Source organism: Schistocerca gregaria, chromosome 1, assembly GCF_023897955.1.
Source record: "Schistocerca gregaria isolate iqSchGreg1 chromosome 1, iqSchGreg1.2, whole genome shotgun sequence".
Classification (NCBI taxonomy): domain Eukaryota; kingdom Metazoa; phylum Arthropoda; class Insecta; order Orthoptera; family Acrididae; genus Schistocerca; species Schistocerca gregaria.
This window is the reverse complement of record NC_064920.1, coordinates 465,275,224-465,347,312: the sequence shown is the minus strand read 5'-3', so window position 1 is coordinate 465,347,312 and position 72,089 is coordinate 465,275,224. Positions and strand designations below refer to the sequence as shown.

Genomic DNA, 72,089 nt, shown 5'->3' with positions numbered 1-72,089 from the left:
AGCATCTCATTTATAATAAACTGTGGGTACGTTTTTTTTTCAAAAAGATTGCGGAGATAAATAAGGACAAAAGACAATCAAACAACCCTGAAATGAATGCCCAGACCACCTGTAGAGAAAAATGTAACTAAAAATAGAGGCTGTTGATGCGTTACGAAATCAGGGTCACTACAGGGAATTCCTTCCGTTATTCACAAACGAAGACGAAGGTTTTTTTTCGGATGTTCCTATTGGCTTTCAGCAATGTTTTGCTCTCAGGAACACATAACTACATTTCTGGACACCAATTTATAAACACCCTATACATTCCGATGAAGGAATTTGAAAATAGTGGCCACAATGTTGCGTAATCATGTTACCTTTTGACGTGATCTACATATAATTCCTAGTTAGGTAACAGATGCGTCCTTTATACATCTACCGCATCCCAATAATAACCGGAATTTTCGCTGCGATACTCTGAATCACCCTCTTTCATTTTTCTCATGAAAGGAAACTAAGGCCAAGATCGTCGAGTTCAACTACTGATGTTTTAGGTGTAAGTAAGCTGTTTAGGTTTTTTTATTGGTAACGCCGCCGCCACGTAGCGCTCTGTATAAAAATCACTGGCTGTGCCGTGCGCAGTCTGTGTTTAGTTTGCATTGTTGTCTGCCATTGTAGTGTTGAGCAGCGGCAACTGGATGCTAACAGCGCGTAGCGTTGCGCAGTTGGAGGTGAGCCGCCAGCAGTGGTGGACGTGGGGAGAGAGATGGCGGAGTTTTGAAATTTGTAAGAATTGGTGTCATGAACTGATATATATATATTATGACTATTAAGGTAAATACATTGTTCGTTATCTATTAAAATCTTTCGTTTGCTAACTATCGATATCAGTAGTTAGTGACTTCCGTAGTTTGAAACTTTTAGTTAGCTGGCAGTAGTGGCGCTCGCTGTATTGCAGTAGTTCGAGTAACGAAGATTTTTGTGAGGTAAGTGATTTGTGAAACGTATAGGTTAATGTTAGTCAGGGCCATTCTTTCGTAGGGATTTTTGAAAGTCAGATTGCGTTGCGCTAAAAATATTGTGTTTCAGTTTAAGCACAGTCTTGTATAAATTTTTCTAAGAGGACGTTTCATAGGTACTCTGTGTTATCGTCGTGCATGACGTATACTTACAGTGCATTCATAGAGGAAGAAACATGAACTTTGACTCGAACTGCAAGATGGCTAACTGCGAGAAACTAGTTGATAGATTTCCTTGCATTCTACATAATACTGCGAGGCTGAATGAATGGACTGCTTACTGCAGAAACTATTTAGCACTTCAGGCTGTGCAACTTTACGAAAGCGACGTATAGATGAGCGACAAGTCCATGTCGATCGGCACTGACAACATTGAGAAAAGAACTACCAGACTGCTGGTTTCGCAGGTTCACTGCATGACAGAAAGAAGTAACGTACCTTAGATGTGAAGGAAACACGAAGCAACTGTTCGCTGGCCGTTCCATATTACAGCATTTAGAGAAAAGCTTCTGCAGCGTTAATTTAGACCAGAAGATATATAGAACGTTCGTTTGCGGAACACACGTCATTTATTACACTTCTTTTGAGTGAGTTTACACGTCTTGGAATTACAGAGGATCTGGTGACACCAAGTCTGCGTAGAAGTTGTTATTTTCTTGAGGTTTATTGGTTCAAATGGTTCAAATGGCTCTGAGCACTACGGGACTTATCATCTAAGGTCACCAGTCCCCTAGAACTTAGAATTACTTAAACCTAACTAACCTACAGACATCACACACGTCCATACCCCGAGCAGGATTCGAACCTGCAACCGTAGCAGTCGCGCGGTTCCGGACTGAAGCGCCTAGAACCGCTTGGCCACCGCAGCCGGCTTGAGGTTTATTTGTCCTTACCAAGACCTGTTTTTGAGTTATGCAACAGATATTTCAAATGGCTCTGAGCACTGTGGGACTTATCTTCTGAGGTCATCAGTCTCCTAGAACTCAGAACTACTTAAACCTAACTAACCTAAGGACACCCCACACATCCATGCCACTCGGCCGGCGCACAGATATTTCGATCGGTGCTTTTCACAGACTTACTGTTTTATCATCGGTGACTTCTCAGAGGCAGTCGAGATGTCTATCGCCTGACTGATTTAGACCTTGAATGAGCTTGCAGAAAAACATTTCTCAATTTTTCTTCTTTGCAATTATTTCCGTGTCGGACACCCGTCGACGTCAGAGATGAGCGAAACGTGTTTCTTAGAGTCGGATGAGCAGCCGTTTCAGAGAATGGTTCTTTTCCCTTTTGTACGTGGGCAAAAACTACGCCGCTAAATGCCAGTAACGTGAATACGGGTAGTTCCTTTCCTTTCACTGAAGTTCAGCGCCCCATCAATCTGCGAGTTATTAGCTCAGCAATTCCATAACTCATACGAAAACATTTAATGGTTCCGTTCAATGATGAGGGTAGTTAGTATACAGCAGCTGGTTCCATAATTATATACATTTCATCGAAGCGTTAAATGCTCAAAAATAAGAAGATTAGGCGAAGCGAAATGTGTGGAGAGTTCCCCTGTTCCTCAATCTAATGGCGTACAACAGATTGAAACGTTCCGAAGTCGAATAGTTCGACTTACTACATTCCACGCCATAAGTAAACTTTTGGTTTCTTGACCCATATATTTTCTACGCATAATGCATATGCTATTATAGCACAAAATTACTAAATACTTATTATACTGTATTTTGCTAAGCTTTATTGCACACGGTATAGCCCTCGGAGTACTGAAGCTAACGGTATAGTTGGTTTATATTGGAACATTTCACTTAAAGAAAAAAATCACAACTTTAGAATCATGTAAATCAGGTCCACTTCAATATTCTATCATAATAATAACTGTTTTAACGTTGACTTGTCATGTTTAAAAGCCCTGATCCCCGTCTTTGTAGAGAACGTATTACCTTTTCTGAAAATCGTGTGATTCAAAAGTTAATCGCCTTCAAAATTACCGTATTCAAAAATGCTCGAACTTTAAAATGTAATCCTTCTGTAGCCTTATTTTTCGTATCACAAAAATAAATATTTTTCTATAAGAAAGGGTTAATGCACGTAATATTCAAGTTAGTAAATTTAAGTTTCCAAAAAAATGTTGTCGGGCTTTGTAATTTCTAGCTCGCGCAAAAACTTCGGCCTTATAAAACAGGGCTATTATTTATACTAATTTGAAGGACTTTCAGCCATTTGTTAACTGCAATAACGTCTGTGCCTAACGTGAATATATAGCCTATAGTATTTCAATTTTTATGTTAATATCTAAAACACAACATGTTGGTATTTGAACGTTTTGTAGTGCCCGTCGTATGATCTTCTTTAAATAGGCTTCGCGTCCAAAGTCAAGTGTCAATTGCTAGTCGTCATGCAACTCGCAATCATCTATGTCAGTCAATCGACAAGAGTGGAGTTAATACAGGTTGACAATTATTGAACTGTATGAAAAGAAGGGTAAATTAGTAACAAACTACGGCGTGCACACACTTTATTCGACATGTAAACGTCACTACAGATATACGGATTTAGGTCATGACATGTCCGATTTGCCTACCATCATTGGCAATGATATGGCGCAGACGGATCACGAAATTCTGTATGACCCACTGCAGTGACGGCACATCGATGATGTCGATGACCTCCTGAATTGCTGTTTCCAGATCAGCAATGGTTTTGGGGTTATTGCTTTACACCCTGTCTTTAATATAGCTCCATAAAAAGGAGTCGCATGTGTTCAGCGCCAGAGAATATGGCGGCCAATCGAAGCCCATATGAGTGGCCTCTAGGCACCCAGACCCAGAATGCGGTCCCCGGACTGCTCCTCCAGGACGTCAAACACTCTGCTGCTTCGATGGGTTCGGGCTCCGTCTTGCGTGAACCAAATCTTGTCAAACTAGGGTCACTTTCAATAATGGGGATGAAATCATCTCCCAAAGCCTTCATGTACCTTCGGTAGACACGGTACCGTCTAGGAATATCGCACCGATTTTTCCGTGACTGGACATTGCACCCGTTGAGGTGAAGAAACTTCTCGATCACAAAATGCGGATTCTCAGTCCCCCCAAATGCACCAGTTTTGCCAATTGACGAACCAATCAAATAAAACTGGGCTTCGCGGCTAAACCAAACCATACTATGCGCATACTGATTCATATCATGCCCCGCGGCCAGCCGTGCTTTTTGAGCGTCCTACCGCAAACCTTGAGAAGTTATGACGGTTTAATTCATATAGTTCAATAATCGTCACCCTGTATGTTAGTGTGTCTGCACCGTCTTAGTCAGTATGTTAGTTCGTTTGTCGAAATGTTTAACCATGATAATAATTACAGTTAAAAGTATATTACTTACCCGCTTATTTAGTTGTGAACAGCCACAAGTAAAATCTAACTAGGCTCCTTAGAGACTAAGTAACCCGCTGGCCTGTGTTATTCATTAAAAGGCCGCGCGGAGAATAGCGGATTGGGGGGAGTCTCAGTGCTCGGTTGTTATTTGGCTACGAACATGGAGTAAAACGTTTTTAGTTTAGCCCGGACCACCGTTCATTTATACAGCCATTCGACCATCTATCTTACTATAACTATGTTCCACTAAATTAAGCAACGTTTGAAGGACGAACCGGAGTTAACACCTAGGTAAATTCTGCGAATCAATTAAATCCTTATGCAAAAGATTTCAATTAGGTTGAAATTAATGATCTGCTGATGACTAATGGCTCTGAATGTGTACCGACCGATCGAATTTTAAGTGCAAAAATATTCATCCTAAAATAACTCTGGACTGGAGCGCAATTGATGGTTCAAATTCGGTCAGCTTTTGGCCGTTAGGTGCAAAAAACGAGTTTTTCTGGATGTTTGAAGACCACGACTTCTATACATGAAATGTGTATGAATCAGTTCAAATTTTGCACGAAGGCAGATAAATAGATAAAGTCAAAACAAATTCTTATTTTATCCAATGATCTTTATCCGTTGTCGATATACAATTGCTTAAAGTCGAGCTAAATATAGCATGTAAAATTCGTACTTACGTGAGTTGAATGCGCGGAAATGGTTTACAGTGAATCATGTAAATAAGAAATGCATTCTTACGATAGAACTGAAAACCCACTTTCAAAAATTCTGCTTCATTCGGATTTTACGTACGCCACTTCTGTGTTTCAAACTTGTGCGAATTAGTTCAAGTTTAGTACCGAGGTAGAAAAATACGTGTAATTAGCGGTCCTCCATTTGTTTTGTGAAAGCTTTAACCGTTGCCATGACACTGGGGGTGGAAAATTCCACTCAAAATGTACGTAAGATCCGATTTTACACGAATCACACGTGCTGACACGGTTTAAAGTAATACAGGTGATAATAAAGTATATATTCTTACTATAATTATAAGAAGTGTTTGCAAAAATCTTTCATCGTTACATTTGTACGCGAGAAATATCACGCGTTTGCACAAGAAACCATGTTTCTTATAAATGAGTTTCATTTTAACCGCTGCATTTTGATATAACTAAAAAGCCTAGTTATTAAGTTGATTATCGTTTCGTTGTTTATACGTTAAGGATTTTATTCACCAGTGCTTTAAAATCATCAAAAAATCTTTGAACGTACAAAACAAAGCAGCCAACAAACCAGAATTGTGTGCAGTCCTGTAAGAAATGATGTACTGTTTGGTCAAGCAATTAGAGCTTTATCGATGACCAAGCTGGAAAGTAAACTAACCCGAAAACTGCGATAAAAACAGTTCTTAGAAAGAAGGTGACATTACTCGTAACCAACAGAAAACCTTTTACTGCGTTTTCTTCAAAAACTATGATGCGCTCTTGTAGAAAATTATTTTCAGACAAAACAAGCTTAAGTTAGTCAGCTTTCCTGCAGGATTGAACAGCTGAATGTATTTTGTCGTCCATACATTGTTTTGCATTTCAACTTTTTATTTCAGCCTATCATACTAATGCTTAATTCAAATTGGTTGTCAAAACATTCCTCGTCAAAATTATTCAAGTAAGTTTTTCTAGCTGCAGTTTCTTGATTTTCAGTTTTCGTTATTGCGTACTTTAAATAAACAATGAAAAAATTCGAGATAAGAGAAAACAACAAAACGTATCCTTTTCAGTAGTTTATTATTCGTTGCGCTTATTGCTCAACTTGTGATGTAGTAAGCTTTTAAGTAAGTTTATCTGTGGTCATATCGCAAGTTTATCTACGTTATACAAACTGTTTACATGCATTATTATCATACATTTCGCACAGTATTTGAATTTCGTTTGGTACAGTATTTACATTTGCTGTTACTTTGGGCACTCTATTAGGTATTTATGGTTGTTTTCCGTATGTTTGCATATACAGTCTCATTCGTATATGAGTAAAATGTGTATAACTATAAAATGCTTGTGTGCTCTGAGGACACAATAGCATGTTACTTTGCTTCACACATACACTACATTACGTGACATGGGTAAAAAAAATTAAGAGCTGCGAATACATAAAGATGTTTTCATTGAAATGTCTTCGAAGATGGCAGATAGGTCGAAAAGCTAGTTTCCTTTTTTTACAAGCCTGATCTGTCTAGAACATACGAAGGCCTAATTGCAGTAGTAGTACACCTCCAATTTTGTTTATTTCGAGATACTGTGTCTTAAACATAACGGATTGAGGATAGTACAAAGAAACGGTAACGCCGTGCAACAAACGGTGGAATACGATATTTCAGATATCTCAGATAATCGTCATCACTCAATTACGTTTAAGCCATAGTATTTCGAAATGGTCAAAATTAAAGATGTGCCATTACTGAAAAAACACCCTCATATTTTTCTTTTTTGTGGTGTGATATGAACACTTTTCATTCTGGTTTTATATGTCAAAGTTACCAACTGAAAACTTATCATTGTTTGTTGAAAACCACAAACTCGAATGAGCTGAAAAGTAAATTCGATGATGTTGCAGTGAATCATTATAAATTGTTTACATAACCTAATAATCACCACAAGGGCTCACATCTACCAGGCTTACGAGGTACAAAACAGGACGGTTAAGTTCCAAGGTTTGTCTAGCAAGTATAATTTATGGTTAATCCATGTGCTTCATTTTAGGATTCGGGTGAAACAGCACAAGTCTGGACATGGATTAAAGAAGAGAGAGAATCAAGTTCGTCGCTATGATTCAGGTTTACATTTACCGTGATTTCCCTGAACCATTTCAGGTTAATGTCAGAAAGTTTCCTCATATAAGTCCACGTCCGCTCTCCCTGCCTCTAACAGCCTCGTTGTCGATGGAACGGAGAGTTTCAATGATCCCTCTCTTCCTTTCGACCATTTTAGGGTAATTTTCCCGTACTTCTTACAACCTGGTCGAATAATCCCCCATTTTCGATTCATAGAAGTATTGTATGCGAAATAATACTATTTAACATGTACTACAAATTTACGGGAATTAGAGGCAGTGCAGTTAAACATCGCTCTGCAGCGTTGTTCTGTCGTTTATGGCAATCAGGTCTTCACACTGGCGCATCCACACTAAGTCTCAAACATCGTTTGAGCTGCTTGCGTTGCTTCCGACGCTTTTTGCAACATTTTTGCGAAAGTGTTCGTTGTTTGTGTCTTTGCCAGCACTGTGCTCAGACAATTCTCGCCTTGTACACGAACCGGCGTCTACGCTATATCCGGTAAGGAAGGCGATTTAATAACATAGCAGTGCCGTTGGTGGACGAAAATTTAGTATAAAGAACGGGGGAAGACTGACATTCTGAGCGAGATGGTTATGGAAGATGGAGGTGCTTTTCGTAACTTCGCTAAGATGTCATCATTCGATTATGAAATACTGCTTGCACTAATGATATCAAATAAAGATACAAAATTCGAGAGATAGTCTTGATATCGGTCCTCCTTTTTGGAGTATTATATTAACTAACGAACAGCCGCTCCCGTTTCTAAGAACTTCCTTATTTTACTCCACGACCGGTTTAGACTTTCATACTTAAGCCATCATCCAGTGGGATCTCAAACTGATATTGTGAACGCACGTTGTACGTAATGTTATACTGAATATTTAAATAGTTATATGACAGGAATGTAGGACTGTCGAGGGAAAAACTATACATTTGGACACGCACACTGTTATCATAAGGAAAAGAAAAAAAAGTGTAGCTCAAATTAGACTGTGGTGAAGTAAAGTCCAATTACTAAGGATGTAAAACTCAGGCAGATTTAAAATCGATGTGCCCAAGAGATTCGCAGAAAAAATGAGCGTTTCATGATTTTAAGATCTCTACACTTCGATAAATTAGAAGTACCGGCATGCTTTCGCATTAAAAGCAGTTGCCTTTTGACGTGTTGAAATTGTATGCTTTATCAATGAATAGCTATAAGTGGTTGTTTAGAATTAATGAAGTTCTAAATCTGTCTCAGTGGATGATGCGACCAGGCAAGCCTGAATTTATGTCCTGTAACGTGAACTGGCAAAAGTGTCATTATGTACAGTGTTTGGTTGTATTTACAGTGTCATTTCCAGATTTCACTGGAAAACGTCTTCAGTTCAAAAGCAGAAATCGGTGTGCGTAAAATAAACAGCTGTTGAGCAACTGGAGCCGCTTCTCGTCACATTGAGTGCACAGTTGCGCAGCGGCAGCTCCTTCTAGACACGAAGTAACTAATGAGAATAGCCTTTGGTATTATACGTTTCGAAACAACACACTATGTATGTAAAGTAATGTGAAGCACTGACTGAACTGCCTCAGAAAAAGAATTACCTCTCACTTGTTGTAACGTCATGAATAGTTCACAAATATATTTTTTTAATCAACAACATATTTGTCGACTCGAAAGGGTTGTGGTTCAAGGTTGCTTTACAGCGCCGAATAAAAATAGAAAATAAAAATAAGAAGCATAAACTCTGAATCTTCTTGTGTATTGCGTCTTCGATAGTATGATCTACGTTCGTTGTTTACGAAATGCAGGTCCAAACGAGCCACCAAAAGCGTTGGTGCAGTGTTAAAGAGACTGGACTTGCATGCGATGTGACCAGGTTTCAAATCCCCTTCCGATTACCCATACTTCAAGTTCCCACTTGTTTTCTCACTTCTGCGTAAAGTAAATTCCACGATGGTTTCCAACGATGAACGGCACAGCCTAAGACCTTCCCTATTATTCACGAAACGGTGCCTGCGCTCCGCCTACGGGGGCAGTCAAGTGTAAACCGAACACCCGTCACAACCAGACCGTCAAGTACACCATCACAGTCGTTAAGACATTTATCCCACTGGGAGACGACGATGAACTCCTGTTTCGTAGAACGCGGTCGTCCGCTGACGGATCCACAACCGCACTCACTCTTGCACCGCCTCGTCCGACTGAAATCGATGTCTACGAATATTTTTCTTCAGACAGCCAAATATGTGAGACTCACGTATTTGAGATCGGGGTTGTATGGCGGATGTTGCGGTGTTTGCCAACAAAATCGCCGAAGCGCGTCCCGTTGGCAGTGTGGAGGCGGGCTTTACCGTGGAACAGGATGATATTGTCCGACGACATCCCTGTACATTCTGACTTCTTGGCACGTCGCAATTTCCGCAAAGTATCTTCACAGCGCTGCGCACTGGTTGTGGTTCCACGTTCGAGCAATTCGACGAGCAGACCTGCTGCACGACCACGCCCGCCCCACACTGCCAATCGGACGAAGCCTAGACTTCGGTGATTTGGTTGGATAGCACTGTAACATCCTTTGTACAGCCCGGTCCTATCACCTTGTGATTTTCGCGTCTTTGGCGACCTGAAGAAACAAATACGTAGACCTTGGTTTCAGTCGGATGTAGATGTGCAAGAATGTTGCGGTTATGGAACCGTCAGTTGTCGAGAGTGTTCTACGAAACAGGAATTGTTCAGCTCATCTCCCAGTATGATAAATTTTTAACGCCTGTGGTGGTTACTTTTGAATGGACGTCACGTTGCGACGCATGTACTGTTTTCATCTGACTGCCCTTATCAAAGATGTAGCCAGGATTTGCTCAAAGGGGAGGGGGGAACGGAATCTATTTGCTAATGAGGACCTTAAAAAGGCTCATGTTTTACAGTTATTCTGAAGACACATTTATTTATTTTTCAATTTTATGTGCATAATTTGCCTTAGGGAAGTTTTCATGTAAGAAGTATGTGGGCTAGAAAATTAAGCAATAAGTAATTTTCTTAAAAACGTATAACATATATTCTCAACAGTATATATATCCAAATGCACATTTAAATATTGCTTTATCTGGAATTGTGACAACTTTACCATACTGCTGGACGAATTAACATTCTAGTATAATATAATGCCTCTTTTCTAATAAAACACAGCTCACTAATGCCAAGGAGAAAAGTCTTAATGTTTGGTTGAATAACTTACGTAGTTAAATAGGTTCAAAACTCTTTCGACAGCAACTACTGTATCTTTCTCCTATTACAGTCTTGTATTTATATTTACGACTTATCTGCAACCAAACAGAATTTCTTCGATATGTCAAAATATCCCAAGTTTCTGAATTTATTCTCAAATTTTATTAAAGTACCTTTCAGTTCATTAAAATCCTTGAGTTTCTCTAAATGATCAAGAATATTTTTTAATTATTATTTCAACAGTCAATATGACACTTTAGCAACCAAATTTAATTTTAAAACAAAATGGAACACACAAATACTATGAGCTATAGTGATATTGATTCACACAGTGATTTAAACTAGGCTTATAATGTATGTGACCTCATAAATGAGTTTGTATTTATCCATGATAACATGGTTCAACAGTCTTTATGTCAATAAATTGCTCAACAGTGTACAATATACATCGTTGTTTGTATGATGTCTATTTACAAATACATTAAAATGTTGACAATTGGACTCACTGTTCTAAGGATATTACAAACAAGATATTTCACAGTAAAAAATAATTCTTGTATTAAAACTTGAAGAGATAATATAGTCCTGTTCCACAAGTGAGCCATCTGAATGCACAGTTGCATAGCACAAAAAGATGATTGCTAGCTGCCTTCCAATTTAAATATCGCAAAACTATGCATATAGTCGAAATCTTATACAAGCCAACATTAAAATTAAATGCTGTCTGTCCAAAAAATAAATTAACTATTCCCCAAAACAATATAAGTACTGTTACAGAAAAATGAGAAATTTATATTTTATATAAATGTTTGTACACCTTAAAAATATTACAGTTAAAAGATAATATGAGTACACCTCAAAAATAACTAAACCTAGTAAACAAAATATGCATAAAAACAATTAATTTGATTATTTTAAATAGATTAAAGCAATATTTATAGTTCAGTTACACAAATCGTTATATGAACGTCTTGTACATCAGTTATCTTTTTCACAATGGCAATAGCAAATTATCAATTGCGTTAAGCAACTTTACTAAAAATATTTTAATGTACTACAGTAAAATGAAAATATTACTTCTTTTACACAATTCATGTCATATAATATCAGGGTAGTCATTGAAAATAAGTCTATCAAATAAACACCATTTGTTTTCCATGAGAAATGGGCTTCTTAGATAATTAATTATTTGAAAATGTTTCCTGTAATTGAAATTTGTCACTAATGTTCTTAAATACCATTGAATTTGTTTATATGCTTGTATAAACACCTCAGAACTTTATTTGATAACAACAGTAAAAGTCTTCATTTCCCTTTTCTTTAAATACATTTAAGACACTTCTGCTGTAAAAGGAAAAGAGCGTGTGCAGTCAGTAATTCATTACCCACCGCATTCCGCAAATAAGTCTTCACTCGTCTTGTTGTGGAAAGTGACCTCTCAGCTTTACGTGTCGATACCATTAAGGACACAAGTACACGGAAAAAGTATCGTGTGTTCAGACAGAAGTTCTAGGCACAAGCATCAATAACAAATGTAAGTTTTGTAGGCAGGAGAATTTTCCTTGATAACAACATTTTTCACGTCATAATGTGTATTTTGCTTGAAGTTCAGTTTGAGATACCTTATTATCAAAGTAAAATTTCAGTTCTACCTACCTATCTGCGTAAATGGATACTCTGCAAATCACATTTAAGTGCCTGGCAGGGGGTTCATCGAACCACCTTCACAATTATCTATTATTCCAATCTCGCGCGGAACGAACGAACACCTATATCTTTCCGTACGAGTTCTTATTTCCCATATTTTATCGTGGTGATCGTTTCTCCCTGTGTAAGTCGGTGTCAACAAAATATTTTCGCATTCGGTGGAGAAATTCGGTGATTGGACTTTCGTGAGAAGATTCCGTCGCAACGAAAAACGCCTTTCTGTTAATCACAACACCCCAATCTGTGTTTGCAATTACTTCTATACCAAAATGCAGACGATTTGAACCGCTAGCAGTTAAATTACACACTGAAGTGAACAGTAGTAGTGCACAGGGCTTGACTGGCATATTCTCATCCAGTACATTCTCACTTTGTCCATGCTGTATCACTAGGATATTTTACAATGGCGCGTATGATGGCGTCCAGTACCGACTGTGTCATGCTGATTAGGACCCCCGGAGCACTTCAGCGAGTCAAGGGCTGCCTCGGTGTCTTTAACCGTCAATAACTACTGATTCTCCTGCTCCATCAAGCTGACTCGATGTGTGACAGGATCCCAGGATGCTGCTTGCTGCTGCCGCTGGTTTCGACGGGCTGGCACACGTCATTGTTGCAGACCCCGACAGGCTGGGTGAGCAAAGAAGAAAAACCGTTATAAGCGATAATAGCAGCACAAAGACTTCTCATACGACAGTAAACACACACATTAAACAAGGCGTACTTACTTGTACACAGCTTCTTCCTATTCTGCTGCTGCTGCAAGTGCGCAACACTGGACGATCTTGGTTGGCGCTTCATGCTGACTACAACTGTAAGTAGGCTGTTTAGGTTTTTTTATTGGTAACGCCGCCGCCACGTAGCGCTCTGTATGAAAATCACTGGCTGTGCCGTGTGCAGTCTGTGGCTGGTTTGGGCAGCGGCAGCTGGATGCTAACAGCGCGTAGCGTTGCGCAGTTGGAGGTGAGCCGCCAGCAGTGGTGGACGTGAGGAGAGAGATGGCGGAGTTTTGAAATTTGTAAGACTGGATGTCATGAACTGCTATATATATATATATATATATTATGACTATTAAGGTAAATACGTTGTTTGTTCTCTATTAAAATATTTCATTTGCTAACTATCCCTATCAGTAGTTAGTGACTTCCGTAGTTTGAATCTTTTAGTTAGCTGGCAGTAGTGGCGCTCGCTGTATTGCAGTAGTTCGAGTAACGAAGATTTTTGGTGAGGTAAGTGATTTGTGAAAGGTATAGGTTAATGTTAGTCAGGGCCATTCTTTTGTAGGGATTATTGAAAGTCAGATTGCGTTGCGCTAAAAATATTGTGTGTGAGTTTAAGCACAGTCGTGTATAATTTTTCTAAAGGGGACGTTTCACCACTGAGGCTGAAGAGCTGCGGGGCCCGCCCTATATCAACGATATGATGCGATGGTGTGTTCCTATTGACTACTGCCAATTTCAGGTGCCACTCGTTGCATAATTTCAAACTAAACCAATTTCTTGGCCCTCTGGGTCGGAGGCAGACATCTTTGTGAGGTGGAAAACTGACTGTGAATTTCAAAACTGGCAGGCACTTATAACAACAGCGTTGGTCTGCCTTAGTTGCAGAATGTACCTTCATACCATTCTGCCACCTAGTCAGTATCTGCTGGAGAGTATTCCTCTTTTTCTTCAGGCACTCATCCGAAATAACTCCTTCCCATTTCTGCACGTAGGAGGCTATGGGCGCAGTCCTCAGCTGTATGCTTACAGGCGACACGGTTGTTAAACTTCTCTAATTCAGAGACCGTAATTTAAGATCTTGTACTGACAGAGGTTTTTATCGTAAATTTTTCTGTAAACTCCACAAATGACCAAGATCTTTTTTTTCAGTTTTTCCTGAGTTTCATCTCATACTGTATACTACATGTCATACAGCATTTGACAGGCGGATCCTGACCTTTAGGATATACAGTAATAAAATAATAGACGAAATGTTACTTTACCTACACCGACGTCTTGAGAAAAAGTAAAGTGAAACATCTACCTCTCTTCCTTGGTGTCTATTCATTTATTACCAGCAACAATGCGTGTTTAAGTTCTCAAAGTGTGAAACAGAGATTTTGTGCATTGTGCTACGACGAAAATTAAGACTTCTGGTAGTTCTAAATACACTAGCGGACACATGACTTTTAACGTTTTCCGTCTGATAGACAAATAATCTACTGTCAAACATGACAGCACATGAATATTAAGAGTATTCAAGAGTGTCAAGAGTATCTTTCCGTTGCCACGACCGTGTCTGTAATTGGTCAGCTGCTTTCAACAAGAGCAGTTTGTTCCTTTTCAAACAACAATGCACAACCGCCTTGACCTGTGTTGGGAGGTGGAAATGTTGGTCGCAAGGCAGAAAGTTGGGTGCTTCTTCGTTGCTGTAATCGTGAAATCGTCTTTTCCTCTTGTCTTTTTCGTCGTCACAACAAATATTGATTTCCTTCTTTATTTATCTGAATTGCTGAAATAATACTTACAATTCACGAGTGATAGATGGTAGCAAATAAAGTTAAAAATCTAACGTATTTACAGTGAAACCTAGAATCAAACACACTTCGGTTATAGTTATGATTAAAGCCAGAATCTCGAAGCAAATTTATGTTTTTGACTATATCTGTTACACTTCTGAAGCTCTGGTATTATTCATTTTATGACTTAATAATGACAAATACCCAAAGTTTTTCCATGCAGATTTACATATTTTGAACTTACAGGACGTAAGAAGGGCGTTTAGTAAGTAATGCAACACATTGTTTTCTCAAAGCAGGTTGAGTTTTGTTGATGATTCCAATACGTCATATTATTCCCTCCTCTTTGTGCCATATAATCATATTATTGCCCCTTCTTTGTGCTACATAACCCTATTTTTCAACATAACCTCCATTCAATGCGACGTCCTTATGTCACCCTACTGCGCGGGTCCACATGGTACCATTCTAATGGTCGACGTAGGAGACAAAGTCTTCCTGTATAAATAATCTGCCCATTATTCACGTACAGCTTCGTGCGGAGTGCATTATTCATTGGATCAAACAGATAGAGGTTGCAAGGGCTGTAGGGTGGATGAGGAATAACAACCCAATAAAGCTCTGTGAGCTCCTCTCGGGTGGGCAGGCGTGTGTGAGGACTTGCGTTGTCATGGAGAAGGAGTTCGTTTTATTTTTGTGGCGATGAACACGCTGAAGTCGTTTCTTTAATTTCCTGAGAGTAGCAAAATATACTTCCCAGTTATTCGCTGCACCATGAGGGAGGAAATCAAACAAAACAACCCATTCAGAGTCCCACAAGACATTTGCCATTGCTGAGGCTGCGGCTTTGAACTTTTTCCTCGGAGGAGAGGTAGTGTGGCGCTACTCCATGGATTGCCGTTTTATTTCCGGTCCGAAGTCATCAGCCCATGTTTTCATCGCCTGCGACAGCATTCGACAAAAAATTGTCCGATCGGCCTCGTAAAGCGCAAGCAGTTCCACACAGGTGGTCCTTCCATACTCCTTACGTCCTTTTGTTAGGCGACGAAGAACCCGTGGGGCACACACCTTTGAGTTCTCCAACTGGTGGACGAGTGTGTCAGCACTATCAACAGAGCCGTCCAGTTACGCAGAGAGGTGTTACACTGTGATCCTTCGGTCACCTCGAATGAGTGTCCGCACGTTCCAACATTGCGCGAGTCACAGCTGTGTGCGGCCGGCTTTCAACACAGTTTCGGTGACTGCTGCGATGATGACAAACGCCTCGCCCAACGACTCACTTTTTGTTTTCTGGCAGGACTCCGAAGACATTCTGCAAGAGCCTATGAATATCTCCGATGTTCTGGTCTTCCGCCAGAAGAAACTCAGTGACAATCCTCTACTTGAACGCACCTCCGTTGCCGACAATATTTTGAGGGCTACGTATAATGCCGCCAAATATCGGGACTTTAAGAAGCCATAGGGGTGAAGCTGGAATATTCCACGATATCCCACAACAAACTCAGCATTTTTTCAACCGAATTTTCCCGAGAGAAAAAAATGTGTTGCAGCAGTTATTGAACGTCATTCGTAAATCCAAGCATAGTGCATGTTTTAATTTTTTATACTTAATACTAAATATTTTACGCTTTAATATTACATATTTACCACGTTTTTCTGACTTTGGTGCACAAAACAGCAACAGAGCTCAAGTAAGGTCAATAACGTGCAGTAGTTGATCTTGGTTAAAGTAGGGATGGGCGATAGCTGATATTGCCGTCGCTGTATCAGTTCTTTATATCGATCGTAACCCTCGTTCACTATAGACAGTGATGATTTAAAATCAAAATATATTTCAATTTCACTACACGGCAACTAGGTCGTGTGTAATTTCATTTAGTGATTTGGTGGGGGCCTCCCGGTCACCGCTTCACCCATGTCTTTCCCTTTACATAATGATTTCAAAGACTGTAGTACGTCAAAGCCGGTACTTCGTTTCTCCTTTAGGAGCACGTCGACTTGTCAACCGACTCTTTACCACTGCCAGGTGTCTACTGTTCTACCTTTCTGTCGCCAGAATTGAATCGGCGGCGATCAAAACTTCCTTTCGATGGCACTGTTGCTGGTACTGAAAATAGAAGCACATTCCGGAGGCATTCCACTGCCTCGTATAAGAGTTTGATTCCAAGATATGTGGCCTTCAACACTGTTTCCTATCACCTGCACCATCCCGGCTACGGATAGCAGTTTTCATAAAGGCAACTTCCTGTCAACGTCAGCAATAACTGAGAACGGTGTAGTAAACCAGATGAGGAAATTCAGGACTTACTGGACTTTATTTCCTCAGTTGATAGGGTCATTTTAACAATAACGATGAGACGGCCAAGAGCATCCTATACAGAATCGTCAATCCAATTTCGTTTATGTGGACTAAAGGTCAACGTGGAGAAGGCAGAAGGCACGTCACAACTTACAAAGGAATAGTCCTGTCCAATATGGAGAAACCTGCCCTGAAATTTTTTATACAAGAAAAATACACCGGAAGAAACACAATGTCAAAATTTTATCTTATGAGACACACTGCAAATATCTTTTTTTTAATGTTGCAAATTGCGAAATTCATAGTACGTCAGGCGGCTGGTGAAATGTACATGGCTACCGTAGCTGTAGCAGACGGTGCATGCGCAACGTCGCAGGCGCTTAGCCTTGGTTGACGGAACCTCGCTAAACAGATGATGTGGCACAAAGCTATCATAATTTAGAGAGCGAATTTCAGTTTCAGTTGGTAGTTCCTCTGACACAATTTTTCAGTTACTATTCGCTCGAATTCGCAAGTAATTTAATATCTAAGACAATTAACAATTGCCTTTGCGGTATCGTTAAGTGTTAAAAGTGGAGATAAAATTGATTTAAGCCCACACTGCATGGAGTTTCCCCTTTGCAATACTAACTTTCGTTACGTTTTACACTGATAATTATTGTTTCCATATGGAAACACCATGCATCTGGTATACAGTGGAATCTTTCCTGACCTTTTATTTGATAGTTTCCTCCACAGGTGGCAATACGGTCATTATTTGAGCAGAAATATAACGAAGGGCGTGCTAGTGAATTTTACTTCCTGTTGAGCATTAAATTTTATAGGTACTTACATGTTGATAGTTAAAAAAGTATTATAGTGTTACAGACGTCTAATAGGAATAGAAAACAAAGTAGATATTAATATGTTCCTTATAAGTAACTTTCAGTGTGCAGAAAGCTTCTGCTGCCGTTTGGCAACATAATGCATTCACTCATAATATTGTCGTGCAGTTGTATAGTTAGCTGGCACTCATCACTCATGAATCTGCTGCGATTTCAATGATATTATGCTGTTTCTGTAATCAAATAAGGCAACATGAGCATAAAAAAAAAACTTATTTTGCGGATGATGATGGTCAGTTAGAATAGGTGCAGACTAAATTCGGTTCTCATTAGCGAGCTGAGTGAAAGTGAAGGGAAATTGGCGATGAAGATGAAATTTGTGACAGTGGCAATAACTTCGTGAAAGCCCGAAGAGAAAATGTTAATCTTATTATCCCTGAAGTCAATGATTCTCATCTAGGTGCAACTTCAAAATAATCTGATTGTGCCTGGCAGTCAATGAATGCAGACACTTCGGTAGTTACAGTAAAAACTTCAGTTGTAAGTACAAGTGGGTGCTCTCCTGGAATATTTGTGGAAGGTAACACATTAAATACAGTAAAGTCTCACATAAGAAAATTACGCAATGTATTATTATCTCTTCCTTTCCTTGGAAGAGATAAGATTCTATATGACTTCTTTTCACATTTATTTACTCCAGATATTTTGGAGTTCATTTCATGTGAACTTATATTTTATAGTACTCAGCTGAATTTGTGCGAGCTCTGCAATGGTGCCGTAGAAGATATTCGAAAGTCTCTAGGTGTGTCTATTCTTTCTTCTGCTGTAAGGTTGAGGAAAGCGAAAGCATATTGGAATTATGTTGTGGGCACATCAACTGTACCAGGCAGTGCTACTATCAACCAAATTTGAGCAAATCGGGGGCTTTTTGCGCTTTCAAGACAATTGATTAAATGCTAATGCACAAGACAAGCTGAAAAATATAACATCTATTATTATGTATCTGAATGAAAGACTTGGTTGAATTCCAATAGAGGAGTCATTAACTGTAGATGAACAGATGCATACTACATAAGCCACACAGCATCTGAATATGTTTATGCCAGATAAACCACATAAGTAGGGCTATAAATTGTTTTTACTGTGTAGTTGGTGTATCTGGGTACGCCTACAAAATAGAAATGTTTACAGGACATGAACATGAATGGGGCAAGAATGATGAAGAGACAGATCTTGAAGCCAGCAGAAATGTGGTTGTTAAATTGTTCTGGAATGTATCTGAGAATGTGAAATACCAAGCTTACTGGAATAATTACTACACATCAGTACCTCTGCTATATTATTTGAAGGAAGCTATGCTTGAACAAAAACAGTAACAGTTGCACTAAATATAATGATGAGTAACTTAAGATCTTCAGGTTTATTTCACTATTTCAAACAATTATCTAGCTGATCAGTAATACCCAATTCAGATTAAAATCTAAATGCATCACTAAATATTTCATCCATAAAATGTATTTGTTCAAAGGTTTTCTTATTTGAATTCATCTTTTAAAAACGTTGTTTGTTGAGGAGTGAGTTATGTCTTAATGCATGGCGTTGCCAAACAGCAACAGGAAATAAATAATGAATTTCACACAGTTAAATGAGTGACATTTGTTTTTAAAAAGGTTTTCTGTTTTATTGGTAGACCTGTTGTACCACATTTATTTTTTGGAGGTAAAATTAAAATTCATGCAGTGAAGTGTTAATCTTCGTCGTGTATTCTTGCTAATACCTTGGTTTTCTTGCAGGTTCCAGAGTATCACAAAAAATTGGAACTTAACTAATGCTGTAAATCCTGCAAAGATCAAATAGGTGGATGCGATATGCAATCTAAATCATCTACTGTTCCTGATGACTTATATATGTGTTACTCTTTAAGTAATTTCTTGGATGTTCATTCGAATTATGGGATTTCTTTAAAAATTGTGGAAACATGAGAATAAACAGAAAATAGCTCTGACAAGTCCGTGAATTGTGATTCGATTAATGCTGCATTAAGTTCAGAAGAAAACTACAGTACCTTCCTGTCCCAAGAAAACATTTACAGTAATAGCTTTCCGTGACAAAATCCTGTGAATTTGTCGGTTAAATGAAGGATGGAGAAAACACTTGCAGTTAAGCAGTGTACAGAACTAGTTTTGTTTTGTAAAATCTGAACGTCAGTTGTATAAATAGAAGACATAGTTACATAAGTACGAAATATATGCCAACATGAAACTAGCAAAAGTGTGAGAGAAAAACGATTCGAAAGATTTAGAACTGTTCATGAGAGTCAGTGCACCATTACGAACGGTGATCTACGAGACATGACCGACTCAAGTGCAAGTGAGATGAATGTTACTGATTTACAGGTTCTTCCACCTGGTTAAACTAATTCACGAAATTATATGGAAGTGGCGAAATTACGAAGTTTGAACGTACGAAGGAGACGTCATTAATAGGTAATACTATAGAGCAATTCGTAGCTGACGTGAATACGAAGCTGCCTGTTTCCCCTTCAACTACTGTGTGTAAAGTCAACTGACAGCTTTCGTGTAAGAAAACTGTATGTAAACTGCTTCATCATTTCGAGCGAAAAAAAAGTACATTGGCGTTTGTGCACTCGATGAGTGCGATTACATATCCGTAAACAACGAATACAGCGATCTGTATCAGTAAACTACTATTTATGCAGCTTTATATCTATCTTTAGGATCATCAAGGTCCGTCCCCGGTAGCTGAGTGGTCAGCGCGACAGAATGTCAATTCTGAGGGCCCGGGTTCGATTCTCGGTTGGGTCGGAGATTTTCTCCACTCAGGGACCGGGTGTTGTGTTGTCCTAATCATCATCATTTCATCCCCATCGACGCGCAAGTCGCCGAAGTGGCGTCAAATCGAAAGCCTTGCACCCGGCGAACGGTCTACCCGACGGGAGGCCCTAGTCACACCACATTTACAGGACCCTGAAGGCAAATTAGGACCATACATTTAAAAAAAACGACTAATTAGTTCCAAATATCTTGCAATACATTTAGCAAACTCTGGAAAAATGGACAGAATAATTTTCAGTATTACATCAGAAGCGTTATCTTACTGTTTCCAGAAAACGATTCATTGCTTTCGTTCCACTCGTGGCCTGGACATAACGACATCTCTGTCTTTAGGCGGACGACGAAAAGACAATAATAATTTCCACCTGGATTTAATAGTGCCATTCAGCCTCTCGATAAAGAAATTTTTCGACAGTGTAAAGCATTTCTTGGAGAATTGTTGGATAAAATAATTTCCGATGTCTCTTTACCATTTCAAGTTTATTAGAGGAACAGTATTGTTAAACTTCAGTCAACCGTGGATTGTCAGTTTGGATTACCACGTTTTATGAACATAATGAATTATGCCTGCTATTCAACATTTTGTGATGTCTACAGAGAATAAACAGGGGACAGTTTCGTCGTTAGTAAAATATACATTATTCAAAAACTACTATGACAGCTGTGCTACAGGAGTTGTTATAAAATAATTCATCTCATCAAATTAGTCCCGACTGACGGAATTCGTCTGTAACGTAACATCACACACTACCAAGATTTTCTTTTCTCTGCTAGTCATATTAATTGCAATTTATTCAAAAAATTATTGATTTTACTATTCTGATACAGTTTAACTGCTTAAAATGCACGTCTGTGCCTTTTGGAATTCGCTCTACGTGACGCTACGTTGTCTTGTCACGGCTGTCTGCTTATTCGCCAATTCGCACGTTAGGCAGGAAGGGCTAACAAACCTCTGTTATAAGCTGTTCTTATTGCGTAAGAGATGAGTAACTTCAACATTAAAAAAATAGATGGTGTTCTAATTGAACAACATACGGAATCAAATATATATGATACTCTGTGCAAAAATGGTCTCAGTAAACACCTATTGTTAGATTGAGTAACAACCACATACATCTCGTTAAACTTTGATGCGTCAGGAGGATAACGAATGTGTTAGTAAAATCTAAGTAATGTACATTCTACCCTCTATCCTAGCCTGGAAAACACGGAGGCTTCTTTGGCCAGCGAAAACTTGTTTTCCAGATGGAAACTTTCCTCTTTCTGGGAAAGATGTTGGAAATAGTAAGTACTATCACATCTTAAACGAAGCCAAATGCAACAGCATCCCGTTGCCGAAGACGATGTACTAAAGTGCCGAAAACAATGATTTGGTAATGTGTGTACGATGGTCAAGGTCACCAGGATCAGAAAGGAAATGGAGATTGTCGTGCGAGAAGCCTGTAGTGCAGGCTGAATCCCAACTCTCCCGATAAAATTTCGGAGGCTATTCGTGGATACTTCTGAGTGGCTTATTTTAGTGTAAGGGACTCGTGGCACCGGATGGTTCGCTACAGCGTGATTTTATGATTGTATTTCGTTTGATTTCTTACCCCTGCCCCCCCCCCCCCCCTTGCACACACACACACACACACACACACACACACATATATCAAAGATGTTCTAGGATTATTTTAGGGTAAGTGACCTAAGGCCTACTACGGCTCGTTAAAGAGTAATTGTTATTTGATTTATTCAGTTTGTTTATGTGAAAATGTATTAATAATGGTAAAACAACTTACATATAATGTGGAATCACCGAAACGTGCAACACAAAACGCTGAGAAATATATATATGGGGGTGGGGACGGGGGTAAGAAATAATCAAACGAACTCAAATGCCACAGCATCCCACTGCCGAAGACGAGGTACGAAAGTGCCCAAAACAATAGTTTGTTAATCTGTGTACGATGGTCCAACACACATTACCAAACCTTTGTTTTCGTCATTTTAGTACCCTGTCTTCGGCAGTAGGATGCTGTTTCATTTGATTGCATATTATGTGTAAGTTGTTTTACCATTATTGATACATTTTCACATAAACAAACTGAATAAATCAAATAACAATTACTCTGTAACGAGCCAAAGTAGGCCTCAGGTCACTTACACTAAAATAATCGGAGAACGCCTTTGAATAACAACCGAAATTTTAGTCTGGTTTGAATTTCCTGACAAATTTTGAATTACCCGTTATTTTATACGCAGGGCACTTGGACTATGTCAGATGGTGTGAGTGGAGGACGATCATTTGATAACGTTGCATTGTGAGGTAATTGGAAATCTGGGAATAATGCAGACTGCGCCGAAACTCTTCCTGTCGTTCTACTGGGAGTTGCATGCAGTGGATATTTGGAGTCGGATACTCCGCGAAAGGACATTGCTCACAGAGGCAATTAAAGCTGCACGTCTTCAAAGGCCAAACAGTACATAAACTGGACAGAAGCTGCTGGCGGCGTATAGCAAGGTCTACAATTCTCTATTTTGCCTCTTGTCAAGGATTCAGGGTGTCGATGGCAGAACGAACCGTTTGCCCTGCAGTGTGTGGATGGTGTAGTTCAGGCCAGAGGTAGTTCTTTGACGTTTTGGGAGTCTTTACCTTACTTGCGCCCACTAATTCGAGCTACCATAAGCATGAACCAAGATGTTTATTTCTCAGCGAGCAATTGTTGTCTGTCTTTTTAACATCTTCATGATGAGAATGCTGTGAACACTCCGTCTTCCATGATAACAACAACAGTATTCAAAGGATTGCACACATACGTTCCTGGTTTGACGAACAACCAGGCCCCCTATAACACCTCGGCCGGCCGGCCAAGTCTCCCGATCTGAATCCCATAGTAACTGTCTGGGACTATTTTAAAGAGTAAGTGAGAAAAAGCAATCCACGTTCCCGCAATGTGTTACCGGTAGCTCTACGGAATCTAATAAACAATTAATGGCTTGAACTGGATATGGCATACATGAAGAAATCTGTGGGCTGTCTTCCTCGCCGAACTGAGGTCATTATTGAGGTTGCAGCTGATGTTAGTGTGCTGTCTGCAGTGCGTGATTAATGTTGCGGGCGGTGTGCTTGCTGGCGGGTCCGCAGTGCGCGTGCAGCGTTGCGTGAGACCAGCCCTGAGGCTGATGTCCCGGGGAGTCCCCGCAGCTACTGGTTTGGCGGCGGCGGCACGCGGCGCGCGCCAGCGGGCGGCGCGCGGCCCTCATTTAACGGAACGCTCCGCCGTGGGCCGCCAGTACCTCTCCGGAGCCCGCAGTGCAGCCATGGTCAGGCACCAAGCATCACTCGCCTACTGCGCGTGCGCAATAGCCGTCTTGGCAGCCACAGCAAGTGCCCGTGAGTACATACCGTCGTCTCGTTCCCGGTGGCGTGGTCCTCACATTCGGCTCGGTTCTGCCCCGCTTTACAAATGTGTTCAATATATTATTTGTAAACGGTCTTGTGAAGCTGTGACATGATTTCAGCAGAGCTTAACTTAGCGGTGTCTATGCCGTAGGAATGTTCACCAGTGCGACTGTTTGTACCTACTATAAGACGTACACGAGGTTTGAGATTTATACCCAGCAAAAAAGTGAATTATCATGTTGAACATTTTTTCAGTCTTATGTCATCACCTGTGTACATGTGCAAAGGATCCTTAATTATTACTCGTCACTGTTCTCGGAAACTGTACTTGCAGAACCAAAACGTAATTGGGTCTGATGGACGCCAGAATTATTTGTTGGTGCAGAGGATAGTTCACGTACAATAAAATTGTTTCAGTAACCTTGACTGAAGTTTTTCAGGCTTAAGGTGGCCTGTTTGCGGGAGAAAATTGAGCACAGTTACGCACGACTTTTATGAAGGGCCATTTCGAATTATTCCCCAAATTTGCTAGGCGAGCAAGCATTTAACCTTAACTCATAATGTTTTAACTGTCTCCTCTATGATGAACACTAATTGGTAGACATACAGCGATTTGAGCCAGATCCTATTTACTGTAACTTGTACCATTTCTTATACTCGTCACAGCACATGACCGACAGATTTGCTGCATCTCCTTAGACTCTTCTGTCTCTGAATAGTATGCTCTTCTCCCTATTTACGCTGTGGATGATTGTGTATTGTTTGATTATTGCATTATGTATATGTAAAACAAGGTGCAAAAAATCATTTTATGCATTCATTTTGTATCGTGCAAACTAGTCGCGAAACGGCAGGAACACCAGAATAAATTTCCAGTAAAGAAATTTCTTGTATCAGAAAAGACTATCTTTAAGTTTAATTAACATTCATCGTCTGAGTTACTGACGTCTTTAGCTCTTAAATTCTTTCCTCCATGTCGATCAATTTTACTAGATGAATTTTTGTAGCGGATTGGAAATAAGGGCAGTTAGGGAGCAATACCATGTTGATAAAGATTTGTTCAGTACGGTATACGAAGAAACAGGTGCAGTTCTTACCTCCTGTCGGTTTGAGTCATGACTGCCAGGTCAACGATAGTAGGAACACTGGCGAAATCCTTTACCTTTAACCTTTAGAAGACTGCCATTAAAACAAAATTGAATTAAAAGTCGGTATAGGCCATTTTAAGCTGAGAGATTATGAATTTGACCAATAAACCAACGTGGATAAATATTTCCAAACTTTTTCCTAAATAGTGCCGAAACAAAAGAAACCTCCTGTGGGAAAACTACCAATTCGTAATCGTAAAATATTAAAATTAGTTCGCGTCCAGCGTGATGCCTCTGTTAACTTCTGCAGAGTATCACTAAATGTTGTGTAATGTCTAAAATTATTTTCTGATTAGGAATAATGCAGAATAATGTCGAAAGGATGTCAGTGTTGCTATCGGAACTATTTATATAAACGGTGCTGCCGTGGATGTGTCGGCAATAAGCGATCCTGAAAATGATTGATGAGGTTTTAGAGTAACATATTCACTCCGTTTTGCGATCATCTAGGATTCCACGTGATAGCTCATCAGAGATAAAAAAAAAACACTAGACGTTTTAAGTTATACGAAAAAGACTAACTACATTAAATGACTATAGACAATTAGCGCTGCAATGTTAGAGACCCCATGTGAGCTTCAAAATGCTTCCGTGTTGTTTCTCATCTGCTTTTCAGAACTACATGCGATCCTAATAACTACATGTAACAAAGATTGGTTAGTAATATTTACTTTCTTTCAATTTAACGTGCTTATTCTGTGAACAGCGGATTCGCAAATGCCGCAACCCCATTTTCTGCTAAGTATGTCTGTCTCGGCACATTTGCGCTTTCCAGTGAAATGAAAGTAATCACTTTTTAGAAACAGATATTTCATTGCGTTAGTGCGTCAGCGACAATAATTAAAAAAGCAAGTACTACTAAAGCGTAGCGCAGTCTGTCAGGACAGAAGACTTCTCCTCACAGCTGGAACAGCAGCGCATGTTAAAGAGCTAACGGTAACACGTTAGTGCATGAGTAACAGTTTTAGCTGCGGGCAGACATGAAGACATCCATTTGGAAAAATGGTTTCCAGTAAACTGTTACGAAACAATGTGGCTCAAACCATGTACACTTCTCATAGTTCTGCGGGCAAACCTGTGAATGCTCAGTGTCCACCCAATTTATATGAATATTTTGATAAATCGATGAGAACGTTGTCTACAAATATCATTACTGTATTTAACAATATTGGCAACACAAAAAGTCAAAGAGACATTTCGTGTGAAATTCATGACGGGGTCGTTACTTCTGCCCTTCTCACTATCACGTAAACAATGGGTAAAAGCAATTTCTCTTTATTTACGTATCAGGATGACAGATTAAAGCTGATAAATTGGACACGAAAAAAACCGCTAGTGTCACGTTTAAACTACCTAGTGCTCGTAGACTGCAGTGGTACATAATCTTTGTATGTTCCTTCACGTCGTCATAACACCACTGATAAGTTACACCGTGTTTTTTAGCGACTCGCTGCAGCTTTACAACGTGGGTATAAAAGCTTCCCTGGTACAGACGAAAATGTTGGTTTATGGGAGCGTAAATTTCTCTTATACTTCACAAGCGTTTCTTTTCCTGCTTTAGCTTCTTACTGCCGTGTTAAGATGCCAACGAGTGATACTTTCCTCTCCTAACGTGTCGTATGTTTTTGTATAAACTTAGTGACTGGATACCATGTTAAAAGCATCTGGCTCAGTTCGTTCGAGAATGTAGAGTAGTGAACACAGAAATCAGAGTAGCCTAGATTTTTTACCCAGTAACCAATTACACACAGTATCGCAACCAGATCAAAATGCTACTTTTTATAAGAGTATAAATTGTGTGCCAGTGCGCTTTTGTTCGGCAGTATTAATAAATTCTTCAAAAGATTTTATATTACATTTGTGTCCACAGCTTCAAGTACCCGTCTCAGCAGGGTTTTAAGGTTGCTGTTGTTGCGCTGGTAGTCATAATTTTCTGTTACTGGGGCAAATGAGTCACTTTGTCCATCTTCCGTTTGCATTGTGTAAAACAGATATGTCCAGAAACTACATGCAGTTTACATTTGTCAGATACCAGTATGTCAAATATCGAGAAAAAGACCAACATTGTTAATTCTCTGGACACAACATGATTGATATCGATTGTTTTTCACTTGAGGCTAGTTTACAGATTTAACATGTAAAATAGTGGGAAAATGTTTCATCAGGTGCGATACAGCTACGTTAGCTGAAACATAGCCAAAAGTGCAGTAGACATTTTTTCTAACAATTAGCATCTTAGGGATGACTTCACAGCGCAGAGAGGAAATAGAAACAACAAAAAGAATGCCAAGATTCTAAACTAAACAAAAATAACACAGCAACAAACTATCTTATATGGCATAGGACTTTTTAAAGTTAAAAATTTAACGCTTTGAACGTTGCCCCTTAAACTCTGAGACTCAATGTGCAGGCGTAAAGTATTTTAAACCATGATTCGAATTTAAGGGGTATAAAATAATTATTCTGCGGGCATCGTACAGATACATAAATTTGTCGCTCAACTCCTCACATATAGTAGCGGTACATCGGTGTTTCTCAACAGTGACAGAGGCATTTCAGCAGACTGGCCGCGTCCTTGCCTGTGGTATTTGGCTTCTCGGTGTCTGTTCAGAGCTGTGACTTGTTTACTGATCGTGTTCATCGCGTGTCTTTTCTTGCCTCACACTTACGTCCGGGATGTGAATCTCTCACGGAAGCTACCTGACTTGCTACTGTGCGCACGCAATAACTGTGCGAAGCAACGGGAACAATGAAAGGATAGCAGAAGATACAGCCTAAGATGATGATCGGGCTAACTACATTTAAAACTGCACTAGCTACACGTAGTTTTGACGGCCTAATCACTGTCTGTTAATACAGTCATCCCATGTATTGTATACTTTCTGTCTTCGTGGATCCAGACAAGCAATGACTATGGCACGGAACGTTTTCTGAGTCATAGGGAAATCACCCGTTCCCCATTCTTATGCTACGTATATACTGACAAATATGCGCATTAGAATCATTCGTAGTCTCTCCGTCAGTGAAGCTGAATTACTCCCACAGCTTGCTTAGTGGCACTGAAACGATGTAATACACAGAACAAGTTCAACTAGAGAACGTCTGAATTGGTGCACGAGTGTGGACTTTAAAAGCAAGACACATGAATATACTGCAAATAAAGGTGGAAATATATACCCCGCTTTGTAACAGTATAGTAACAGTTGACAAGGAGTTTAATTATTATGCCTCCCAAGTAGCAGTAATGTTGTATTAATTTGGAAGTATTTCCCGACAATTTGCAAGGTTGTACTGGATGAGCTGGTAGGACTCTCATTTTAAGGGTTTTCTGCTTACATCTACATTACACGTATAATGGTAGTTGTTTCTTTGCCCAAGCTATATGTAACTGATGTGGTGATTTCTGAAGTTACAAGCATTCAGCTGTATTTGACACAGGCATCTAAATTCAAAAACTGTACTAGTTTTGCAATTCTCTTCTTGGCGTTTGCTCCTACAGGGCTCATACAGTTGTCATTATACCGTCCAGTGTCACTTTTTTCTTGCTCTATGAAACAAATCATAGTATTGATTAAGAAGAGTAACTTGAGTCACCACTGAAACTTAAAGGTCGTCCCAAGACGGCTATGGTATTTCTTTTTTGTTCCAGTTTTACAGGATATTTAAATAAATAACTCCAAACTTTTGTCATCAAACAGTGATACTCTAATCTGCAGATATGTGTACCTGCGATGTGGCAAGTTTAAGTTTTTAAGTGCAGACGAACTATAAAGCAATTGATAAATAATCAAATAGCTGCCATGGGGCGACAATTGATACTTGCTTCAATGAGAAGGCTTTCGGTGTGGCGTACGTAGTATCACAGATTGTGGCTGAATCAACCAAAAACAATTTTTTCATGAACAACACAATGATAGTTGGTTTAATCCACTCATCAGTATGCCTCTCAAGTCATTCATGGATGCGTTCATGCTCCCTCTCCACACACAGAAACGCAATTTAATGTGCGAGGATTTACAGTGCCTGCGTACTGGATAACTGCCGTCGCTACACGTAGCTGTGGTGATGAGAAGCAATGACGTAGATAGGCAGCTGAAGCGTCTAGAGCTCTATCTATCTCTCTCTCTCTCTCTCTCTCTCTCTCTCTCTCTCTCTCTCTACACGCAACTGGTGCAAGTGAACAAATAAACGATGCGCTTAGCGTACGACAGCTGGTATCCCATTCTGCAAATAGCACGTGAGAAGCGACCTGTAAATAATTCCATCGAATTATATCATTGCCCACTCCTCAACTTTGTTAAAATCCGTATTGAAATCACGTGAGAACTTACAACTGCAGAGAAGTCATTCCCATGCTCATCGGTAACACTGCTGAGGAAATACAAATATTCCTTCTGAAAATGTAGAACAACCAAGGGTCAACAGACAAATGATTTATTAATGGTGTCTTTCAACTAGATGAAATTCATTGATTACAGAGCCACTAAGAAGTCTGGGTTGATAGGTGCAGTACGTGAGTAGTTACTAACAGAATAGGAAATGGACAATCGCGGGTGGCATCTGTATCGACTACTCAACCACATTTTTTTTGTCTAAAAAGTAGGAAACCGTAATTAATTTTTGCAGTGTCTAGAAACTATGATAAAACTTGTGCTACCATTGGGTGTTCGATGTTGAAGGCGATTTTGTGTTCGTTCGAATGGCATAGAAGTGTGTGTTGTCTGGCCTCAGAGCGATATCGATAAGAAGATATAGCTGAAGAAAGGTCATGGACCTCAGGTGCGCGTTTTGCGTGGAGCCGGTTTTTGCCGCCGGCCACGCGAGGAAAAACAACGCAGTACGGCCTGCTTCAATCAGCCAAGCATTCCTGCTCGCGGATGAGTCTCTCCCGCAGGTGTGTAGGAAGACGGAAGGCTACGTCGTTCTACTCCGAGCCAGCGCCTACCGCGTCGTGACGAAAGTTAAAAAAATAAAAATAAAAAAAATAAAAAAAAAAAATAAAAAAAATTGCCCAGTAGGCAATAAATGATGGTCTGGCGACACACACTGAGTTCACAGATATTTTGTCATGGTTTTGTACAATTTTCTGATGATTTTCAACTCGTAACGGAGCAGAGATTAGGTAGCGACTTGATCTCAGACGGCAGCATTTTGATGAGTGTAATGCAAGATCAAGTAACTAAAAGAGTGAAACTAAAAAGAGTGCAGTTAGTTTAGTCTCAACATGCTGTCCTATTACGGATATACATTTAGTTAAGCGATTTACTTATTTTTAGACCATTTAGTAGTATATTTTTTCACGCTCTGCAAAGCAGGGATTTATGGAGGCGATCACTTCATCTTTTGATGAAAATTTCTTGCCAACAAGACAAATTTTCAAGTGTGGAAATACTATAATATGACTTGGTATTAAATGTGAATGAGGGGCCAGCAAACCAGTCTGGAACCCTACTGATCATCTCGTCATTGTAAGAGCTGTGAACTTGAGCATTGTTCTACTGAAGGAGCACGTTTTTGTGTTCCAACCTTGATCGTTCTTAGATTATCTCCAGTTGCAAACGAATGGAAAAAGTGTAGTCAAGTTACGATGAGCAAATAATGTTAAGAGATCATAAAGCTGTCTTCAACGCAAATGTTGTTTTAATGCCACAGCGCTTTAGTATGCATTATCTTACGGCAAGTATGCCCTTGCCTTCCCCTCTTCATTTGAACTAATTTATCCAGTCAGTTACAAGCAGTTAATTTATCCAGTCAGTTACAGGTGGTACCACAGTTTAGCGTGGTCTGCGAAACACGCTATACCTTAGAATTTCTTCCTGCGGATACATCATAGCGAAATGTTAAAGAAGCCGTAATTGGCAGAAACATTCACAGGGCTCACTAAATATTGAACTCCAAACGTCTGACATTTTTAATCTGAAGTGAATCCATTTATCCACAGAGTCGTACATAAAGATTAAAAGTCCAAAATGCAGTGGTCATCGCCATACGAGCAGAAAAATAGTCTTTGCCTTCATTGAAGCATTCACACCAACTTTCATGTATTTCGACTTTTACGTGGGCGTTTGAGTGTAATCACCAAAGGCGTCATTCAGCTTTCCCAAATTCATCAGTAACATAATGTTTTAATTATGTCAGGGATCTAAAAGATCATTAGTCTCACACAACTTAATTTTGTAGTTGTCCATTACTATAACAAAGTTTTCAATGGTTTACTTTCTACTGACCTCAACTGGTCGGCAGTAATTCTTTGTAATTTCTTTCCAAGAAATTAACATGGCTTAACAGTCGTCACATATAGTGAAACTAAGACTTAACTGGTACTTCCTTAAACTATAGCTGTCTATTTTAGTTAACCGATTTTGTAATTTTTTATTGTACTAGTTGTATCCGGCTACGCCTTGTTATGACCCAGTCTGGTAAAACGGCAAACAAAGAAAGAGAAAGCACACGTTTCTAATACACATGGGAATTGAATATATGTCCTAATATCCTTCTCTCGGCTGCCTCTACCCATCTCGTCCTGTCCTTCTCTTTGTCAATCTCCTCCTCTTCCTGTCTACTCCTACCCCACTCTTATGTCCATTTCCTCCCACCCATCTGTTCATCTCTTCATCCCCCCACCCTCCACCCCCCCCCCTAACCAAATTTCTCTAACCTTGGGGCTTATTTATTGTTGTTACAAATTCAGATTATATAGCAGTATTATAATCTTAATACAATATCCCAGAAGTACAACTTACTCGTCAAAGACTCACCACTCTTTGGTGAGTACGTGCTTGGCTACCATGGGACCCCACCCTTTGCAGCACTGCTTCCTCTTCCTTTGCTGCATATCTGGACTTTAACTATCTCTTATCTCCGCTGACTTTCCGTCAGATAGTCCTTTAGGTACAGACCCTGCCTGGAATTTGTTCGCTCCCAGCTCTACCTCAGCTTCCATTAACGATTATATGGTCCCTACTACTCGGTTTGGCCTGTCATCTTTTCCAAATTTTACAGAAGTGTTTGTCATGCAGGGAAGGTCGCCCACTGTGGTGTATGCTGTGCCTCGGTGCCCTCCCGCGCTGGCACTCTTTCTTCCTGTTGTAGTATGCCCAGTGCCCAACACAAAGCACAGTAGCCTTCTTTTGGAAGGGGGGGGGGGGAGGAGGAGGAGGTTAGTCAAGTACCTAACCTGACCACACAGGGAACACACTGTTAGTGTCTGCGCTGCACAGTCCCCATGTATGCCATGGAGTATGTCCCCATCATGACTAGAGCACAGGGACTCCCGGTAATGGATTTGTGGCCAGATAACCATTGCTCTGGCTGCTTGGTGCCTATGGGAACAGCCCCAGTTGGAGTGGGTAGCACTATAGTGGAAAATTCACGCTTGAAGCGACTTAAACTTTGTGCAGCTGGTGATCATATGACTCCAGCAACTTCTTCACATGGAAAGATCTCTTAAGCTGCAAAGAAGTACAACCCAGATGCGTTCCCTTCCTTGGCTATGCCAAGGGAGAAATAGAGGACTTGATGACTAGGAGCAAAATCCTTTCCCCCAAAACCTGATCTGTACCAGGACCGAAGAGAACACCTTTTTGACCACAAAGCCTTTACTATTTTTGGGAACACATTGGAGACAAATGTGGGAAAGTTGCAGCTATCTCTAAGATGAAAAGCAGTGCCCTCCTGCCTAAAACGTCATACGCTCTCTCGTGAAAAGTTGGGTGACATTCCCGTGACTCACTCCCACATGTGTCTCAGTATGGTCCAGTGCATTATCTTTCACAATGATATGCTTTCGCAATCTGACAATGAGCTGTGGGGAAACTAAGAGCAAAGAGGTGTGCACTTCATTTGCCATGTACTTGGGGGACCAAGGGAAACCAGAGCTGCTACTGGGGCGTTCATCTTCACTTTAGAGGGCGGTACATTGCTTGAGAAGGTCAAGCTGGTGGTCTGCTGGTGTGACATGAAACCCTATGTTCCTCATCCTTTGAGATGCTTCAGGTGTATGAAACTTGGACATACATCTTTCCATTGCACTGTTACCTCTGTCCACAGAGATTGTGGACATCTGCTTGTAACCCTCCCACCATCTGTGCAAACTATGGCGAGCTCTCCCTCCTGAGCATATTGCTCCATTTTTAAACGTGAGGACAAAATCCAGGAATATAAGACCATGGACGAGCTCACATAAGACGCCAGAAATTGTATGAGTGTCTTAATCTCATACAAATGACAAAATCTTACACTACAGCTTCAACATCGTCACCTTCTCTGTCGATGATGCCTTCCTCTGTTGAGCCTCTTATGGCGTGCCCACAGGGCCATCCATTGATATCAGTCGCCCAGGCGGTTGGGGGCCCTTTCATGCTTCCACCATACCCACTTTGGATGCATTTGCTCCTCACTTGCTAGGGACACCCAGCCTCAGGCACATCATCCACCTCTGGTTTCTGTAGCTGGTTTAGAGGTCCCTCAGGACTCTTCCTTCGATGCATCACGCTGGTCCACAGCCAGATGCCAGCCAGTGGCTGAAGGAACCGAAGGCTGCTGCCATTGGACTTCTCATTCTTCCTCTGTTCCCAAAGCCAATTCAGGGACACCTTCCCAGTCATTGTCTACAGTGGAGAAGGACAAAACTAAATCCTTTAAGACAAAGGAAACTGTGGTAGCCTCCACAACATTGGACTCTGCATGTACTCCATCTGTGCCCAAGGTGGAGATACTCTTGGTCCCTGAGACAACAGATCTCTCCAGGTAATATTCCACAGAACCTATGTCAGTGGCTCCCCTGTGCCACCCCTGCCATCTCAACCAGTGGCGGTACATGATCCTGTGTCGTAAGCTGCCCTGTCCCACCTCCACCCTGTTACTTCATACCTCTATTCAGTCTGATTCTCCAGTAGAAATTTAATGGATTTTTCCACTACCTGGCTTAGCTACAGAATCTTTTAAGCACTTACCCTGCATCCTGTATTGACATCCGTGAAACGTGGTTTCCAGCAACCTGCACTCCTGGCCTTCATGTTTCCCAAGGTTATTTAAAGAAGTGCACAAACTATGAGAGGATATCAGGTGGAGTTCTTATGTATGTGCTTGACCCTATATACAGCGATCTTGTGCCTCCTGACACACCTTTGGAGGCTGTTGTAGTTTGGGTGGGGGCACATCAGGATTTTACCATCTATAATGCTTATCTCCCTCTTGATGGTGTGTTCCAGGATGGACTGTCTGCATTACTCTCTTAGCTCCCCCAAACTTTCCTTACAATGATAACTGGCCATGGTCAAGACATCCAAACTTTATTGGCAGGACTTGATCTTTGCCTTTTGAACTCTAGTGCCCCCACACACTTCAGTGTGGCACACTGAACTTATTCAGCCATTGATGTCTCCTTTTTCAACCCTGGTCTTCTACCATCTATCAACTGGATTGTCCATGATGGACTGTACAGTAGTGACCACTTCTCTATCTTCCTGTCCCTCCCTCAGCATTGTTACTCTGGAATCCCAGCCATATGGGCAACGCAGCTGTTCAGCATAAAACGGCAGCCATTTTCTTGGTAGCCAACCAAGCCTTCCCCCCTTCTTAGAGACCTATGCCTAGTAAAAGAAGATATTCTGGTGGACCTCAGAGATCACTGCAGCCAATAGAGATGGTATGTGGGCTCTCCAATGCTGTAAGTACCACCCTTCACTGGAGCACTTCCTTACCTTTAAATGGCTCTAAGCCGTGTCTGCTATCTCATAAAACGAAAAAGCAAGAATCCTGGGAGTGGTGCTTTTCTACCTCCAGGTCACGTACCTCTCCACCACAGGTATGGGCAAAGATCAGACACCCTTACAGCTTGCACTCCCTTGCAGGTATACCAAGTATTTCCTTAGGTGGTAAGATTTATGCTCCAGATAGTGTTATGAAACATTTTGCTGAACATTGCGCTCAGTCATGCTCATCTGAGAACTACCACCCCGCCTTTTGGCTCATTAAACAGCAGGTGAAGTGAATGCACTTATCTTTTGCTACCTGCCACCTGGAGCCATATAATGGTTCCACTCAATGAATGGGAACTCTGCAGTGCCCTAGTCCATTGGTCTGATGCAGCCTCAAGGCCAGATCGCATCCACAGCCAAATGCTGAAATATCTCTCAATGGATTGTCAGCGTCACATCCTTGCCCTCTTTAACCAGATCTAGACTGAGAGTGAGTTTCCATCTTTATGGCGAGAAAGTGCGGAAGTTCCGGTACTGAAACCAGGTAAGAACCCACCTAGAGATAGACAGTCATCGCCCAATGAACCTTACTAACATTCTCAGTTAGTTGATCAGATGCGTGGTGGGCAAGCAGCTGTTTTGGCTCCTTGAATCTTGGGGCCCTTTGGCTGCATCTCAGGGTGGTTTTCACAAACGCCGCTCCACTGCTGATAATTTGGTTTACCTGGGGTCCACCATCTGATGGCCTCTGCTAGCCATCAGCAAAACACCTGCAAAAGGCTTATCACATGAGATGGTGTCATCACATCCTTACTATGTTATGTGTGGGTTCTCTAGGGTCCACTCCCGATTTTTGTCAAACTTCCTTCCACTGCATGTGCTGTATTCAAGTCGGTGCTTCACTCAGTATCCCCCATACCCATACTATGTCCCGCAGAGCTCTGTACTAAGCAACCCCCTCTTTCTAGTGGCCATCAATGGCCTAGTGGCGGATGTGGGGTGTTCATTTCGCCCTCCTTATATGCTGACGACTTTTGATTTTGTTATTGCTCCTCTAGTATGGGTATTTGTTGATCATCCTGTACACGTTGCTACACAAAACGAACAGACACGAGCTCTCACCCATGGCTTTTGGTTTTCAGCTGCCTAGACTCATATCATCCACTTCTATCACCATCGTACTTGCCACCCACATCCAGAGCTTTACCTGGACTATCAATTGGTTCTTGTAGTTGTGATGTGTTGCTTTATGCGACTGGTCTTAGATTCCCATCTAACTTGGCTTCCACACCTTCGCCAAGTTAAGTGAAAGTGCTGACAGCACCTCAATACACTTCACTGTCAGTCACACTAACTTGGTCACAGATCTCTCTACCCATTTACGGCCCTAGAAAGCCCATATTCTGTCCCATCTTGATTATGGGAGTCTTACATTTGGTTCAGTATCACCCTCAGCATTGCAGATATTGGACCACATTCATCACTGTGGGTCTGACTTCTGACAGGAGACTTCTGCACTAGCCCTCTGAACAGCCTAAAAGTCGAGGCCAGTGTCACTCTGTTACCTATTAGGCATCAGCAACAGCTGCTCAATTATACTACATGCTTTTGTAACTTCCCTGAACGTCCCAACTACTGCGTCCTTCTTCTTGAAAGACAGCTCCACCTCCCACAACAGTGACCCAGAACTGGGTTTTCAATTGCTGCATACCTCCAGTGTGTTTGTTCAGAACTGTTACTTCCTCCACTGTCGCCTCTGGTCAGGGAGACATTGGTTCTGCCCCCCTTATTCACGTTCGATCTTGCACTTGCAACAGTATCCTAATGAATGGTGACTTCCTTAGCAGCCTTCAGGCTATAGACCAGTGCTACTCTCCTCACCCACTGGTTGCAGTTGTCTAGGATCTTGTCCCTGACCTCCACCAAGCTCGATGGCCAGTAGTTCTCGTTTGGGATTTCCAGTAGACAAGCTGGCCATCAGTATGCCTTCTGGAAATTGGGGTCACTTTGGTCAGTCAGTCGCTGGAAGTCTGGAACTCTGAACGGTCTGCCCTGTTCTCCCAAACACTAAGGAGGCTATGGTCACATAGCAGTCTTTCCTGCATGCTTCTCACATGGAATCCACCGTCCTCTGTCTACTCCACATTGGCCACACTTGGCTAAGGCTTGGCCGCATTGTTTGACATGAGGATCACCCTCACTACCAATGTGGAGCATGCCTGATGGTGGCCCACTTTCTCATAGACTGCTCTAATTTAGCTGCTTTGAGACAACATTGTAATCTTCCTGAAATGCCACCTCTGGTGCTAGCAGATGACGCCAAAGTGGCTGAACTGGTGTTACATTTTGCCCACGAAGGTGGTTTCTATTCATCTCTGTAAGGTAGGCCTTTTGGCGTCACTGATCACCTGAGGTATTGGATGGCCACCCCTCTCTTGCCCTCCTGCCCACCCTGGGGCTCCCTTGGCGTTTGGTGGCCCTTGCCTGGTGACCTAGCCTGGCCTGTATGCTTTCAACCTTTTTTATTCTTTTTCATTTCTCATTTTTCATTTCTCATTTTTCATTTCTCAGTTTCAGTGCCTTGTCTGTACTCATGCTTTAACGACTTTTATGTGTGGTCTTTATTGGTTTTATTCTGTTTTTATTGTGTTAATTACACTTAGGTTTTCCAGGATTTGCCTTTCACCTCCTTCCCCTGACAACCACTCCTGGTTTCTCCTAAACAGATGAAGAGACTGATGACCTTGCAGTTTAGTCTCGTTCAGTCCAAAGAAACAAACCAACCAGCCAACCAACTAACTACAGCTTTCGTGTTTTCTTTGGAAATTGTCTGTGAGGAAGAAAACAACAAAACAGCAATGTGTTGTGTATCGGTCTGGGCACGAAAAAAAGGGAGTCATATCTCGGGTTCTGTTGATGACTGAGATAAGCAGTCAAATGGCTTTACCAGAAATGTGAAATGGCTCGTAGATAGCTCTTTAGCTATTAGAAGAATGGACATACTGAGATGAGCAGTGAGTATGACAGGAGGGGATGCTGCGTAAGTTGGGAATTAGTTGGACGGAAACTATGCTCAGATAGCCGAATTTAAGGTGAGTGCTTGCATAGAGCGGGAAATCCGAGTTCGAATTCCGCTCCAGCAGAAGTTTTCACTTGACGTCATTAAATTCATTTCCACGCCCAGTTGTCTCCAGTGTCAAAATTTATTACATTTCATAGTGTATATCTACGTCTGTGGCATGAAGAACGATATCTGCCAGTTTGGCCCATCCTAAAGGACAGACAGCACACACAAATTAAACTGGAATGATAACGTGGATAATGTTATGGGGGGGGGGGGGGAAGCAAACCAGAACTGCGTTTTATTAGAAAAACACTTCGAAGGTGTGATAGTCAGTAAACAGACTGCCTATAGTATGATTGTCCATCCTTAGAAAATGGCAGCTCGTGTTGTATTATAGGAAAAGTAGTGTCACAGATATTACATGAGAGTTGGCGTGACAATCATTGCAACAAAGGCGTTTCTCATTGTGGGGAGATCTTCAATCCCCAGCTTTCTCTTCCGAATTTGAACATATTTTGATATTTAATTGGCAACAAAGCACATAGGAGGAAAAGAGCATCACAATAAATTCACAGCTGACTTAGAAAGATTTAAGCATTCGTTTTTCCTGCATACTGCTTGAAAGGGGAACGATAAGCAGATGACTTGAAGATGGTTCAATGAACCCTCTCTCAGGCACTTAATTGTTTGTTGCAGAGAAGTCATGTACAAGTAGGTCCAAAAGTTAAAATGTCGACCTCGTGAATATATGAGACAAAGGTCAGGAAACAGAATAAATGAAGGCTCTTGGTAAATATGAGTTTAGTCCACCTCTTGGTCCTCTTGGTCCTTACTGATGCTGCTCTTTCTAAACATTAAGGGTGTATAAATTAATAGATATACTCACATGGTGCAGGTAGAAACGACGGCCGTTTAAATAATTTGTAATTGGAGTTTGGTTGCTTTGTTTGAGAATTATTTAATCCCCACAATAGCCACGCACTTTCAACGTGTATCACCAAAGAAAGGGGGACGTACCTCATGTCATCTTAAAAAAAAAAACATAAAATTTATTAATTGTTGCTGACTGATATTAACATGGTTTTTACAGAAGTACTGATGTGGGAGTAGGATATTGTGTAAAGTCACATCCGGTATTCAGAATTAAATTTGTGTGTTAAGTTTAAAAGAACAGTTTTAAGCAATCACAAAATCTGGTACGCGACTACATTAAAAACAATAAATATTTTTAAAGTATAAACTAGTAACTGATTAGATCACAATGCTTTGAGAAGGTGGGCACAAAGAATCCACCCACACCTTTGGTACAGCCGGGGTTAATAGCTGCTAACACTTGGTTCAAGAAACATGAAAAAAGGTTGTGTATATGGAAGAAACCTGGAGATACTAAAAGGTTTCAGATAGATTATATAATGACAAGACAGAGATTTAGGAACCAGGTTTTAAATTGTAAGACATTTCCAGGGGCAGATGTGGACTCTGACCACAATCTATTGGTTATGAACTGTACATTAAAACTGAAGAAACTGCAAAAAGGTGGGAATTTGAAGAGATGGGACCTGGATAAACTGACTAAACCAGAGGTTGAATAGAGTTTCAGGGAGAACGTAAGTGAACAATTGACAGGAATGGGGGAACGAAATACTGTAGAAGAAGAATGGGTAGCTTTGAGGGATGAAATAGTGAAGGTAGCAGAGGATAAAATAGGTAAAAAGACGAGGGCTAGTAGAAGCCCTTGGGTAAGAGAAGAAATATTGAATTTAATTGATGAAAGGAGTAAATATAAGAATGCAGTAAATGAAGCAGGTAAAAAGGAATACAAACGTCTCAAAAATGAGATCGACAGGAAGTGCAAAATGGTAAGCAGGGATGGCTAGAGGACAAATGTAAGGATGTAGAGGCTTATTTCACTAGGGGTAAGATAGATACTGCCTACAGGAAAATTAAAGAGACCTTTGGAGAGAAGAGAACCACGTGTATGAATATCAAGAGCTCAGATGGCAACACAGTTCTAAGCAAATAAGGGAAGGCAGAAAGGTGGGTAGAGTATATAGAAGGTTTATACAAGGGCGATGTACTTGAGGACAATATTATGGAAATGGAAGAGGATGTAGATGAAGATGAAATGGGAGATACGATACTGCGTGAAGAGTTTGACAGAGCACTGAAAGACCTGAGTTGAAACAAGGCCCCGTAAGTAGACAACATTCCATCAGAACTACTGACAGCCTTGGGAGAGCCAGTCCTGACAAAACTCTACCATCTGGTGAGCAAGGTGTATGAGACAGGCTAAATACCCTCAGCTTTCAAGAAGAATATAGTAATTCCAGTCCCAAAGAATGCAGGTGTTGAAAGATGTGAAAATTACCGTACTATCAGTTCAATAAGTCACAGCTGCAAAATACTAACGGGAATTCTTTACAGACGAATGGAAAATTGGTAGAAGTGGACCTCGGGGAAGATCAGTTTGGATTCCGCAGAAATGTTGGAACGCGTGAGGCAATACTGACCCTACGCCTCATCTTAGAAGAAAGATTAAGGAAAGGCAAACCTACGTTTCTAGCATTTGTAGACTTAGAGAAAGCTTTTGACAGTGTTGATTGGAATACTTTCTTTCAAATTCTGAAGGTGGCTGGGGTAAAATGCAGGGAGCGAAAGGCTATTTTGTACAGAAACCAGATGGCAGTTATAAGAGTAGAGGGACACGAAAGGGAAGCAGTGGTTGGGAAGGGAGTGAGACAGGGTTGTAGACTCTCCCCGATGTTATTCAATCTGTATATTGAGCAAGCAGTCAAGGAACAAAAGAAAGGTTGAGAGTAGGTATTAAAATCCATGGAGAAGAGATAAAAACTTTGAGGTTCACCGATGACGTTGTATTTCTGTCAGAGACGGCAAAGGACTTGGAAGAGCAGTTCAATGGAATGGACAGTGTCTTGAAAGGAGGGTATAAGATGAACATCAACAAAATCAAAACAACGATAATGGAATGGAGTCGAATTAAGTCGGGTGATGCTGAGGGACTTGGATTAGGATATGAGACGCTTAAAGTAGTAAATGAGTCCTGCTATTTTGGGAGCAAAATAACTGATGATGGTCGAAGTAGAGAGGATAAAAAATGTAGACTGGCAATGGCAAGGAAAGCGTCTCTGAAGAAGAGACATTTGTTAACATCGAGAATAGATTTGTCAGGAAGTAGTTTCTGAAAGTATTTGTATGGAGTGTAGCCATGTATGGAAGTGAAACATGGACGGTAAATAGTTTGGACAAGAAGAGAACAGAAGCTTTCGAAATGTGGTGCTACAGAAGAATGTTGAAGATTAGGTGGGTAGATCACGTAACTAACGACGAGGTATTGAATAGGATTGAGGAGAAGAGTAATTTGTGGCACAACTTGACTAGAAGATGGGATCGGTTGGTAGGCCATGTCCTGAAGCATCAAAGTATCACAAATTTAGCATTGGAGGGCAGCGTGAAGGGTAAAAATCTTAGAGGGAGACGAAGAGATGGATACACTAAGCAGATTCAGAAGGATGTAGGCTGTAGTAGGTACTGGGAGATGAAGGAGCTTGCACAGGATAGAGTAGCATGGAGAGCTGCATCAATTCAGTCTCAGGACTGAAGACCACAACATCATCTGTGATTTGAAGACAGTGTCCATATTTCGTGTACGGGGCACCCAGAAAATGAATCTACACTCCTTGAAATTGAAATAAGAACACCGTGAATTCATTGTCCCAGGAAGGGGAAACTTTATTGACACATTCCTGGGGTCAGATACATCACATGATCACACTGACAGAACCACAGGCACATATACACAGGCAACAGAGCATGCACAATGTCGGCACTAGTACAGTGTATATCCACCTTTCGCAGCAATGCACTATTCAGTGTCCCCCTCGACGATCACCAGAGGTGTACGGCCAGTGTAGGAGATCGCTCCCCACACCATGATGCCGGGTGTTGGCCCTGTGTGCCTCGGTCGTATGCAGTCCTGATTGTGGCGCTCACCTGCACGGCGCCAAACACGCATACGACCAACATTGGTACCAAGGCAGAAGCGACTCTCATCGCTGAAGACGACACGTCTCCATTCGTCCCTCCATTCACGCCTGTCGCGACACCACTGGAGGCGGGCTGCACGATGTTGGGGCGTGAGTGGAAGACGGCCTAACGGTGTGCGGGACCGTAGCCCAGCTTCATGGAGACGGTTGCGAATGGTCCTCGCCGATACCCCAGGAGCAACAGTGTCCCTAATTTGCTGGGAAGTGGCGGTGCGGTCCCCTACGGCACTGCGTAGGATCCTACGGTCTTGGCGTGCATCCGTGCGTCGCTGTGGTCCGGTCCCAGGTCGACGGGCACGTGCACGTGCACCTTCCGCCGACCACTGGTGACAACATCGATGTACTGTGGAGACCTCACGCCCCACTTGTTGAGCAATTCGGCGGTACGTCCACCCGGCCTTCCACATGCCCACTATACGCCCTCGCTCAAAGTCCGTCAACTGCACATACGGTTCACGTCCACGCTGTCGCGGCATGCTACCAGTGTTAAAGACTGCGATGGAGCTCCGTATGCCACGGCAAACTGGCTGACACTGACGGCGGCGGTGCACGAATGCTGCGCAGCTAGCGCCATTCGACGGCCAACACCGCGGTTCCTGGTGTGTCCGCTGTGCCGTGCGTGTGATCATTGCTTGTACAGCCCTCTCGCAGTGTCCGGAGCAAGTATGGTGGGTCTGACACACCGGTGTCAATGTGTTCTTTTTTCCATTTCCAGGAGTGTGTGATTGATGGAATGCATACGGTACAGGAGTGGTGGTGCTGCTACAGCGTGTGCTGTGTCCTCAGAGCGGTGCGAGTCGCCGTGCGTGCGGGTGTCGGAGTGTGGCTGGCTGGCGGAGCTGCTGCGTCGCGAGCCGCGGCCGCCGGGCGCCGCCCAGCTGCTGCGGGGCCTCGTCTGCGGCAGGGACGACCGCTTCGTGCTCGTCTGCTGTGGCCCGCCGCCGGGGCAGCCCAAACCCAAACCTCAACCTCAGCCACAGCCACAGCCGCAGCCAGAGCCGCAGCCGAAGCCGCAGCCGAAGCCGCAGCCAGACGGGCCTGTCAGGCCACAGGACCCGCTGCAGCACCCCAACCTGCGGCTCCTGCCCATGTGAGTGGAGCCGTCTCTTTCCCATGTCTGCTATTCTTTTCCCTAATTATGACCGCTTATTACTAGATACAATGTATATGCCAACTTCATAGTCAAAATTTCGGAGGTTGTTCAGTCATATTTTCTTTGTGTTTTCGTTTAAGGGGCCCGTAATCTCGGACGGGCCATTGCGGAAACGAACCCAGTTAAGGGACCCCGTTTTGAAACATCGTAATTCTCATCCATAGAGATTCGTAAGTTTCAAATTTGGCTCATAGTGACGTGCAACCTTCCTCTCTAATGGTACAAAAGCGTGGCGCCCTGCGACGTCACTTTCGGGCTGGACGACGCTTCTGACAGGAAGGTGTCGCCAAATGCGACAAAAAAGCTCACAGCTCAGAACGTCACGTGGCATGTAAGGCGCCAAATGCGAAAAAAAACTCACAGCTCAGAACGTCACGTGGCATGTAAGGTGGATTAATGGTGTCACATTGGCACCAAACTTCACCACAACTCTGCCCAGCGCCACCGTGTCAAACCATGGAAGTGTTATCACACCCCTATTTCATACCTTCTTTTGACACCTTTGCGACGGAGGTTAGAACCGCTACACGCCAAACCCCATCGACACTCCTCAGGCAGTGTTTGCCTCCCTTCAGGAGCTAGAACAGCGGCAAACCAGAATGTGTTTCGACGGGTAATTTCGTAATGTGCTCAATTAAGGTCTTTTGGTGGCACTCAGGACCTTGCTGAACTTTGGGGTGTTAGGGGTACACTTTGCTGTCTTATTCACGCACATTCATGGCCATGTATTGGGCACTCTGCTTTACTAAACAGTCCTCCCTCACTCGAGTTTTGTTATGTCTGGACTCAGTGAGTAGCCTTCAGTACATTCCTCGGTATTTATCCAGCACACCTTGGTCTCTATCAACAACCTTCTCACTTATGTTAGTGCTGCTACTAGTTTCGAACCCCCTTGCGGGTCCGGGGGTTAGAATAGGCCCGAGGTATTCCTGCCTGTCGTAAGAGGCGACTAAAAGGAGTCCCTCCCCCTCAAGGGGGTAGTTAGCGCCTGCGTCCGGAGACGGACAGTTTCACGACCTATAATTGCGTTCATTTTGGTTTTTCACTTCTTCTGGTTTCTTCCTTCCTTTGGTTGGTTCCTTCCTTTGTTCTTCTCCATCTCACTGTCTTACTACTTCTTCTCCTTGCCTTCTTCTCCTTCTCTGGTCTCCGCTTCGGCGTTTGAGACAGTATGTCCTTTCTTTCCCTCTCTCCTTTCTTTTTCCTCTTCTTCCTTCCTCCCTGTGCGTGCCTGAAGGCCGACCCACGCGTTCGCACGCGTAGCCGGTGACGGGGTAACGCGTAATTCCCCGCCCTGGGTAGACAAGTAAGGCACGCACGTACCCCCTGGTAAAGGCCAGGCCCATGGAGGGTTGATTGCCTGAGCTGACACCTTCCGACCATGCCGATTGGTCCCTCCGTCCGTTTCTCGGGAGGTGTGACCTGAGGTGTGAACAATCACCTAAGGCGGGAGTGCCCTCTGAGAGGGTCCCCACAAGGAAGCAGCGCGCCATCGGAGACGCTGGCAATCATGGGGGATTCCTCCGCAATGGATTTCTCTTCTTCTTTCTCGACTTCTGCCCACAAACGGAAACTTGACCAGCCACCAGTGACAAAAGTACTACCGCCTGCCCCACAGTTCCTCGTTGTTTCTCGATCTGAGGACGGAAAGGATTTTTCCTCTGTCAACCCTTTCGTTATCCAGAAGGGCGTAGATGCCATAGCCGGATCTGTCAAGTCTTGTACCAGGTTGCGTAATGGTACCTTGTTACTAGAAACTGAGAGCGCCTTTCAGGCACAAAAACTGCTTCGGGCCACACTTCTGTACACGTTCCCTCTCCTGGTGGAGGCTCACCGCACTTTGAATTCGTCTTGTGGAGTAGTCTATACTAGATCACTCGACGGATTGACTGACGAGGAGATTCAGTCTTTCCTCGCTGAGCAGGGCATGACGGCTGTCCATAGGGTCATGAAAAAGGTCAACAATGACCTTGTACCGACCCGGACACTTTTCTTGACCTTTGACAGTGTTCAGCTGCCGTCACGCATCAAGACGGGCCACGAGGTTATTTCTGTTCGCCCCTATGTCCCGACACCTACGCGCTGCTACCAGTGTCAGCGTTTCAATCACACTCGCCATTCTTGTGCCAATGCGGCTACATGTGTGACTTGTGGCAGGAATGCCATGAGGGTGACTGTCCACCTCCGTCTCCTCGTTGTGTGAACTGTCGTGGTGACCATGCAGCGTCCTCCCGCGACTGTCCCGTCTACAAGGAAGAACGATGTATCCAAGAAATTCGGGTCATAGAGAAAGTCTCCACCTCGGCTGCTCGCAAGCTATTCGCTAGCAGGAAGCCCACGTTGCTCCCAGCGGGGAAGTACAGTACTGTCCTCGCCTCTCCTCGGACTACCAGGGAGGTGGCGACGCAGACATGCGATCTGACCTTCAGCACTACGGTCGTCCGTTCGGCCAGTGCTAAGATCGCCCGGTCGACGTCTCCTCTTCCTCCCGCCCCCCCCCCCCCCCTCCGACACAAGCACTTTTATCAGCTTCTGTCAGGACGAAGACCCAGAAGTCAAAAGCACGGGCCTTCAAGAAAGAACCGTCTCGTGCAGACCTTCTATGTACCTCGAACCCTCAGCCATCGACCAATCCTTCCACAAAACGGCCTTCCAAGAAGGCTCGTAGGAATCACAGTTCTCCTTCCCCGCCACGGCGCATTTCTCCTCGTGCGCCCCCCAGCAGTTCCCGCCCCAGGCCGTCATCCGTTTCGCCTGGCCGCACCGCTGGTAGCCGGACATCTGGCCGTTCACCAGCGGAGGAAGCTCCCCCTTCCGGCCATCTTTACAAGATGGCCGATGAACCTATAGAACTAATGGACGATGACTGTCCGCCTCGTGCTAGCAGCGGCAGTGCTCGCTCGAAGCCGGGCCCTCAGCGGCCTTCTAGATGACCCCTTCTTGCATCTTCTTCTCACGATGGCACTTATTCACTGGAATATTCGCAGCATTCGTTCCAACCGAGAGGACTTGAAATTGCTGCTCCGCTCCCACCATCCGCTCGTCGTAGCCCTCCAGGAAACGAAGCTACGCCCATGCAATCAAATTGCCTTGGCACACTACACCTCTGAGCGTTTTGACTTACCCCCTGTGGCAGGTATTCCGGCTCATGGAGGGGTTATGTTGCTGGTCCGGGATGATATCTACTATGATCCCATCACATTGCACACCGGCCTGCAGGCAGTTGCCGTCCGCATTACTCTCTCCAGTTTTACATTTTCCATCTCTACCGTTTACACTCCATCGTCGTCTGCCGTTACCAGGGCAGACATGCTGCAAATTATTGCTCAGCTCCCTGCACCATTTTTGTTAACTGGAGACTTCAATGTTCACCATCCTCTTTGGGGCTCTCCAGCATACTGTCCGAGGGGCTCCCTGTTAGCAGACGTTTTCAACCAGCTCAATCTTGTCTGCCTCAATACTGGCGCCCCTACTTTCCTTTCAGACACCTCTCACACCTAATCCCATTTAGACCTCTCTGTATGTACTACCCAACTTGCACGCCAGTTTAAGTGGTATGCGCTTTCTCATACATATTCGAGCGACCACTTCCCGTGTGTTATCCATCTTCTGCATCATACCCCCTCTCCGTGCTCAACTAGTTGGAACATCTCCAAAGCAGACTGGGGGCTCTTCACTTCCAGGGCGACCTTTCAGGATCAAACCTTCACAAGCTGCGATAGTCAGGCCGCACACCTCACGGAAGTCATTCTCACTGCTGCTGAATATTCCATCCCTCACACTACTTCTTCTCCACGCCGCGTACCGGTCCCCTGGTAGACCACAGCATGTAGAGACGCCTTACGTGATCGTCGACGCGCATTACGCACCTTTAAACGCCACCCTACAGTGGCGAATTGTATCAATTACAAACGATTACGTGCGCAGTGTCGTATTTTTAAAGAAAGCAAGAAAGCCAGTTGGGCTGCTTTCACAATAACCTTCAACAGGTTTACTCCTTCTTCTGTTGTATGGGGTAGCCTGCGCCGGCTATCTGGCACTAAGGCCCACTCACCAGTTTCTGGCTTGACGGTCGCGAATGACGTCCTTGTGGCCCCTGAGGATGTCTCCAATGCCTTCGGCCGCTTTTTCGCAGAGGTTTCGAGCTCCACTCATTACCCCCCTGCCTTCCTCCCCCGAAAACAGGCAGAGGAGGCTCGGCCACCTAATTTCCACTCCTCGAATTGTGAAAACTACAATGTCCCATTCACCATGCGGGAAATCGAAAATGCACTTACCCCGTCACGGTCCTCCGCTCCGGGGCCTGATTCTATTCATATTCAGATGCTGAAGAACCTTTCTCCTGCGGGTAAAGGTTTCCTTCTTCGTACTTACAATCGCATCTGGATTGAGGGACATGTTCCCGCATGCTGGCGCGAGTCTATTGTTGTACCGATTCCTAAGCCGGGGAAGGACAAGCACTTGCCTTCCAGTTATCGACCCATCTCGCTTACCAGCTGTGTCTGTAAGGTGATGGAGCGAATGGTTAACTCTCGGTTGGTTTGGCTGCTTGAATCTCGACGCCTACTTACCAATGTACAATGTGGATTTCGTAGGCGCCGCTCTGCTGTTGACCATCTGGTTACCCTGTCGACCTTCATTATGAATAACTTCTTGCGGAAGCGCCCGATCGCGGCTGTGTTCTTTGATTTGGAGAAGGCTTACGACACCTGTTGGAGGGCGGGCATTCTCCGCATCATGCATACATGGGGCTTTCGCGGTCGCCTCCCTCTTTTTATTCGTTCCTTTTTAATGGATCGACAGTTCAGGGTACGTGTGGGTTCTGTCCTGTCAGACACCTTTCGCCAGGAAAATGGGGTGCCACAGGGCTCCGTTTTGAGCGTCGCTCTCTTCGCCATAGCGATCAATCCAATAATGGATTGCCTCCCAGATGATGTATCAGGATCCCTTTTCGTGGACGATTTTACCATCTATTGCAGCCCGCAGCGTACATGTTTCCTGGAGCGCTCTCTTCAGCGTTCTCTTGACCGTCTTTACTCCTGGAGTGTCGCCAATGGCTTCCGTTTTTCTGCCGAGAAAACGGTCTGTATTAACTTCTGGCGCTACAAAGAGTTTCTCCCACCGTCCTTACGACTCGGCCCCGTTGCTCTCCCATTCGTGGAGACAACAAAATTTTTAGGTCTTACATTTGACAGGAAACTTAGTTGGTCTCCACATGTGTCATATTTGGCTGCCCGTTGTACCCGTTCTCTAAATGTTCTCCGTGTTCTCAGTGGCACGTCGTGGGGAGCGGATCGAACCGTCCTACTTCGCCTATATCAGTCGATCGTCCGCTCCAAGCTGGATTATGGGTGCTTTGTATACTCCTCTGCACGGCCGTCCATCTTACGCCGCCTCAGCTCCATACAACATCGGGGTTTACGTCTTGCGATCGGAGCGTTTTATACTAGTCCCGTCGAGAGTCTTCATGCTGAAGCCGATGAATTGCCACTCACCTACCGGCGCGATATGCTGCTTTGTCGTTACGCCTGTCGGCTTCTGTCAATGCCCGACCACCCATCGTATCGTTCCTTTTTTGACGACTCTCTCGACCGTCAATACGGGTTGTATGTCTGTGCCCTGCTACCCCCTGGAGTTCGCTTCGTCGCCTCCAACACCTTGATTTTTCACTCCCTGCAACCTTTAGAGTGGGCGAGAGCCACACGTCACCTTGGCTCCAGGCTCAGGTTCGTGTTCACCTTGACCTCCGCTCGCTCCCAAAGGAGGTTACCCCCAGTTCAGTATACCACTCCCGTTTTGTCGAACTTCGCCCGAAGTTCATTAATATGACCTTCATTTATACAGATGGCTCTAAGACCAATGACAGGGTTGGGTGTTCTTTTATTTTCAGTGCACAAAGTTTCAAATACCGGCTACATGGCCATTGTTCGGTCTTCACAGCTGAGCTCTTTGCCCTCTACCAGGCTGTTCTTTACGTCTGCTGCCACCGACATTCTGCTTATGTCACCTGCTCCGATTCTCTGAGCGCCATCCAGAGCCTCAGTGATCCGTATCGTGCACCGGATCCAACGCTCTGTTCAGCAGCTGGTGGACGACGGGTCTCCAGTTAGCTTTATGTGGGTTCCTGGCCATGTCGGTATCCCTGGGAACGAAGCTGCAGATGCCGCGGCCAAGGCTGCGTTCCTCCAGCCTCGGACGACTTCTTGTTGTGTCCCTTCATCAGATTGTAGCACGATCATTTGTCGGTGCATTTTTTCGCTGTGGCATGCCGATTGGGCTGCACTTAGGGACAACAAGCTTCGGGCCTTGAAACCTCTTCCCGTAGCTTGGACGTCCTCCTCACGTCCTTCTCGGCGGGAGGAGGTCGTTTTGGCCCGGCTACGAATTGGGCACTGCCAGTTCAGCCATCGCCATCTGCTGACGGCAGCGCCGGTGCCGTTCTGTCCACGTGGGCAATTGCTGACGGTCCGCCACATTTTAACGTCCTGTCCGGATTTTACTACGCTGCGTCTTGATCTTGGCCTGCCATGTACTCTGGATGCCATTTTAGCGGATGACACAGGAGCTGCTGCTCGCGTTCTTCGTTTTATCAACTTCACACACCTGTCTAAGGACGTTTGATTATGCTGTAGTTTTTTAATCATATGTCTGTTAATACGTCTTTTATAGTGTTGTCCCTTTTAGTTGCTGTTTTAACCTTGTGCCTCGCGGTACATTCCTAAATTATTCAGGGCGCGATGACCATTGTAGTTGTGCGCCCTAAAACCACAAAAAAAAAACTAGTTTCGAAGATTTCCTTTGGATCCTCCATCACATGGGTATCCTGGGAAATGAACTTACTGATCGTCTAGCTGGTAGGTGGCTATTTACCTTCATTCTCTCTATGATTCCAGGGGTAGATTTGCTGCTTTATGTTAAATCACTTTTGGCTCAATCGTGGGCCAAATCTTAAGTGGCTACCTCTCCTCTCCAATGAACTTTGTACAATCAAGGAGACTCCCACAACATGACATGCCGGCCGGAGTGGCCGAGCGGTTCGAGGCGCTACAGTCTGGAACCGCGCGACCGTTACGGTCGCAGGTTCGAATCCTGCCTCGGGCATGGATGTGTGTGATGTTCTCAGGTTAGTTAGGTTTAAGTATTTCTAAGTTCTAGGGTACTGATGACCTCAGCTTTTAAGTCCCATAGTGTTCAGAGCCATTTGAACCACATGGCATTCTTCCTTCCCCTCTCCCAGTAGGAAGGTACCATCTTCTGCCATTTTCAATTTTCTGCAGGGCCCACCCCTTAACGTTATCCATATTTTCCTAGACTGCCCTGCCTTTTGGCACTTTATACTAAATTCACCCTTCCACCTTCCTTGTCCCAGAAGTTAGTGAATGATCTTCAGATGTTTGTCTTGTCTCAGCTTTCTTCGCAAAAGTGGTTTGTCCTCCCATGTTTAAGTCCTTGAATTAGCCTCTGGAATTAGTCCCTTGATTAGCATTAGTGTTGGCCATGAGGCCTTGACCTCGCTTCCATACCTGCCAGTTTCTCCCCCTCATTTGCCCTACTTTTTTTTCTTGTGCCTTCGTCACTCGGTGCTGTCCCCGATGTGTCTTGATCGTGGTATGGTGTGGGGATCGGAAAATGCCGGTGTTACTGGTGCCGCAACAGACAGTGTTTCGGTGGTGAACTTGCTTTCGCCATACCCACTCTCCGCCCCGCCCTCCCGACCCCCCTCCGGTTCTTTGCTCTTCTGCTGCACCAATGCTCCTTTTACCTATTTGTTGGCCTTTTTTCTCTTGCTCTTGACTGAACTGTGCTATTTGTGTTGTTGCTCTCTTTGTTTCTGCCACCTTAGATCATGGGTCCAACGACCTCACTGTTTGGTACCCTCCTCCAATCAACCAACCAACCAACCATTAAATACAAAGTAGTAAATATGCTTCAGATACGGAAGTACTATGATTATTATTTATTTATCAGACTGTTGGATCATGAGAGCCAGACCTACTTGGTCATAGAACGAGTCAGTACACAATTTCCAGAATGCTGATAAGAAAATTTACAAATTAAAAAATTAATAAAACATAAAAAATTGAGAGCTTAGGAATAAATAACTTATTATAGAGAGAAGTCCGCAGTTACTGCAAGGAATTCCTGTACGTATCAGGAGTGGTGTATTTGAATTCTTAGGATTTATTACTCGTGTTTTTTGGTTCTGCTGAAAATGAAACCTGCAGAACAGTGTACACATCTCTGTAAAATGCTAAAGCGAGTGCTATGCCGGTGCATACCTTTTTTCCCCGCATTTCTTCTGAGTGACAAATTACTTGACGGAACAGGAATGGGACAGAATTGTATGACAACTGAACAATCGCCTACACCAATTTCGTGAACTGACACAGAAGAAGAGTCTGATGCCCTTAGAAGCTTTTAGATAAGATACCTGCAGCTAGTATCGTGCACCATAAACCATGTAGCAGGTTACCTATTTAGTAATGGAGGCGATTCATTCGACAAATACAAAACAATTTTTTACTGTAGTTATTCTTTAATTGTAAAAGCTCTGGAAGATTTTTAGAAAACGTCTAATGTCATTTGTAAGAGGGCACACTGAAAGTAATACCTCCGAATTTTTTTATTCTGTTCTCCATACCTGCTGAGGTAGTACATGTCATACACATTGCAAGGTCGACTTTCCTGCTTTGCAGACGCACACTGCAACCCTCTGTCCTAGAGGGCTCCGAATTGTAGCGTGTAACAGTGGTGGTGTGTAACGTAAACATGTAGAAGAAAGAAAGCTTTGTACAGTGATGATTGTATCGACACTAGTAATGTGCGACGTTGGGTTGTTCGTGCTCGTAATGAAAGAAACGGTGTCTAACGTCAATATGTGTGACTGAGTTCGGACAGGACGACCATGTACAGCAATCAACGAGACTAATCTGAATCAGGTTAATCATCTCACCAGTGAAAGACGTCGCATAACGCAGACATAATTTTCAGGTAAGCGAGCATTTGGAATTCATGCGTGAAGGTGTTTCGAGACCCCCAGAAAACTGAAAGCACGAATTCGAAGGGTTCGGCGGCACATGGAACACCGTCTTCAGCATGACAATATCAGAGCACACACGAGCGCTGACTAACCACCAATAATCCGACTCCTTAGATTCACTGTCATCGATCATTGTCAAACGCTCCACACTGCCGACATCAACAAACTAGGCTTTCGTTGAGAGAAATCTGTTCGTCGTCCTAGTTACTCGTTTCTAAAAATCTGTGAAGGTACGTAACATGATGATGACATTCAAAACTGGAGAATGTGTGTTGCCACTACAAGCTTCGTTACTTGCCTGTGATAGGAAGACACATTTCTATTCCTTACGCAGTGTGCTCATGTGTTGCAGGGACACGTGCGGACAGGACGACTCTGACCGTGTCTTGGGCGGCAACGTGACTGCCGTCAACCAGTACCCCTGGATGGCGCTACTCGGCTACTCGTCACGTAAGTTGCACGCCACACTCTTATTCCCCTCGTCGTCTTTGTTGCTGACAGTTGCCATTACTTTCTACTTAGCATTGACAAAATGTTCTGGAGAAGTAGTTTATTTCGAAGACACATCTGGATAAAATTCTCTGTAATTTTAACCAAAGCCTCTGGGAGCCTTCCTCTGTTGTCATCAGGAGCTGGCTAACACTGGTAGATATGTACGCTTATTACCTTCTGCTTGAGTCCCAACGCCTTTCCCAGAATCACCTTGACCTTTCTGCTGCATGGTGTAACCAGCGGCTCCTTCCAAGACCCTGGCAATAATCGTAGGTCGTACCACTCGCTCGTTCCGGCTCCTTGATTTCTCCCTTACAATCAGCGTCCGTCCTATCCGCCTTTCCCCCACCCTCACATACCTTGGCCATTTATCGTCACCTCATCTAGATCCCTCATCTCTGCTCTATCCAATCCAAAGCCCAGAACCACCTCTGCCTCCTCAAACTCGTCTCTGGCCGGAAATAGGGGTTCAACCTCTACAATCCTCCACACCTACAAATCCTTAATCTGTCCCATCCTCTGTTGTGCCAGTCCCACTTGGATATCCGCCCCCCCCCCCCCCATTTCTATAAGTCCCTCCAGATCCTCGAGCACCATGCCCTCCTCCTCACCTTCTGTATACGCCTCCTGTCCCACACGTGGATCCTCTACGACCTGATTCCTTTCCCCCATCTGCTCCTATTCCTTGAACATACCTACACCTCCCGCTGCCTTGATCCCCCTCACCCCCTGGTTGCTTCTCTCCTCTCCAACCGCCGCCCTCTGCTGCGCCTTCACTGTTTTGTCCCCCCTACCCTCCATCTCTACACCCTTCATCCCCTTTCCCAAGGTGGCTTCCGTCAACTCCCCCTCCCAAATGATGGCCTCTCTCCCTCCATTTATTCCTCCTATCAAATCTGATTCTCACCTCCCCCTACATTCCTCAGTCCTTTCCCCAGGCTCCCTCTTCCCCCTCTTCCATCCTGTTTTCCCCACCTACCCTCTCTCTGCCTCCCTTCTCTCCCCTGACTCCTTTCTGCTCTCTCCTCCAAAGCCTTTCCCATTCCTTCTCGTGTCCGCCCAGCCCCCCCCCCTTTTCTATGTCCCCTCCATTCATTGTCTCCCCCTTTTTTTCTTTTCCTCTCCTCCCCCTTTTCCCTCTCAAAGGTCCAGGTCCTCCCCCCCCCCCTCCCCAACTGCCACCGTGTCACCTGTATCGTGCTGTTATAAGTGGGTATTTAGTGTTGTGCGCCACCTGTCAGTGTTGCGAACAGCTGTCATACTGTCGCTAGTTGTTTTTATCTCGTTCGAACAGAAAACAGACTGTCTCCGTGTTTTTCAATTGTGCTTGTCTATTTCTTTCGTGTCTTCATCCGCAACGTTACCACAGTGTTTTTAAATTCCACAACTTACCGACATTTTACAGTTTTATCGCATGTTTTTCTTGGTTGTTTCTATTCTCATTATGTTTAATTTTTCTGTAAGCTGTAGAGCAGCATATTACGTACCTGCCAGCCCCCCCCCCCCCCCTCCCCTCTGGGAGGGAACTGAAATCCAATTAAGAAAAAAAAATCTCCTTGAGGTCATCAAGAAGAATCCGCCAACTGTTACGCACTCAGTACCACAATCACTTGAAAAAGCCAGCTTCGCAATGACGACGGGAAAAGTGGCCAGAAGCTCTAGTTATCACACAGGCTTAGCGTGGTCAAGATACAGTGAGTCTTTCAAGTCTCTCTCTTCAAACTTGAGGATTGTACACAGAATAGATCAGCTAAAGGGAGTTATTTGCTGTGACATTTTACTTAAAATATAGATTACACTGGGAATTAGACCTTCCTCGTCAAAATATTATCAATCTTACTACAAACAAGAAATGCAGCTTGAGTTTGTGAGGACGAATTTCAGCTTCAAATCGTAACTGCCGTTTAATTCACACTGAGTAGTACAGATTTATACTGCCTAACCGTAAGAGATTAAAGTCTGATTACTACTTCAGGTATTGTTTCCTATTTCCTGTGAACACTAATCTAAATTCATAATATTCAGCTCAGTGACCGTCATCGATTATTGCTTTCAGATGAGATTTGGTAGAACTAAATCAGAATGCAGCAGAAATTCTCGTTTTAATGGTTCGTTCTCTCCACTCAAATTACCAGTTCAGAGTTTGACAGGAATAATAAGACAGCCGCGGCGGCAGAATCTCTCTGAGTGTTGTCACTCACACCCTTGACACCTCCTCTTTTCCTTCCATTAAATTAATCAGCTACGTCAGTATTGATTATGTTTTGTAATAAAACACAGTGATGCATATCCTTAGAACGAAAGAGATCGTTTAAAGGCCACTGGTTCCCTTTGATTGCTGTTGATGATAATAGATGATTTAATGATATTACGCACCACTATTACCGAGCGAGGTTAACACATTGGACTCTCATTCGGCAGGAAGACGGTTCAAACCGCGTCCAGCCATCCTGATTTAGGTTTTCTGTGATTTCTCTAAATCGCTTAAGGCAAATGTCAGGATGGTTTCTTTCAAACGGCACGAGCGCTTTCCTTCTCCATCCTCCCCTAATCCGAGCTTCTTCTCCGTCCCTAATGACGTCGATGTCGACGAGACGTTAAGCACTAATCCTCCTCCTCCTCCTCCTCCTCCTCCTGCTCCTCCTACGGCTATTCGTCTTAATGTTCATGACTGCGGTCGAATGACTTAGAGTTGAGCTCACGGACTTCATTTACAACTTAGTAATCGCTGTATAGCTGAAAACGACAAGTAGTATACCAATAAATATTGCTTAGTGTCACGCAAAACAATAGTTTTTGTGCTCTGTTTTGCACATAATAATGAACCTGCGTGCGACCAACTGATTTTAAAGAGAATATGTGAAATGTAAGATGTGGTACGTGATTCCAATAAGTGGATGTGTAATCCTGAAAATACCAGCCATAATCGTGCAAGAAACGAAAGGTGATTAAATTAAAAAGAAGCTGCCGTTAACGTGTTGGTTAGTTTGAACACTTCAATGTCCTTGCGTTCCTCAGAGCTTCGAACAAACTTAACCGACTAGTTGTAGTGAGCCTACAGTTTAACATGGACTCATAGCACTGCAGATAGACATTTTTCACTTTAAGAAACATTGCCAGAGATTAGAGAAGGGAGAAGTGACAGATAAAACTCCTAGCACTGACTATACACCCACGTACGTTAATTCGACGATTAAGTCCATTGCAGACCTCAATAACAGCTGTAGTTTTAACGGATAACCACCATCTAATGTCATAATTTAAGCATTAGAACGAAACCATTTGTAGATGTCTTGTTGGTTTAGTACTGAGATGCTCAACATTTGCAGGCGGCAGTCCCCGGGAGTTCCTGTGCGGCGGCTCTCTCATCAGCAGCCGCTACGTGCTGACCGCCTCGCACTGCGTCAACGGCAGGAAGCTCGGCTCCTACAGGCTGTGAGTACACCTCTCCATACTGACTACCAGTAGCGTGTCGTCATCGGAAGTGCGTAAGGTCGGCAACGATAGCAACTTTGGACGTCTTTTGGGGGCTGCACCGTTAGCGGTTATGACACAGGCGTAGAATCGTTCGTCTCACGCGATCATTGATAGACTGCCTGTTATGTGGAAGATCTACTTTGAAGCGACGCGTCGACTGAGTGCCATACGGATCGTCCGACTGGTTGAAGCGCTTAGTAGTCATCTAGTGGGGGAGGAGGGTCTGAACATCAGGACGGTACAGAATAAAGAATACCAGGTGAAATGCTTGGCAATTTATCATTACGCTGTTCCATATACGACAAATACAAATGCAGCAGTACTCACCCATCAATAAGACTCATGCTCACCTACAGATTACTTAGGTGCAGGTATCCGCCATACTTCATAACAAGTGCGATGGAACCAATTCTACACAAATATCAAAGCTCCATAACCTCCTACATTCTGCTGGAAAGAATAAATGCGTGGATCCAAAAATCTTTAAATGGTAGCAACCTATTTTGGATTCTTCCAATGTTCTGTTGCACTGAAAGCCTATACACGCTTGTGGTATTAAAGACTCTGAGAACCGGATTTCAGAAATGGCTGGCCAACTGGGAATATTTTAAATGCTAGTTGATGGTAAGATACACTCAGAAGTATCCTGGTTTGTATCCTGTAAGGTAACTGAACTTTGCAGTTGTTAATAAAGTTGTGCATCAGCCTTACTAAGTACCCATAACAAAACATCCGTGAAAATTTGCTCATCACCTGTGAGAGGTTCTTCTTGGAAACTCGGCGCCATTGTCATCTGCTTGTGGTTGCTCTAGGAGCCCACTTCACAGACTGTCTGGATAGACCTTATCAGTCGTATGTAATTGTGCCAATACGAGGCGTAGAGCTGTTCTAGCAGTCAGTCAGATGTCAGTCTTGTTGAGGCTCTAGATGTCTCCCTAGTAACGGACTGCAAACCATTTTCTGTTGCCATTTCACAATCTTGGCATCGTGCAAGCCAAACTTGAGCGTTATATGATCTAAAACACGAGGCTAGAAAAAACTACATGCGGAAAGACTTCACTGATATTTCGTTCTGTTTCAAACTTTTTTATAGCTGCTTTTCATGTTTTATTGAACTGGTTCATTAACAGCATCTACTCTTGTTTACATAAAATTTTCTGATACCTAAATAAGAGTATCATACAACCAAGACACTAAGTAAATCAGTACCGAAAGCAAGTTGTGGACTGCCAAAATTCACGGGCAGCTATCAATACTCTTCGGAAAAAAATTCGAGAGGATACGTAACTTCGAGGAATATATATATATATATATATATATATATATATATATATATATATATATATATATAGTATTATTATACAGTATATAGATTGTACAGGTAACTGACAATACTCAAAGATCTTGTTCAGCAATGTCACCAATATATCGACGTGTAGATGGGACCGAAATTTAGAAATTCCTTGTAATGTGAGAATTGTTTTAAGGAATTCTGCAGTTTTCGTGTTACAAATGTTTAAAAGCGTTTTATTAGCATATAAATCATTCCGTTTGTGAAGAGCTGTGTTGTCGTCCACCAGTCAACATAGAAAACAAAAGCGTTGCACTGTGCATTTCTCATTCAGTTTTGTTTAAAAATATCGTAGGTAATGCAGACTAATATATATAATTTTGTGAACACGTTTTCTGATCATGCTTTTGTAATAGGGGGTGACTTCAACTTGCTAGTTATAGATTGAGAGAATCATGCTATCCAACTGGTGCCAGACCAGGAATTCATGTGACACTATTCTGAATGTCTTGTCCATAAAACTTTCTTGGAGCAGATAGTTACAGAACCAAGTCGTGAAGGCAACGTTTTAGACCTCTTAACAAACAAACAGACCTGAACTTATCGAATCACCTAACCCGGATTGATCACAAGGCAGTGATAGCATCTATGACTGCAGGTATTAAAAAGAATGTTAAGAAACGCTGGAAAATATTTTTGAGGAGCAAGAGGGAAGGTACAGATCGATTACTATCTGAGCAGTCAGTATTAAACACTCGGTGTGAGAACGAAAATGTGGAGCACAAAGTGAACGAAATTCCGAAGCACCCTTAATAATGCCATAGACAACTATCTTCGGAGCAAGGTCTTAAGTGATAGGAAAGACCAACCATGGTTTTTATAGTCATATTAGAAAACTACTTCTTAAAGAAAAGGAAAACAACACAGATTTAAAAGAAATCGAAATCTAGCTTGTGAATGGACACTCCCCTTGTTGATTGGTTTTGGCTCTGTCTGTCGCTTGGGAGAAAGCCACTACGCTTTTTATCTTAGTAGCAGCACCCACTGTTTAGTCGCTGTGTTTTACAGTCACACACATCACACATAAATGAAGTCAGGCAATAATGCAAGTAAATAAATAATTTGTAAATCACGTTATATCAAATTGAGGAAATTGATGGGATAATGGATTAATGTAGTCAACACAACGACGCATTCGATCTAAAATGGAATATAGTTTTGTCATCAAAACTTAATAAAATACTAAAAGAGCTTACAAAAGGTTATTACAAGCGTGTCTGTTCTGCCTCAAGTTGAAAAATAAAAATTGTAGCCGGTACAGCGAAGTTGCATAAAATAGCGAAATACTTGGCAGAGTCAGCTACACTTTCAGCTAAACGAGTTATAAATCGAAAACCTGACAAACAGTGCGCCGAAATATGCTCAGTTTTGCTGCACTCCTATTCGTAGTTCAACACGAAATACTCACTCGCGTCAAGCTCATGAACCAATCCTCGAGAACAGGCGAATCTAAAGAAAATGTAACTCATCCACGAAAGAAAGGGCTTACAAGGCGGGTTTTCGACCGATTCCTGAATATTCATCATTCTGGGACCCTTATCAGGTAGGACCAATAGAGAGAGAGAGAGAGAGAGAGAGAGAGAGAGAGAGAGAGAGAGAGAGAGAGAGAGAGAGAGATCCAACAAAGAGCGGCGTATTTCGTCATGGGATCGTTTGGTCAGAGCGAGAGCATCATGGGAATGCCCGACAGACCCCAATAGCAGACACTAAAACAAAGGCGTTGTGCAACACAGAGATACTGAGATACTGAGTAAGGGTCTTCCGAAGAGTGTCAGATAACGTACTACTTCCTCCCCATATATCTGGTTACATCTAATTAAGAGATTTGCCTGCTGTTATTCTTCCCAAGTGCCATTCGCGAATGGAACAGGCATGCTGGGGGAGGGGGGGGGGGGGGAATCGGTTAGTGGTAACAGAAGTACACTCCATGGCACGCTCTGAGGAGACTCGAGGAGTATTAATGTAGATAACAAAATGGTTCAAATGGCTCTAAGCACTGTTGGACTTAACATCTGAGGTCATCAATCCCCTATACTTCGAACTACTTAAACCTAACTAACCTAAGGACATCACACACATCCATGCCCGAGGCAGGGTTCGAACTTGCGACTGTAGTAGCAGCGCGGTTCTCAATTGAAGCGCCTAGAACCGCTCGGCCACAGCGGCCGGCCAATACAGATAACAATCTGCCACCTATTACCACAAAAATGGGACGTATGTTCCTAAACAAATAGGTTTCATAAAAATTGTCATGTGAGTAGTTCAGATTCTCATGTCTAATAAATTTTGAATTGTTACAATAGTTTACATAGGGAAAGAAAACACTGAAAAGTATTGCATGACAATAAGCTTGCTTTCAGAAAAAGTAAAGATATGGGCACCAGCAGTAAGAGTGAGCGGTTTTGATATCCAACACGGTTACTTCGCTTGCAGTGTCTAACGTATGCATGTTTTTCTTTTTTCCCTGCGTCAGGGTGGGCGTGCGACTGGGCGAGTGGGACCAGCGCACAGACGTTGACTGTTCCGTCGACTTCTGCGCTCCGCCCGCCGAGGACTACGGCATCGAGGAGGCCGTCCCCCACCCGGGCTACAACCCGCAGTCCACCAGCAACGCCGACAACGACATCGCGCTGCTCAGACTCGACCGCGACGCGCCCGATAACTGTGAGTGTCGCGCTGCCGGCTGCTCTTTCTCACAACGCTGCGGTAGCCGCATTGGCAACCAGAAGTTAGGTTATAATGTGTCGTTATCTGACTGGCACAGATTGTCAAAGATAAGTGGCCCTCCACCCCTTTCCAGTATTTTCTGGAAAAACTTAGACCCTTGAAGTGAATCTCACACAAGGTTCACTTGAGGCCTCTCTATCGACTGCGACGGTAAATGTACGACTCAAACGACATATTTTTTGCAGCGGGCACCAAACACTTATTTTTGTTGTAAGATAACAGTGCTGGTTAAGTTAAACGAAACACTAAGTTCTCGGCCTGGAAACGAAGATGGTGCTCATACGAAAAAAATTACATATTTATCACGTCGTTGCATAATGTAACTAATGTGTCGATTATATCAGCGGAACAGATACTTTGGTGCAATTTTTACAGTAGGTGTATTTGTGTTTCCATCAAATGAACTGGGACGCCATATCACCATAAAACTCTTTGCGACTGTTTACCGCCAATCCAAATCAACCACTGAGGGTGAAGGACTGTGAAGAGCTTTCATTTTCATTTACAACAATAAAAATAAGAGCAGGCAATTCAAACTATATCTCCGTTAAAGGTAACTAGCCTGAAGGATGACACAAAACTTGTTAATTGGGAGCGGTTTTTCTGTGTTCCCCTGTGTGCAAGGTTGCCTTTGCTTTTAATTTTGTTTATTTATAGTATGGAATAATTTTGACACTCATAATTCATTACACCTCAGCAGCTCTCTGTTTAACTTTTGTGAAGATATAGACAGTTTTTTTTGTGTTTGTTTACGTATACTTGTTTGTTAACAATTTATCCCCAATTTTATCTTAGGTCTTACAAGAGACACCTTTCTTTAAATTCCAGCTTTCATCAGACCAGTCTGCTTGCCAATTGCTCCTGAGATCAGGCAGGCAAATTTCGTCGGGAAGAATCTTGTTGTGGCTGGCTGGGGTACAACGGAATATGGTAAGCCTCTCCATGTCTCAACAACTTTGGAAATATATCCTCAATAATGAAACCATGTCATTGTGAACCTTGACACTCTTATTTTGGGGTGGCTAAGATAGTCATCACTCTCATGTGCCATTCCTTCACTGAAACAATAAAGACAGAGCATGTACTGTATGTCGTCGATTTTAAGACTGGCAAATTTTAAAGAGATTCTCAGCGTCACAGAACATCTTAATTCTTTTCTTTCTCCAGTGTTCCATTGATACCACCATTAAGAGTAAAATGGCCTTCGTAATTCATCGCTAAATTATCGTTGTCGAAATTAGTTAGGGAGCAGGTTATCTTTTACTATTTATTTTTCAGAGAATTAAAACTTTATCGTCGAAATTTGTGATGAGACATTTAACTGCGGTGATGGTAGTATTTATAAAGCCTCCGGTTATTCACACCGTTCATTGTAGTCCGATTGATTTTATTGACCCTGGTTTGAAAAATCCAAGTGCCAGTCACCTTGAAGAGATTTTTTGTATAATGATGATAATGTGTTTACGACGATAATACACTTCTGGATTGCGGGTTAGACGCAGCTACTATGCAATCATTCTTGTTAGCTAAGTGCTTCATAGATGTTAAGAATAAACGTTATAATCTGGAAGGTATGATTCGTTCAAAAGTTTCATAAATTCTTTGAAAGCAGTTGATGATTACATTCTAGCTCTTTCTAGAAAGGATACCTTTTCCCCACAAATAGTATATCTATTCAAGCATTTATATGCTGCACATCAGTTACCGAGATGATTTAAAATATCTTCAGAAATATTTGTGTTTTCAGATGTTTTCAGGGGTGCAGAATCGGATGTATTCTGAACCAAAACTATATTACATAGAAACCAGTAAATATCATTTCGTCAGCTGCTGTTCCATTTTTCTCTCTTCCAGAACATTGAAGGTACTGCTTGAAGTGAGAGGTTTGGTTTGTCCGCGTTCTATGCATATGATCTCTGTTTTAGTGCTGTTCAGATGCTATTATTTCGATACGAATAGTTCTCACCTGCACTGTCATAAAGTAAGTCCTCAAACTCTATGAAGCCAATTAGAAACTTCGAAACTAAATTGTGAAAATATTTTGGACATTGCAGTATAAGAATTTTATAACCTCACATGCGGGTCGTGATGCTGACAGAATACTGTATTTTCCCTGTATATACGGCGTTACTTGGACGTTATTGAGGAAATTCTTGTGAGCAACATGTCTTTCTCATGGTGTGTTTTCTGAACCAGGACCACTACATTTTACTAAGGTAGCTCCTCAGCTGTCTTTCAAAGGCTATAGACACTCTGATCTAATCCTATTATCAGGAAAAATCTTTGGCCGTAGTGGGAATCAAACCTCTACTCTGCTGACTCATGTGTAGCCTTCGCAAATTTTCATACTCAAATAATTCATTTATTTCAGCTTACATTAATCCATCATTTTCATTTTATAATGTCTGGCCGACAAAGCGATTAGATGTTTGCACTGCATACAAAATGACTTGGATACTGAAACAAAAGCCTAGGAGAACGTTTGTCATTACAAAGCAGTTTCATAAAGAAAGTGAAGCGATCTGGTAACTTACATGCTTCGCTATGAATAGCCTATTTTCGCCCAAAGGTTTCCTGTATTTCTCCTTAAACCTAGTTGCTTGCATTTACTACTCCCTTGTCGTGTTTACAGTTAGGTAACTACTTTTCATGTGACTCATAGATTCTGGGTCTGTAACAATAGTTATATGTACATATTATTTCCTGGAATTTCTTCATATCAGTCGGGCAATGCCACTGAAATATCTGGGGGTTGGTAAAACCTATAATTTCAAGTTTTGTGCATACTTAGTCAGAAACAAAAATGCAATGGTTTGGTTGCATTTATTTAATACTGTAAAACTTCCACTCTAAGACATGATTGTACTGCAGAAACTAGCTTGTCTATCCAAGGCTGTATTTGACAAAAGTGAAATAACACGTGCAATGTTTTGATTATTCTCATTATTTGTGGCTTAAGACTTTTGCTAAATGCCTCCACAAATGTTTTATGCAACCACAGTTCATGAGGAGAGCTTAATGCATCAAAATGGACAAGATAGTGTGTGTTTAGTTCAGGAGTCCAAACAAATCAATATGCTAAAAACTGTTCATCTTAATATATCACCAACTGATGTCTCTTTGCTCTCCATTCACTTTTGGGACACACAAAGCATGACTGCTTACGTCCTTTTATGCACATTGTAATTAATGTAAGCGAGTCTTCGCCATGCCTACAGGATTGATAGGTAGGGGGCTGAAGCAGATTTCCGGATTCCTCGCTTAACACTGGCTCTTGAAACTACGTTACTGTACTTTGTGGGAATAGTTTCTTGTCTTCACGCATCTGCCAGTTGAAGATTTTCAGAATTCCCAACACACACTTTCGCAGGCCAAACAGACCTGTCCCATTTCATGCTGACCTCCTTTGTGTGCGTTCAACAACCCCCGTTCATTTGCTGTGGGTCTCACATACTTCAGCAAATGTTCTAGGACTGGGTGCACAAAATATTCATACCTAATCTCTTTTCTAGACTGACTGACTACTTTCCCATCACCCTGCCAACGAACCAAAGTACGCCACTCACCCACTGACGTTCTTTACAAAAAGATACCAACATTTTGCGCTTCCTCTGTTACACAATTTTCTATTTCTGCACATTTAAAGCAAAATCAAATGGCTCTGACCACTATGGGACTTAACAGCTGAGGTCATCAGTCCCCTAGAACTTAGAACTAATTCAACCTAACTAACCTAAGTACATCACAACATCCATGCCCGAGGCAGGATTCGAACCTGCGACCATAGCGGTCGCGCGGTTCCAGACTGTAGCGCCTAGAACTGCTCGGCCACACCGGCCGGCACATTTAAAGCAAGGTGCTAATATTTGCACTACACTGAAATCTTGTCCATAATATGCAAGGGTGCTTGAATTATTCTCGGGCACTGCATCGGATGATTTAGTGGATTTTTTCAAGCCAGCAGCTCCTATTCGTCAGGTATCGCCTCGAATAAATATTGTGAAGTTTCTACAACACTATCCGATGCAACGCCTGATAACCTTTAAACAACTACTTCGTTATGAAAGCCTTGTGCGTGCTAATCTTACCTAGAAATATTTCATCGGAAACCGAAAAATCGTTGGTTACTATTAACACTGTCTTCAGATCATTAGTTTAATACAACAACAGTCTCAACTCACTTACCTGTGCACGTCTGAAGTTACATCTACGTGTCTAGATGACTGCGTCCTCTCCACCAAGAAAACTTCAGTCTTGTCACAATTTTAGTTTGGTACATCACAGATACATCGACATCTGCAAACATCCTCCACAAGCCACCATACGGTGCATGGCCGAGGATATCTAGTACCACTCGTATTCATTCCCTTTTGTGCTACACTCGCAAACGGAGCGATGAAAAAGACCTCTGTATGAGCATTGATTTCTCTTAACTTCTGTTCACGGTCGTTACACGAAAATTAAGTTGATGACAGTAGAATCGCACGGAAGTCTGCCACAAATGGCAGTTCTCTTATTACTATTCCGTAGAATTGTTTTAGCAAACTGCTGACCATTTGCTTTCCTTAACTACCGTCCTTATGTGCTCATTCCGTTTCATATTCACTCGGGACGACGACGACGACTCAAACCCGCGACTAACTATTCTGATTTAGGTTTTCCCTGGTTTCCCTAAATCGCTTCAGGCAAATGCCAGAATGGTTCCTTTGATAGGGTACGGCCGATTTCCTTTCCCATCCTTCCCTAACCCGAGCTTCTGCTCCGTCTCTAATGACGTCGTTGTCGACGGGACGTTAAACGCTAATCTTCTTTTTTTCTTCCTCCTCCTCCACCACCACCACCTCCTCCTCCTCCTCCTCCTCCTCCTCCGTCTTATATTCCATTGCGACATTAGGTTTATGTATTTAAGCGAGATGATTGCATCAAAAAGCACATCATTAATACTGCAATCAAAAATACTCTTCTGCGTGTGGTAGCGTTCTCGCTTCGCACGCCCGGGTCCCCGGGTGCGATTCCCGGCTGGGTGAGGGATTTTCTCTACCTATTAATGACTGGGTGTTGTGTGATGTCCTTAGGTTAGTTAGGTTTAAGTAGTTCTAAGTTTTAGGGGACTGATGACCATAGATGTTAAGTCCCATAGTGCGCAGAGCCATTTTTGAACCTACTCTTCTGCGTTACTTTACATTTTTAACATTTCGAGCAAGTTCCCATTCATCACACGAATTAGAAATTATGTCTAAATCATCGTGTATCATCCTACAGTCATTCGATGACGACACTTTCCCTTATACTAGAACATCATCAGCGAACAGTTGCAGCTTGCTGCTCACATAGGTCGGTCGTGTCGCACTTCCCTGGGGCACTCCTGAGGGTAACCTTGTCTTTAACGAACAGCTGTGTCCAGGACAACGTACTGGGTTCCATTACTTACTTCTTTGAGCCACTTTAATATCTCATAACATATTCTGTATGCTCGGACGTTTGTCATTACTCTGCGGTATGGCACTGTGTCAAACGCTTCCCAGACATCTAGAAATATGGATCTGGTGGTTGCTCTCCATCAGCGGTTCTTTTGCACGAGCCTTACTTTCTAGATTCGAGCTGATTTATCAAAAGACGTTTTTTTTGTCGCAGAGGAATTTATTGTGAGCCGCTGCTTTGGTTAACGAAAGCGTGTTTTTGTGTGTACAGGTGACGTCAGCCCAGTGAAGCTGTACGTCGGGGTGCCGGTGGTGGACGAGCAGACGTGCCAGCAGCGGTACTCGCGCTGGAACCGGCGCATCGTGCCGTCGCAGCTGTGCGCCGGCGGCAGGGAGGGCAAGGACTCGTGCACCGGCGACAGCGGCGGCCCGCTCATGGCCCTACAGGGCCGGCCCCCCAAGGGGGTCCTCGTCGGCGTCGTGTCGTTCGGCCCCCGCGAGTGCGGCATGGAGGGCTACCCTGGCGTCTACACCCGCGTCTCCTTCTTCCTCACCTGGATACTCGACACCATTCGGCCTTAACGTCACGCACACAGCGCACACCAAACCACACCGTCTAGACCTCTCACCGCGTGCGAGATTCGACTGGATGCATCCAGACGAAGTACATCAACACTCATACATTAATGTTCACATTAGGACAGCGAATATCAGCGATATTACACCTTAAGACGCGTTAGCTCTTAGCGGTATCTTTTTACGTGCTATTACTCACCATCGGCTTCAAAATACTCATAATTTCACTATAAATTCTTCTTCTTTTGTTGTCTTTAAATGTCTAGTACACATAACATTCACAAAAACGATCCTTAAAGGAGAAAAATGAAACACATCACTGTCGCGTGATATCCATGTGTGAAACAGGTTAAGAAACTGATTATTATGGGAAGAAGCTCCGGTAATTCGTAATAAAATCCATCCTGAGAACAGCAAAATTTCGTAAACTTTAGATAGCTGTACAACATGTATATCGATGCCAACTGAAAACACCGGAAGGCTTAATCTTGACGAGCAAGTGATTCGTTGTAAATTCTGTGACAATGTGGCTGTAAATAATGTGACAATGTGGTACTGTTAACAACTGCTGCGTCAGATGACACAGTGTACTGTTTTATGCACTGACAACAAGCGCTGCCTTCTCATACCCGTTTGCGCTCTAGTTTAAGGAATTGAATTTCCTGCAATTATTCTCACTCAGATCCTACATTCATCAAAACCAGGACTGCTTTGGCCACATTCTTGTTGTCAGAAAATAATTTTGTTTGCAACATTTAATATACTGGGTGATCAAAAAGCCAGCATAAATTTGAAAACGGATTAAATCACGGAATAATGTAGATAAAGAGGTACAAATTGACACACATGCTTCGAATGACATGGGGTTTTATAAGAACCAAAAAATGCAAAAATTAAAAAAAAAAATATCCGACATATGGCGCTTCATCTGATCAAAATAGCATTAATTAGCATAACAAAGTAAGACAAAGCAAAGATGTTCTTTAGAGGAAATGCTCAATATGTCCACCATCATTCCTCAACAATAGCTGTAGTCTAGGAATGTTGTGAACAGCACTGTAAAGCATGTCCGGAATTATGGTGAGGCATTGACGTCGGATGATGTCTTTCAGCATCCTTAGAGACGTCGGTCAAACACGACACACTCGCGACTTCAGGTAACCGTAAAGCCAATAATCGCACGGACTGAGGTCTGGGGACCTGGGAGGCCAAGTATGACGAAAGTGGCGGCACAGGATCATCACCAAACGACACACGCAAGAGATCTTTCTTGCGTCTAGCGATATGGGGTGTTTCTTTTGTTCTAATAAAACCCCATGTCATTCCAAACTTGTGTGTCAATTTTTACCTCTATCTACATTATTCGGTGGTGTATTAAGTTTTCAAATTTATACTGACTTTTTGATCACCCGGTATTTGTACGTTTTTTGTACATTACCAGTAATAACATTCTGTTCTGGTTTCCTGTGATACTGTTTCGTGATTACATGTACAGACGTGCTTTCAAACAGAGAAAGTGATTTCGAACATTGAAATCATTCTGTGTATTGAATTTTTATAAACTGTAATTTATTTTGTTATCCTTGCAAATCATGGGAGTGAGCTGTACCTTGATGTATAGATTTACTTTTTTTACTCATAATTTATAAATAAACGTTTTAAGTATATCTTCTTTCATTTCTGTTTCATGTAAAACGAGAGCATAGCAACGTTTGATCTTGAGGGTTTCGCGTCAGTAAAGTAGTCACCCAAAAAGCAGTGTTGCCCAGACAGACCATACAGGCTATGGTGCCTAGGATGTCTGCATTGTGAGCATAGTTTGTTAAACTTTTGTCACAGTTGCAAGTTACTACTGACCCATAGGTCTGTTGCTGGAGAAATTATCAGTATACTTGAAGCCATAGCTAAATTTTCTGAATGTTGAAACTAATTTGTCAGAAAACTGACGTTCTGAAATATAACTAAGATATAATATTTAAATACCCAGCAACCTATAACTCTTTGATAGTTTTGTTCACACCATTTTAGAGTGTTCTATTCTCATATTCATAGCTCTGGCTCCTGGTGACATCTATTTTGGGAGACGCTGGAACATTATCCTTCGCTTGAATAAATAATCGAGGACATGGAAACAGAATCTAAGTGGCGTCACTTCGAAAGGTATCCTACAGGTTTCAAATCATATGGAACTATCATTATTACACTTACGTACTTCACCATCACATCTGCACTGTTCTTTCTTAGGTTGTCACAAGAAACACCAAAGTGTTCCACAGTAAGCGGAAAGATACACCCTTTTAGAAATTGTAAGTGAAATTGGAAACAAATCACCACTTGACTATACATAGTTCCTGTCACACTGGAAACATAGGCTGTTGCTACACAGTGAAAATACTTCATTGTATCAAACTGCTAACTGACACAAGCACGAAACCATCCAAGTGAACAAAGATAATCTTAGTTATTATTCAAAAACTAGCTGTACCTGACCATACATTGCTGTGGCTGTTTGGTTAAATGGAAAAGAGAGAGAAGCGAGAGCACAGGTTTCTAAATTGATATATACACTCCTGGAAATTGAAATAAGAACACCGTGAATTCATTGTCTCAGGAAGGGGAAACTTTATTGACACATTCCTGGGGTCAGATATATCACATGATCAAACTGACAGAACCACAGGCACATAGAAACAGGCAACAGAGCATGCACAATGTCGGCACTACTACAGTGTATATCCACCTTTCGCAGCAATGCAGGCTGCTATTCTCCCATGGAGACGATCGTAACATGCTGGATGAAGGCCTGTGGAACGGCTTGCCATGCCATTTCCACCTGGCGCCTCAGTTGGACCAGCGTTCGTGCTGGAAGTGCAGACCGCGTGAGACGACGCTTCATCCAGTCTCAAACATGCTCAATGGGGGACAGATCCGGAGATCTTGCTGGCCAGGGTAGTTGACTTACACCTTCTAGGCACGTTGGGTGGCACGGGATACATGCGGACGTTCATTGTCCTGTTGGAACAGCAAGTTCCCTTGCCGGTCTAGGAATGGTAGAACGATGGGTTCGATGACGGTTTGGATGTACCGTGCACTATTCAGTGTCCCCTCGACGATCACCAGAGGTGTACGGCCAGTGTAGGAGATCGCTCCCCACACCATGATGCCGGGTGTTGGCCCTGTGTGCCTCGGTCGTATGCAGTCCTGATTGTGGCGCTCACCTGCACGGCGCCAAACACGCATACGACCACCATTGGCACCAAGGCAGAAGCGACTCTCATCGCTGAAGGCGACACGTCTCCATTCGTCCCTCCATTCACGCCTGTCACGACACCACTGGAGGCGGGCTGCACGATGTTGCGGCGTGAGCGGAAGACGGCCTAACGGAGTGCGGGACCGTAGCCCAGCTTCATGGAGACGGTTGCGAATGGTCCTCGCCGATACCCCAGGAGCAACAGTGTCCCTAATTTGCTGGGAAGTGGCGGTGCGGTCCCCTACGGCACTGCGTAGGATCCTACGGTCTTGGCGTGCATCCGTGCGTCGCTGCGGTCCGGTCCCAGGTCGACGGGCATGTGCACCTTCCGCCGACCACTGGCGACAACATCGATGTACTGTGGAGACCTCATGCCCCACGTGTTGAGCAATTCGGCAGTACGTCCACCCGGTCTCCCACATGCCCACTATACGCCCTCGCTCAAAGTCCGTCAACTGCACATACGGTTCACGTCCACGCTGTCGCGGCATGCTACCAGTGTTAAAGACTGCGATGGAGCTCCGTATGCCACGGCAAACTGGCTGACACTGACGGCGGCGGTGCACGAATGCTGCGCAGCTAGCGCCATTCGACGGCCAACACCGCGGTTCCTGGTGTGTCCGCTGTGCCGTGCGTGTGATCATTGCTTGTACAGCTCTCTCGCAGTGTCCGGAGCAAGTATGGTGGGTCTGACACACCGGTGTCAATGTGTTCCTTTTTCCATTTCCAGGAGTGTACTTAAGCGCAAAGAAACTGATATAGGCATGCGTATTGAAATACAGAGATATGTAAACAAGCAGAATACGGCGCTTCGGTCGCCAACGCCTATATAAGATAGCAAGTGTCTGGGGCAGTTTTTACACACACTACTGCTGCTACAATGGCAGGTTATCTAGATCTGAGTGAGTTTGAACGTGGCGTTATAGCCGGTGCACGAGCGATGGAACACAGCATCTCCGAGGTAATGTTGGAGGTATTTTCCCTTACGAGCATTTCACGAGCGTGCTGTAAATATCAGGAATCCGGTAAAACATGAAATCTCCCACATCGCTGCGGCGAGTAAAAGATCCTGCAAGAACGGGACCAACGACGACTGAAGAGTATCGTTCAACGTGACAGAAGTGCAACCCTTTTGCTGACTGCTGCAGATTTCAACGCTGGGCCAGAAACAAGTGCAGCGTGGGAACCATTCACCGAAACATCATAGATATGGGCTTTCGAAGCCGAAGGCCCACTGTGTACCATTGATGTGTGCACGACACAAAGCTTTAGCCTCGCCTGGGCCTGTCAACGCCGACATTTGACTGTTAGTGACTGGAAACATGTTGCCTCCTCGGACGAGTCTCGTTTCAAATTGTATCGATCGAATGGACGTGTATGGGTATCATGAATTCATGGACAGTGCATGTCAGCGGAGGACTGTTAAAGTTGATGGAGGCTCTATAATGGTGTGGGGCGTCCGCAGTTGGAGTGATATGGGACCCCTGATACGTCCAGATAAGACTGACAGGTAACACGTACGTAAGCATCATGTCTGATGACATGCACCCATTCATGTCCATTGTGCATTCCGATAGACTTGGGCAATTCCAACGGACAGTGCAACACCCCACACGTCCAGAATTGCTATAGAGTGGCTGCAGGAGAGTTTAAACACATCCGCTGGCCACCAAATTCCCAAGACATGAACATTACTGAGCGTATCTGGGATGCCTTGCATTGTGCTGTTCAGATGAGATCTCCACCCCCCTCGTACTCTTTCGGATTTATGGACAGCCCTGCAGGATACATGGTGTCATTCTCTCCAGTACTATTTCAGACATTTGTCGAGTCAATGACAAATTGCGGCAGTTCTGTGTGCTCGCGGGCCCGTACACGATATTAGATGTACCTGCTTTTTTGGCTCTTCAGTGTGAGGTGTACCGGTTTCTTTGCCTCTTTAGTGTGTCCTAGTCTTCCTCCCCCTGCTCTGTTCACCACCTTTCCCCCTCCCTCTCTCCAGCCATCATCTTTTTCCCTCCTCTCTCACCATCTCCTCCTGCCCCGTCCATCTCCTTTCGGTTCCCTGTTAATTTACTCCAAAATCCCCCGTTCATCTTCTCTTCCGCCTTCTCTCTGACCTTTAGCAATGTTTATTCTTACTACTGATTCATTTTCCATGGTAGTATTCTGATAATAGTCCGTTAAGCCAGAAATAAAACTATCCCGTTTCTGTGTAAATCTTCTTCGAAAAACAAAGCAAATCCGCATATTTTACGGCAAAATATACTCTTTTCAAGGCCATTTTACTGGAAACTTGTACGCTGATGTTTGGAAAACATATATATTCTATACAAGGTGAGCCACTAACTATTACCACCAAGAATAACTCCGAAAGTATGATAGGAGCTGAAAAGTTTGTGGACCAAAAGTTGCATGGGACGACGTTGGTTTTTTGTTGCTAGGTGGAGTCGCTTCAGAGAAATGGTCAACTTTTTTAAATGGGATGCTATAGTTTGGTACTTATTTTCTGACAGCGGCTATCGAGACGAATCAATGATGTGTAACTGTAAGGTCTTTGAAGGTCTGCGTGGCATGAACGTCCATTTACAGAAAGTGTTCGATGTGACGACCATTGGTGTCAATGCAGTGCTACAGTCTTATCATGGATTGAGTGATACTCCT

General features: G+C 43.1%; 1 protein-coding gene across 1 annotated transcript; it reads left to right on the top strand.

Moving 5' to 3' along the window:
• Positions 1–23,742: 23,742 nt before the first annotated feature.
• Positions 23,743–67,842, top strand: LOC126354270 (CLIP domain-containing serine protease HP8-like). Its single transcript, XM_050003850.1, has 7 exons — positions 23,743–23,953; positions 42,726–43,029; positions 52,485–52,582; positions 55,954–56,059; positions 59,926–60,116; positions 61,008–61,109; positions 65,871–67,842. Exons 1-7 carry the CDS (start codon positions 23,743–23,745, stop codon positions 66,179–66,181), a joined length of 1,323 nt encoding a protein of 440 aa, XP_049859807.1. The 3' UTR covers positions 66,182–67,842.
• The last annotated feature ends 4,247 nt before the right edge of the window (positions 67,843–72,089 follow it).

Excerpts from the sequence above, each read along its gene's own strand:
- LOC126354270 (XM_050003850.1), top strand. The coding sequence starts at position 23,743 with ATGTCCCGGGGAGTCCCCGCAGCTACTGGTTTGGCGGCGGCGGCACGC. Across the intron at positions 23,954-42,725 it reads GGCAGCCACAGCAAGTGCCC|AGCGGTGCGAGTCGCCGTGC; the intron begins GTGAGTACATAC and ends CTGTGTCCTCAG. Across the intron at positions 43,030-52,484 it reads AACCTGCGGCTCCTGCCCAT|GGACACGTGCGGACAGGACG; the intron begins GTGAGTGGAGCC and ends CATGTGTTGCAG.